General features: G+C 40.2%; 2 protein-coding genes across 2 annotated transcripts in view; one reads left to right on the top strand and one right to left on the bottom strand.

Moving 5' to 3' along the window:
- Window positions 1-21,209: 21,209 nt before the first annotated feature.
- LOC133559774 (uncharacterized) lies at window positions 21,210-45,067 on the bottom strand. Its single transcript, XM_061911840.1, has 3 exons — window positions 45,026-45,067; window positions 44,753-44,852; window positions 21,210-21,648 (listed from the first exon to the last, which is right to left on the bottom strand). The coding sequence occupies exons 1-3, from the start codon at window positions 45,065-45,067 to the stop codon at window positions 21,287-21,289; spliced, it is 504 nt and encodes a 167-aa protein (XP_061767824.1). The 3' UTR covers window positions 21,210-21,286.
- Window positions 45,068-63,070: 18,003 nt separating this feature from the next.
- The window catches only part of LOC133559270 (adhesion G protein-coupled receptor A1), a 557,171-nt gene continuing 548,152 nt past the window's right edge, over window positions 63,071-72,089 (top strand). Inside the window, exon 1 of the mRNA XM_061910875.1 lies at window positions 63,071-63,728. Coding sequence (XP_061766859.1) covers window positions 63,508-63,728 — 221 coding nt within the window. The 5' untranslated portion in view covers window positions 63,071-63,507. The remainder of the gene's footprint in view (window positions 63,729-72,089) is intronic.

The raw sequence follows: 72,089 nt of genomic DNA, 5'->3' as shown, positions 1-72,089 counted from the left end.
CCTTGATCAACCCCTGGGTTTTATCTGTTTAACTATTTTTGTTAATTCAGGTAGGGACACTGGCTCAAAACACTCTAAGGCAGAAGGACATATTTCCACTGAGACTACAGCAGCAGGAAGGAACAGTCTAATAATGGATATTTTATCAATGAAAAATAACAAAAAAAATGTTTGCAGAGAGTAGAAGAAAGCACCACATTGTTGGAGTTCAGTGGATTAATAGGCAAGTTCAAAGTGTTAAATAGCACCTGTGGTTTATGGCTATTGTTATACACAATATTAGAAAGATAGGTGCTTTTTGCTGCTTTGATAGCCCTTTCATATTCTACTACACTGTCCCTTAATATTTGTAGAGAGACAAAAAGGTTGTCTTTTTTCCACTTCCGCTCAGCGTGTCAACACGCACGCTGGAGCTCGCAGGTGGTCTTGTTCAGCCACGGCTGCGTCATTGATTTGATGTGTGTCCGTTTCAATGGGGCCAGGATCTCAATGCATGTGTTAATAAAATAAGAGAGCGGTTTATCTGGGGTGGAGTTAAGCAAATCACAATAAGATAGGATCTCAGATGAAGTTATGGATTTGGAAAACGATGATGCAGTTTGCGCGCACGACATACCCTGGCTTTGTAAGCACGTTACAGAAGACCAAATAGCAAAATGATCCGAGTAATGTGTTTCAACAATTTCAACTTCAGACACATTGCAGCCAAAAGATAACACTAAGTGTGTGTCCTTTTTCATGAGTTGAGGCCGACACCGACTAACCTGACTCTCGCCGGATACTTGTAGTTCATTGAGCGCCACACAAGGATCTGGGACTTCTCAATAGGAGATGTACTTCAGAAGGCGGGGCCTTGTAAAAAAAAAAATCATTGTATGTGATTGGATTGGTTCATTATTTTTTGCTATTTTGAAGGAGTTTGCAATGCCCTGGAGCCCAGATCCTTGTGTGGAGCTCAGCGAACTACAAGGATCTAGCGAGAGTCAGGTTAGACACTGAGTGCGTCAAATCAAAAAGAGTCTATTAGGCACCATTCAGAGCAAAAATGGATATTAAAATCACAGCTATTAAAAATTGATTGTAGCTAAAAGCTATACCTGTTACAAAGTCTGTGAAGTTCTGTATGTTATTGTTATTGTTATTGTTATTGTTATTGTTATTGTTATTGTTATTGTTACGGTACAACGGGTGAAGAAGACAGCACAGAGGCAAGGACGTCGTTTAGCTCTATTATAACAAAGGAATGAGGCGTGTAACTTAATCCAAATATGTGTGGTGAGACTATGTGAAGTGATTATATGAGGAGGGTTACCAGGAGTTGTTTAAGGTGCATGTGGAGCGAGTTGCAGAAGTCCAGGGACAGGCAGGAGGTCAGGGGCAGGAGAGAGGCGTCAAGGTCCGTGTCCAGGCGAGATGTCGAGATCCAGGAAGGCAGCCAGGGAACCAGAGGGTTTTCGTGGAGACGAGACACAAAGCTTGAAAACCAGGAAATGGAGTAACTCTGCTGGATGGTGACAGACACACAAGACAATGAGCACTGAGGAGGGGAAACACAGAGAGCGAGTAAACAAAGGGCTAGGAATGTGTAGGCTTACTGTACAGAATCAGGTAGTAACGTTCTAGCCCTGGAACGCAGGTTGCACTGGCTTAAGATGCGCTGGGGGCTCATCAGCATCGGGTGTATTGATTACAGATTTGGAACTGCTGTGTTGGCAGAAGTTTTTGATTGAAACTTGTATCAGTAGATTGCACAGTACAGTACATATTCCGTACAATTGAGCACTAAATGGTAACACCCGAATAAGTTTTTCAACTTGTTTAAGTCGGGGTCCACGTTAATCAATTCATGGTAAGGAGATGGAGAAGTGCGCTCTGGTGAGCGCACGCACGAGAGCGGGCCGATGAGAGCAGTGCTACTGGAAGCGTGCTGAGGAGCGGAGCGTGCAGGATAGTATACAGAGGAATGCGCCCGCGTTGTGACATTTATCATATTTTGGTGGGCGGTAAACCAGTGCCCACAAGATCGGATTTTCGAGTTTGCTAATAAATGTCTGAAGCTCAAAGCTGGAAAAATAATCTATCAGTACCTTGTTGTAGATGAAGCTGGATTTGTGCACTGTTGGTAGCCCGCCATCTCTACCAGTGGTACAAGGCATACTCAAAAATGGGCATTCAAGAGGTAAATGTTCTAAAAAGGCAGTAAACTCATCGGCTTGGAGCCACGTCTCTGTGAGCAACATATGAGTTTGAGTTTATTTCGAACATGCAAGCATACACCATGATACATCACAATTTCCAGTTTCTCTTTTCACATGATCCAGTTGATGTGTGGTAAAAAAATTCATTTAGGAGAAATGTCGTGTTCGCTAGCGATCTAGCATTCAGTAGGCTGAGACAGAGCGTCAGATCCTCATCATCCCTCATCTTCCACAATGCGGCGTCTGTTCTGACGTCTTCAGAGTGGCGTCTCCAGCGGCAAGTGACCAAGGCCGATGTACAGTCGTGCTGGCACAATGGGCTGAATCCACCGTAATCCAACTCCAGAAGTAGATCTGCGGTAAGCCTTGACCTTCACAAGGAATCCTTCAGGTTTATCGTGCTTCCTCGGCCGCTTTTTTGGTATGACAGCAGGTACGTGCAATAGGTTGGCTGGGACTGACGCCAGAAGTGGAGTGTTTTGATGTCTGGTCCCCAACATTGATATTTAAAAAACACTGTTGTGTTTTGCTCTAATCAAATCGGTCATATACAATTTGACCAGAGATGGTGCTTTATACCGGGTTTCACGGTGGCAGAGGGGTTAGTGCGTCTGCCTCACAATACAAAGTTCCTGCAGTCCTGGGTTCAAATCCAGGCTCGGGATCTTTCTGTGTGGAGTTTGCATGTTCTCCCCGTGAATGCGTGGGTTCCCTCCGGGTACTCCGGCTTCCTCCCACTTCCAAAGACATGCACCTGGGGATAGGTTAATTGGCAACACTAAATTGGCCCTAGTGTGTGAATGTGAGTGTGAATGTTGTCTGTCTATCTGTGTTGGCCCTGCGATGAGGTGGCGACTTGTCCAGGGTGTACCCTGCCTTCCGCCCGATTGTAGCTGAGATAGGCGCCAGCGCCCCCCGCGACCCCGAAAGGGAATAAGCGGTAGAAAATGGATGGATGGATGGGTGCTTTATACCAAGAGGTATAAAGCACCATCTAAAACTATAGTGATCGAGCATTAATCTGAGCAGAGCAGACTGACTAAAGCCGAGCCATGCTGGCAGCATCTTGTCAACAATTATTTTAACGATTAGTCCCTGAATGATGGAGAGGTTGTGTTAAGGAAAATAAACAATCAAGTAAACCCACCGAAAATTGTAATTAAATCTCCTCTGTTCTGTACATCATTATGCAAGTTACATTATTTTCTCATCTTCCTCTTTAAGCCATTTTGTCATTTTCCCGAGGTGACAGAAAAACATTATACAACCTGCCATTTAATAGGAAACTACCATGTTGGCTAAATACAAACACACAAAACATTAAAAAAAATAATTGTTATACAATTTAATTTACCATTTCGGCAAACATTTATTGTGATTCTTTGTCATTTTCAATTAAGAGCCATAACTGACGCAACAATTAAATGCATCACAAATTATGTGGTTAAGATACAGCTGTGTGTAATCATACATTGGGCCAGCAGGTGGTTTCCTGTGCCGAAGCTTTGGGAAATTCAACTCGACTCAATTGGCTCCAATGGTTCAACGCCTAATGAGGCTTCAATGAGCCATCAATAGCATAGACCAGGGGTCGGCAACCCAAAATGTTGAAAGAGCCATATTGGAGCAAACATACAAAAAAACAAATCTGTCTGGAGCCACAAAAAATTAAAAACTCTATTGATGTCTTATAATGAAGGCAATGTCTATATTAGCTATATTATTAGCCTACTATTAAAATGGCTTTAAAAGTATTAAACAAGTGTTATAATGAAGACAACACATGATGTAAGTGTCTGTATTAGCTATATTAGCCTACTGTCAAAATGACGATCTGCATTGACAGAAATGTTGAAATGTGTTGTACACATTTTTACAACATAAGAAACCCTTAGTAAATCAGAGGCTACTCAGAAGGTGACATAGCTCCTGGAAATGACTGGGGTTTTAATGGCCAAAGGTATAGATGTGTGTGTCCGATTTAAAGGAAACGGCAAGCTGTCTTCTTCTAATGGATTTTACAACCTTTGGCAAGCTAGATAACTTTTGCTGTGGTCTGGAACAACATGGCACACAAACAAGTATCAGAAATGCAGGCAATATTAAATACAGATTATGTGTCATGAGACTTGCAAAACCAAATTACATACAAAGAGGATAAAAGTAAAGGATATTAAATTAACTAAAATATACCTATAAATGATGCAATATGTACATTCAGCTAGCCTAAATAGCATGTTAGCATTGATTAGCTTGCAGTTATGCACTGACCAAATGTGCCTGATTAGCACTCCAACAAGTCAATGGCATCAACAAAGCTCACCTTTGTGGATTCACGCACAGCATAAAACTTTTGGTGGACAAAATGAGACAAAGATGGAGTGGAAGATTTTACATGTAAACTGTTGCGTCACAGTCCACACTATGGTGAGTTCAAAAACTGCTGAAATTAGTAAGACAACATGATGTTTACTAAATACTCTCATCAGTGAAGTGTAGACACAAATATATGAAACAGTGGACTTTCTAACAATTGGGAAGGTTTATGTCATTTTTGTCCTCAAACAAAAAACATACTAAAACAAAAAATATATATGTTTCCCCCATCTTTTTCCATTCTCCATCCTTTTTTAAAAATGATGCAGGGAGCCACCAGGGCGGCACTAAAGAGCCTCATGCGGCATAGACCGTGTAACATGACAGAGAATACTCACTCACATGGAAACAGAAAACCACCAAGTACAAAGTACAATGATCCAGTAGCTCCATCTGATAGACAGGGCTGACATATATACAATAATGGCTTGTTTGGCAACCAGGAACAAGTGTGTCCCGGTTGCCAATCAGGAACATGTGTTGGAGCCGGCGCTTAGTGGCAAACAGGCAAAGTGAAATACAAATAAAGAGTATTGAACAGGAACTCATCACTACACACAAGGGAAAAACCAACACAAGTCCACACTAGCACGAGGTCATGACACATCCATCCATCCATTCTACTGCTTATTCCCTTTGGGCTCTCGGGGGGCCGCTGGTGCCTATCTCAGCTACAATCGGGCGGAAGGGGGTGTACACCCTGGACAAGTCACCACCGCATCTCAGGGCCAACACAGATAGACAGAAAACATTCACACTCACATTCACACACTAGGGTCAATTTAGTTATGCGAATCAACAGATCCCCAGGTGCATGTCTTTGGAGGTGGGAGGAAGCCAGAGTACCTGGAGGGAACCCACGCAGTCACGGAGAGAACATGCAAACTCCACACAAAAAGATCCGAGCCCGGGAGTGAACCCAGGACTACACAGGACCTTCGTATTGTGAGGCATACGCACTAACCCCTCCGCCAAATAAATGTAGCAATCAGAATGATCCTCAATGTAACGGAGTAAAAGTAGGATTTCCTCTCCACAAAAATACTCTTGTTAAAGTATATTGCCTTAAAACTACACCGACATGTACAATTTATCCAAAAAATGTATGTTGCGAAGTAACTTTCTACCCACCCATTTAGCAGATGATAATAGCAAGCAATGAAACCTGATGGTAGACCAAGTTATTACAAACAGGGACACTGCATCCTTGATTAGAAGATGTTAAGCCAACAAGTGAGCCATTTGTCCTCTATAGACAGTGTTTCCCTTTATTTTAATAAAATTTGGGTGCCCGATATGCACGCTCATTTTTTAAATTCCTTATTCATTCATTTTGGTTGTTTTTTGTTTCAAATAATACTGTCCAAAGGCAATTACAGTACAATTTGACACGCACACCACACATGCTGTGAATCATAATGCATGTTTATATAGGCAAATCCCCCATTTAACTGCTGCGCCTTCAGCTCAGCGCATACAGATGTAAACATACTGTGGATGCAACCTCTCACATTAAGAAAACACACAATCAGTTGCACAGATTTTTGTGCTGTCCTTCTTGCTCCCAAAGCATGCAAGAGGTTAGAGAAAATCAACACTTTTTTTTTTTTCCCATTTCGTCCATCATGAATAATCACTTTAAGAGATGAGAACACATATTGGCCCTTCCTGTGCAATCTAAATAGTAAAAAAAAATTATATATTTTTTCAAGTTGACCAACTTTTGGCAGAACAACCAACACCTGTGATTTGAGCACACTAACGCCCAGTTACACCTTAGAGGACTTACCCAGGATGTGATAAAGTATTTCCACAAACTGTAGCTTTGATGATGGCCAGAGCAATGGAGTTATTAGAGCAGGGATGTCAAACTCAAATACAGAGTGGGCCAAAATTCTAAACTGAACAAAGCCGCGGGCCAAAGTTGAACAACTTAACATTTTAATAGGGACCCAAACAAGTTTTGCATTGAATATTGAACAAGCAAGGCTTGTATAACTCTATAGTGACATGCAAAATCGAGTTTTGTTGGTAGCGGGGGTGTATATTGTAGCGTCCCGGAAGAGTTAGTGCTGCAAGGGTTTCTGGGTATTTGTTCGGTTGTATTTATGTTGTGTTACGGTGCGGATGTTCTCCCGAAATGTGTTTGTCATTCTTGTTTGGTGTGGGATCACAGTGTGGTGTAACAGTGTTAAAGTTGTTTATACGGCCACCCTTAGTGTGACCTGTATGGCTGTTGACCAAGTATGCATTGCATTCACTTGTGTGTGTGTAGAAGCTGCATATATTACCACACTGTTTGTATTGAGGAAAACCGGACGTGACGACAGGTTGTAGAGGATGCTAAAAGCAGTACCTTTAACGCACGCCCCCAATATTGTTGTCCGGGTGGAAATTGGGGAAAATGGTTGCCCTGGGAGATTTTCGAGGCGGGCCCTGAAATTTGGGATTCTCCTGGAAATATCGTGAGGGTTGGCAAGTATGAAGATTAGCATTGAATACGGTGATACAGCGCCACCGCCACTGTATAATACCGCCGGGCCAGCTCTAATGTTAATTTATTATTGCCTCAAGGGCCAAATGAAATTACACGGTGTGCTGAATTTGGCCCGCGGGCCAGAGTTTGACACCCATGTATTAGATGATTGTCAATGTTTTTAAGAGCAGGCTTAAGACCCACCTTTTTAATTTGGCTTTTACCTGATATTAATCATTTGTATTTTACTTTGCAATATTTTGTTTTGTTATATGTATTTATTATTTATTTATTGTATATATATATATATATATATATATCCATCCATCCATTTTCTACCGCTTATTCCCTTTCGGGGTCGCGGGGGGCGCTGGCGCCTATCTCAGTTACAATCGGGCGGAAGGCAGGGTACACCCTGGACAAGTCGCCACCTCATCGCAGGGCCAACACAGATAGACAGACAACATTCACACTCACATTCACACACTAGGGCCAATTTAGTGTTGCCAATCAACCTATCCCCAGGTGCATGTCTTTGGAAGTGGGAGGAAGCCGGAGTACCCGGAGGGAACCCACGCATTCACGGGGAGAACATGCAAACTCGACACAGAAAGATCCCGAGCCTGGATTTGAACCCAGGACTGCAGGACCTTCGTATTGTGAGGCAGACGCACTAACCCCTCTTCCACCGTGAAGCCCGATGGTATCCTTACATCACACTCAAATTTTTACTGCATATATATATATGTATATATAAATATATATATATATATATATATATACATGTTTTCTATTATTCCTCATATGTCTTAATTGTATTTTATTCTTTATCTCTACACATAGTTCTTACTATTTTACAAGTTGTGTTATTTTTATTTTTAAACGTTCCTCAGATGAGCCATCTGCCTCAAGGGTTATCGGCCGTGCTTGTGGGGATGCTTTTGTGTCAGTGTCCTCCTGGTGGCCATGGTCTGATGACCTCCTGGCGCAAATGGCTCCTGTGATAGTGTTGACTCACCTGTCTCCTCTGTACTCAAACATGCATTCATTGGTCCATATAGTTGCATATGTGTGTATGTTGTGTGTGTGTGTTTGTATTTGGTATCTGCACTGAAAAAAATAGCTCATAAGATTTACTTGAAAAAATTGTTGTAAGTATTTTTTCACGCAAATGATTTAAGTGAAATGTAATGCTGCAATATCAAGTAACACTCACTTGCCAGTATCAAGTAAATTGTATTTACCATATAACATAACAGTTGTGAAGATATTAAGTAACAGTTACTTAATTACATCCAAGTTTTAAGTTATATTTATTTAAACAATTTAAGTAAAGTATACTTGTTTTTCAACGCCAGGAACATCATTTTACTCAAAATTTTAAGTACATTTTATATACCGTATTTCCTTGAATGGCCGTCGGAGCCCTATTTATTTTATTACCTCTTATCACTCTTGCGCTTATAAATGGTGTGCAGTAAGAAATTGAGTGTAATTAAACAGACTTTGTTAAAAAAATTATTCTGCGACCGCTGCCCGGTGGATGGGTACCACTGCTCTTCAGCATGTCATCGCGCCCACTTTTACATCATGCTGTCAACGTGCCGGAAGGACGCATGCGTTTCACTTTTTTTTAATACGTGATTGCAATGCATACTTACCCAACAGCCATACCTTAAACACTGATGGTCGTGATACAAACAACTTTAACATTCTTACAAAAAACTTTTTTTTTTTTTTTTTTTCTGCTTGCGCTGTGGAAGGCGGCTACATCTCCAGTAGCTCTGTAGTGGTACATCTTTTAAACCTATCTTTTATCTTATATTTTATCTTTAATTATAATTATTATTTATTATATATTACAAACATATATTTTATCTTTTATCTTTTTTATGTTTTCCTTGAAGACAGTGAATCCCTGTATATATCCAATGGATACTTTTGGCAGTTTTAAAAGACCAGGAAGCAGCTTTCTTTCTTATTCTAGAGAGGAGCTGCTCAGTCTGAAAATGATGGGGCGAACTGGTGTTCGACACTCCATTCCAGCGGAGCTAAGGAAGAATCCTCGGGGCTGCAAAGCGGGAGCTAAGCTAAAGGCTAAGCGTGAGGAAAATCGACGGCGCTACAAACCATCCATTCCTTCCGTCATCATGGGGAATGGGAATTCGCTGCCGAACAAGATCGATGAGCTTCATGGACTAAAAAACCAGCGTGCGTATCGAGAGAGCAGCCTGCTCATCTTCACGGAAACATGGCTAAACCACCTGGTACCGGATGCTAACGTGGACCTGCAGGGATTCACCGCAGTGAGAGCTGACAGAGACACGAAAGCATGTGGGAAAAGAAAAGGTGGGGGACTCATCATATATGTTAACAACCGCTGGTGTAACCCAGGACACATCTCTGTGAAGAAAGTCTTGTGTTGCCCGGGCCTGGAGCTACTTGCTGTTAGCCTCCGGCCATACTATCTGCCGAGGGAGTTCAGCCACGTAATCTCCCTCTGTGTTTACATTCCCCCGAGGGCAGATGCTGCCAATGCATGTGAGATGATCCACACCATCACATCAAGGCCACAGACAAAACATCCTGAGGCTTTTTTCGTCATTTCTGGGGACTTCAATCATGCTACTTTGGACTCAACGTTAGCTGCTTTTTTACCAGGCTGTGAATTGGCCCACGAGAAACAACAGGACAATTGACCTACTGTATTCTAATGTCAGGGATGCATACAAGGTCACACCCCTCCCCCAACTAGGGAAGTCTGACCACAATCTTGTTCATTTGCGGCCAAAATACACCCCCATGGTCCAAAGACAGCCTGTTAACACTTGCAATGTGAGGAAATGGTCCCCTGAATTGGAAGATGCCCTCAGAGACTGCTACGACACCACAGACTGGGACGTGCTGCTTCCACAGGGTGAGGACATTGATAGGCTGACTCACTGTCTCACAGATTACCTCAACTTCTGCGTGGACATGATCTGCCCTGCTAAGACTGTTCGGTGCTACCCTAATAACAAACCCTGGGTAACACAAGAAATTAAAGCTGTCCTCAACAAGAAGAAAGCTGCCTTCAGGAGTGGAGACAGGGAGGCAATGAGAGCAGCAAAGCGGGAGGTGAAACGATGCGTGAGGGAGGCTAAGGACAGCTACAGGAAGAAGCTGGAGCAGAAGCTGCAGCAGAACAACATGAGGGAGGTCTGGGAAGGTGTGAAAACCATCACAGGCCACAAGACAAAGACCAGAGCTTTTGTGGGGACAATAGAGAGGGCCAATGAGATGAATAACTTCTTCAACCGGTTTAACCAGCCCGTGTCCTCTCCATCCCCCACTCCCCATCACAGCCACCCCCTCTTCTGCTCCCCTCAACGAACCTCCCCCCCAGCCATGGCAACACCCCCCTCCACCACCTCTACGCAGACATTAGTCATCTCTGCGGACCAGGTCAGAGGTCAACTGAGTAAGCTACAGCCAAGGAAAGCAGCAGGCCCAGACAAGCTGTGCCACCAACTCCTGAAGACCTGTGCTGCAGAACTGGGTGAACCACTTTAAAGGATCTTCAACCTCAGCCTGCAGCTGGGAAGAGTGCCCACCCTCTGGAAGACGTCATGCATCGTTCCAGTTCCCAAAAAGAACTGCCCCAGTGAGCTGAACGACTACAGACCAGTGGCTCTCACTTAAGAAACTCTAGTTCTTACTGAATGTTAAAATATTAGGTAAAAATTATGACAGTTACTCTAATAGAGTTTACAGCACCAATAAGTCACTTTTTTCAGTGTGTATCCGTGCATACGTATGTGATAATGGGGGATATGGGTCACCGGGGTATTGTTTTTAACTTTGTAAAGCACTTTGCGTTGCATTTGTTTCATGTATGAAAAGTGCTTTATTAATAAAGTTTGATTTGATTTGAGATGATCCTCTGGCAACCGGCAAGTCCAACGCACTTAAGGCTACCATGTTGTGTGGAATGAGTAGCTGGTGACTTTAACACTTTAAAAAATCCATCCATCCATTTCCTACCGCTTATTCCCTTTGGGGTCGCGGGGGGCGCTGGTGCCTATCTCAGCTACAACTGGGCGGAAGGCTGTGTACACCCTGGACAAGTTGCTACCTCATCGCAGACTTTAAAATATTTCTTTTGTAAATAAGAATCCTACTTTGCAAATATATATTTACCATGGTCGTGTTTAGAACCAATGAGACACCATAAACAAATTTCAAAGTAAAATATCGTAAAACTGTGATTGATTACCATAATTGGATAAAGTCACTACTGTGATACTGCTTGTATTCAGGAGAAGCAACCAGCACACTAAACACTAGCGGGCTGAAATGCAAACATGAATAAAATACACATTAACGTCTTTCACCATTGCAAATGTCAGCACTAAAACCTTTAGAAATTAAAACGGGAGAAGAAAATACTCTTATTAAGCCAGAACACTGTTTCTTCAGTCAAGGAAATTATATTGTGTATTTTTATATATTTAGTTTTAGAATAAAATTTGGTTAATATATTTTAGTTTGTGTACATTTTGAGTACTTTCAACAATACCATAATAATGATAATCAAGATGTGAAATTTCTGGATTGTTATTTCCTTAAATTATGTCGTTAGGTAAAGTTGGGGCGGCATAGCAAGGATGGTAGAGTGGCCGTGCCGGCAACTTGAGGGTTCCGGGTTCGATTCCTGTTTCCGCCATCCTAGTCACTGCCGTTGTGTCCTTGGGCAAGACACTTTACCCACCTGCTTCCAGTGCCACCCACACTGGTTTACTTGTATCTAAGATATTGGATTTCACTATGCGATTTGAGTCACTAGAGAAAAGTGCTATATAAATATATTTCAATTCACTAAGTATTGTAAGCAGTTCATCAAAGGTTACGCAGTCTAAGACTGACTGTTGGTATGTTAAATTCATTAAATGAATTCAGAAATTTATGGACAGAGGCAGTTGAGAGTATGTTATAGGAGTGGGGAGTTTTAATACACAATGTTCTTACTGTCAAATGCTGCCTTTCCTCACTTTTGGTGCCAATAAATACCCTGTGCAATTATTCAAACCCTTGTGATGTGCAATATGATGTAATTGAACTAAACTTGCACCTCAACACTAGACAGAGTTTGCATCTAATTATTTGACAATCTACAGCATATAATTAGTGAAATTATGTGTGGCAGTAATTGCCAATCTTACCCTGGACAAATGTGAAAACCCTGCAAGGTCGGAGGTGAAAATAGAGTTTCTCATTCAAAGCAATGAGTATAGTGGTTAAGGAACCTTCGCTAAATTATTTTGTCACTGAAGATGAAGGTCACCGTCCTTTAGAACTGTCTTATCCGAGGGCACTGGCCCTCTGGCTGTTCCTTGTTCTTCATGTGGTTCTTATCTCCTCGGCTTGGCCCAGATCTTCCCACTTGGCCGTTATCTTCAGACTGTACTTTAAAAGGAGTTAAGGCTCAGCAAGAGATTTTTTAAGGGAGGGTTGGAGTGGACCAATTGCAATAAATGAATCTGCTTGTCCCTGAAGGCATTTCTGTTTGTAACCTGCATCGTAAAAAACACAATAAAATGCATGAATGTGTATGCAACATTATTCTGTAAAAAAAAATAAATGAATAAAAGAAAAAACATACAGTAAAAGCAGATCATTACTGCAGAAAACTGGGAAGTCGAAAAATGTTCAACCTCCTCCTCTGAAAAATGTGTTGGAATCTTGCCCACAAACGAGTTCATCTGATTTTCGGGCAGCTCAATATCTCACTGAGATTTTTAAAATTAATTCATTTAGTTTCTAAATGGCCGCCGTAAACTCTACTTGGAATAATTCCGACTTTTCCGTAGCCTTGAACGCAACGATGACTTGCTCAATTCATCCAGCCTTAATTGTGAATGTTGTTGTGACGAACTTCCTGCAAAACTTGTGTGGGTTGCGGGGACACCTGACACCTGACGCATCATAGCAGTTTTGACCTGGATTTATTGTTTCAATAAACCTTTTCTCTACTGGCCCTTTGGTCACGTCACTTTTCAGTGCGCTCTTCCGGCCTGTCTGCTGCTGCTGCATGCCTTTCGGCGTCCGGGGCTTGCGTCCACTGCGGGGGTGCGTCATCGCTCTCTCGGTGTTGGTTGTCGCGCTCTTCGTCTACTGGCCGCTGTTTCCTGCTTCGTGCTGCTCTCTCGCTCGTTCCTCCCTCGCCCTTTTTGTACTCGAGCAGTAGATAGACAGATTGTGAGCAGGTGTGTAATATACGCACCTGGCTCAGATTGCCGTTGCAGTGTCGCTCACCGTGTGTCACGCCTCTCCTCGCCGCCGCATTACCCGCCTCCCGGACTCCAGGTGGGCCCCCGCTGCTGCTTTCCGCCCGTTGTCGGCCCGTCGGCTTTGTCTCTCCACAGTTGTCTTTAAAAATAAAAATGTCAAAAATCAACATTGGATTTTATTTCAAAAATATTAATCCAAAATAGAAATATATTTGACAAGATGTTCTGAACCTAAGATAACGTATTAAAAAGTTTGGATATAAATACATGTACTGTTACACCACTAAATAGTGCTCTATTTACCTTTAAAATCCTAATAAAAGAAATATATAATCTTGTTGTTTTTCAAATTCATCACAGTGTATACAGTTAATATGATAATGTATATTTAGAGTGTCCTCTCATTAGTAAAGTACTTTAATTACGCATTTATTTTTACGCTGTCTTCTACCGTATATTTTGGAACACAGGGTAATTATCAGGCACACTGCTGATGAGGTGGTCTATTTTCATACAAAAGACCACATTGAAGGGGACATATTATGATTTTTTTCTACATTTCAAACACTTCCTTGTGGTCTACATAACATGTAATGGTGGTTCTTTGGTCAAAATGTTGCATAGTTTATGTTTTACCAATCAATCAATCAATCAATCAAAGTTTATTTTTATAGCTGTTTTACAGACCATCTTGTAGCCGTTTCTGACCTTCTCTTCCGTATGCGCCATTTTGTTCAGGAGAGAACACACAGAAGCTGTTACAAATTACAGAACAAATGAACAAATTAAAGAGATGGTTTGACAAAAACAAACTACCCGTATATCTCAGTAAAACTAAAGTAATGCAATTCGGTAACAGTAGAATAGAAAGCCAAACACAAGTACACAGACATTAAAATAATACCGTATTGTTCGGACTATAAGGCGCACTTAAAATCCTTTAATTTTTTCCAAACTCGACAGTGCACTTTATAACCCGGTGCACCTAATTTTGGTTGTGCTTATCGACCTCGGAGCCATTTTTATTTGGTACATGGTGAAATGATAAATTTGACCAGTAAATGGCAGTCACACATAAGAGATACATGTAGACTGCAATATCACTCAAGTAAACAACACCATTGAAAATATAGAACATTATTCACGGCACTCAAAAATCTATCAAAATGTTTTAGTACAACTTTGGTAAGCTATGAAGCCGCACCACTTGATGGATAGTACTGTGCGTCAACATACGAGTATTATTATGGTGTGTGTATAAGGTAAGACATAATATCTTACGTTTTGTTTAGTAATGATATGCAAAAGCAACTTTTTTCTTATTTGGGATCTGCATAAGTTCTGAAAATGTGCGCGTTAGAATAATACATGAGTGAGTGATACATACATTGATTAGAAATACACCACAGTTGACTTAATTTGCACAAAAGTCACAATTTCTTTGTGACTGTTGGTCTATAGCTAATGCATTTACATGAAATAAAAGCATGTTTGATTGTAATTTTATGAGATGTAGTATGTTTAGAACCACATGTAGACACATATTTCCGACAGCAGTTGCATGCATCCGGGCAGAGCCGCACACGTCCTTGGTGGGGATAGCGTGGCGAAGTTGGGAGAGTGGCCGTGGCAGCAATCTGAGGGTTACTTGTTCAGTCCCCCCCTTCTACCATCCTAGTCACGTCCGTTGCGTCCTTGAGCAAGACACTTCACCTTCGCTCCTGTTGGGTCCTGGTTAGCGCCGTGCACGGTAGCTGCCGCCATCAGTGTGTGAATGTGTGTGTGAATGGGTGAATGTGGAAATAGTGTCAAAGCGCTTTGAGTTCCTTAAAAAAAGGTAGAAAAGCGCTGTACAAGTACAACCCATTTACCATTTATCATTTGGTAGCAATACAGCCTCCTGCTTAGTTGGCCATACATACTCTGGTATCTCTTATATGTGGCTGCCATCTACTGCTCACATTTATCATTACACCTTGTAATGATAAATACAATTGCTTCGAGATCTGTTAGCACAGGGGTGTCAAACTCAAATACAGGGTGGGCCAAAATTCTATACTGAACAAAGCCGCGGACCAAATTTGAACAATTTAACCTTTTAATTGGGACCCAAACAAGTTTGGCATTGAATATTGAACAAACAAGGCTTATATACCTTTATAGTGACATGCAAAATCGAGTTTTGCTGGTAGCGGGGGTGTATATTGTAGCGTCCCGGAAGAGTTAGTGCTGCAAGGGCTCCTGGGTATTTGATCTGTTGTGTTTATGTTGTGTTACGGTGCAGATGTTCTCCCGAAATGTGTTTGTCATTCTTGTTTGTTGTGGGTTCACAGTGTGGTGTAACAGTGTTAAAGTTGTTTATACGGCCACCCTCAGTGTGACCTGTATGGCTGTTGACCAAGTATGCCTTGCATTTATTTGTGTGTGTGTAGAAGCCGCATATATTACGTGACTGGGCCGGCACGCTGTTTGTATGGAGGAAAAGCGGACGTGACGACAGGTTGTAGAGGATGCTAAAAGCAGTACCTTTAAGGCACGCCCCCAATATTGTTGGCCGGGTGGAAATCCGGGACAATGGTTGCCCCGGGAGATTTTTTTTGGGGGGGGCACTGAAATTCGGAATTCTCCTGGAAAAATCGGGAGGGTTGGGAAGTATGAAAATTAGCGTTGAATGCGGTGATACAGCGCCACCGCCACTACATAATACAGGCGGGCCAGCTCTAGTGTTAATTTATTATTGCCTCAAGGGCCAAATTAAATTACACGAGGGGCCAAATTTGGCCCGCGGACCAGAGTTTGACACCCATGTGTTAGCACAACTACAATTAATCCGTAAATCAGGCGCACTGTCGATTTTTGAGAAAATCTATTAATTTTTAGTGCGTCTTATAGTCCGAAATATACGGTAAATATCTTCACCTAACTCAGTCATGGAATTTTCCTTAGTTTCCCTTATTTCCTGTTCAGCGTGCTTGTTTTTGTTCTACATTCTGTTTGCCTTCATTTGCTGCCACTATACCCATGGCTTGAGCGCTGTTTCCCTCATCTGGTCTTCATTGACAATCGGGAGACACACCAGTCACTGATTTTTGATCACTAAACTATGCGCTGGCAATCATAAGTAAACACACTGAATGAAAATCCACCTGTGGGGAAGAAGAGAGGGTGACCCACTCATACAGTTTGCAACAAATATAATGCATGCAGAAAGATCATGCATGCAAAACCGTCCGAAAGTGGAAGTGAAGACACGTCACTAAATGCTTTTCTCAGCTGGGAACATGAAATAACACAGTTTTTAAGTATACACCTAATTCTTATATGATGGAGAAATCATGTTAAATACCTGTGGAGGGCAGCAAGACGCCTGAGGTATGCGCAGTCTGCTGGTTAATTGTTGTCCGTGTGCAGGTTTGCACACTGCTCAGGTCTTTTTTTGCTGACCCTTGCTTTGTCTCGCCGAGCTTTACCTCACCCGTTTTCTATTGATGCAGCCATGTGCTGATGCTTCCTTACTCTGTTCTCCGAATTTGGATGGAAAACAAATTTTGCCTGCACGGCACCTTCTATCTCTGCATCTTGGGGTCACGCAGCCATGATTCCACTTAGCAAATTTGGCTTGTAATAGGGATCATCCTCTAATTGTCTCAAAAAGTGAATAAGTATCAGCACGGTGTTTAGTTTAAAAATGATATATAGTGACAGTTCAACACAACCTGCCCTGAGTTCTGTTTTGCAGTGAAAGGGGAATTGCACTTTTTTGAAATTTTGCCTATCGTTCACAATCATTATGAAAGACATGATGATGGATTTTATAATTCCCCCTCGGGGATTAATAAAGTACGTCTGATTCTGATTCTGATTCTGATTATTTATTTTGTTTTTGAATTGTCAATAATAAATACATTTGATCAAAAGTCCGCTTACAATCGGATCTGTTCAATTCTGCCTATACAGCCCCTAAAAAGCATCCAAACACCTCTGTTATAGTTTTATATACATGATGCAAGAATGTATGTAATGTATAAATAACATTTATTATTTACATATTTTGATGATTTTAAGCATACGTGGAGCATTCATTTAAAAAAACGCATCACATTTGCTTGTTTTTCTTCATCACTGAGTTCTGCTTTGAGACTTTGAGAGCTAACAAACATAAAAAATCATCACTTACTGTACAGTGTCTGCTGTCATTAGGATGCCAACTGCTGGGATATTCCTATTTAAATAAAAATGTCTCATAATCCTTGCAAAGATTGTGTATCTTTCACGTCCGTTTCAGGTCCTCAATGGCTGTCAAAGTATCTCAACTTGTTGGATTACCTACTCAGACGTCATGTGAGATGCATGATTTGTTAAATACAATAAATTTACAGGGAGCAAGGAAGCGAGAAAGCAGTAGACCACTTGATGATGTAGGCGCAAAAGATTGTGATCACGGCGCCGCTATAAATAGTGTTAACGCTTATAATAACAATAACACTATATTATGTCACGATCCAGGCACGCATCATTGCGCATTCATCTGTGCGCTGTACTGAGCGCAGCTCAGAGAGCGCACAAAGCACGCCCCAGACCGGCAGCTGCAAACAGCTGCAATCAATCACCTCCAATCAGCACACCTGGGACTGATGAGGGTGAGTTCGATAAAGGCCAATGGAGCCAAAGATCCTGGCCGGAACTTAATCTTCTGTTCCCTGTTACAATAAAATGTCCTGTATCTGGCTTTCCTTGTGCATTCTCGCATTCAGTGTCCTTCCGCTTCCATGTTCATTTGTCCACTGTCTTCTCCCTTGCAGTGTTTTCTTCCGTCGCCTTGGTTTCGAGCTGTGTGTTTCGCTCCTTTGGACTCCCCCTGGATCTCGACTGCCTTACCGGATATCGACCCCCTCGCAAGGACACAGACTCTTGACGCCTCTATCTCTCGCCCTGGATCTTTCGCCTGTCTCACAGACTTCCCAAATCAGCCTCGACCTCTTGGACTTCTGAGTTTGGAACAACACCTCCCGGTAACACTCAACATATATATGTTGAGTGTTACCGTGTTTTATATATATATATATACAGTAAATCATAGAGCAACTACGCCTACTTGTGGTCGATGCCGTCAACTCCTCTTGCAAACATAACATTATATTCAAGAGATGAAATGTAAATGGAGTATTGGCACTTTTTTAAGGATTCTTTATTGGATTTTATGGGCAAAATAGTGGAGCTTCCCTTGACGTCGCTGAAGGCCGACTTTTATTTACTTTTATTTCCAAGTTAAAATGCATTAAGTAAAATCTATCCGTCATCACCTCTGTTATAATGTTTGTGCACGATCTAAAAACAAAAAGTATAGTTCCCCTTTTAAAATATTTCATTTGGACTATTTTGAATTCTGGTTTCAACTAATTCCTACCTGTAGACTCTGGACAGCTGGTGGTTGTCTGTTTCTGCTGTGGGGCCATGAGCAAATGTCCTGCACAAGCAGCTCCATGTGGGAACCAGGGTCAATATTTTGCTTGGCTTGCCTCCAGTGTCATCAGCCAAAAACAGACAAATGGAGGAGAATGTAATGAAAAGAGAACAGGAAGAAGGGTTCATATGTTTAACTCTGCAGTGCGTCACGGGAATGAGTAGGCCCGTTTTTAATGTGATAAGAGTAGCCAAACAGAAGGAACCACAACCAGGTTTCTTAACATATATTGTTAAAAATATTAGCTTTAAATACATAATATAGACAAACACTTTTTTATCATGACTCAGTTTTCATCTCAGTAAAGAGCAAATGAGTCAAACAACACATTCATCAGGGACTAAGAGAAGAAGGCTAGCAGAGCAGTTTTAAGGGTTGTCTCTGGCACACAGAGTCAAATTACATCTTGTTTCTAAGACCTCCCTGGAGAGTACTGTGAACATGAGGAACCCCACAATGCACACAATTCTACATGGGAACCCAAAAGTCAAAAATAATCTCTGTAAACATGTAAATTAGTCTTAAATAGTAATAACTTCAATTCTTTTTTTCTCGTTTCATACGTTAACAATTATACACTAATCTCAAATTTATTAGTGGGTGTATCAGATTTCACCTTTAGCTCATTCTGATCCATAGTACTTACTCTATTTTGACGATACCTGACATACACTCATACACGGTACTATGGAGACAACATCTGAAAAAAAACAAACGAAAGAGTTGAGCCGGAAGGCAAAGCTCTCAATTTACCGGTCGATCTACGTTCCCATCCTCACCTATGGTCATGAGCTTTGGGTTATGACCGAAAGGATAAGATCACGGGTACAAGCGGCCGAAATGAGTTTCCTCCACCGGGTCGCGGGGCTCTCCCTTAGAGATAGGGTAAGAAGCTCTGCCATCCGGGAGGAGCTCAACGTAAAGCCGCTGCTTCTCCACATCAAGAGGAGTCAGATGAGGTGGTTCAAGCATCTGGTCAGTATGCCACCCGAACGCCTCCCTATGGTAGGAAGCCACGGAGAAGACCCAGGACACGTTGGGAAGACTATGTCTCCCGGCTGGCCTGGGAACGCCTCGGGATTCCCCGGGAAGAGCTGGGCGAAGTGGCTGGGGAGAGGAAAGTCTGGGCTTCCCTGCTTAGGCTGCTGCCCCCGCGACCCGACCGCGGATAAGCGGAAGAAGATGGATAGATGGATAGTGTAAGTGATACCAACAAACAATTTATTTTGCACTTAATGTATTTTTACAGTTGCAATTAATTTCGCATTCTCTCATCAATGTTAATACAGGCTGCTCATTAGGAGGATAACAAGAAAAAAGAGAATCATCATCTTTTTGAAATACTTCTTAGTCAAACATATTTACTTTTATAAAATAAAATTTTTATTTTTTTGCATGTGACTTTTTTTACCAATCTTTGTCCAAAACAATCTTATACTTGAACTAATACTTTGATTCTAAAAAAGACTCTTCACCTTACGTTTTGTCTAAAAGTCCAGTTTGTAGACTTTTTTTAACTTGCCTGTATAGGCCCCTATCTTTGTTGTATCATTCATTTATTCAGCACATAATTAAAGTATATAATTTGTATTTAACAATTTGTTTTTAATCAAAAACCACTGCCTTGTTCTGTAGAAAAAGATGGTATGGTAGCAACACATATCTGCCACCCCAATTCATACTCACTCTGTATGTGTGGTGACTAAGCGTACCATAGTGCCTCTCGTTAAGATGTTTTATACTCCTCTTAGCAAGAATTGTGATGTTACACTTACAGTAAAAAATTTACACAGGTTTTAGATTAGACATTGTAAAACAAAAAATCTCGAAACATTATACTGACAGTGTTGATGAAAAACAAATACTGCACTACCTTGTCTGGCTTCTATGATGTATTCATTAAGTGTACTAAGTACATTCGCATAGGCATTAAGCAGACAGGAGCGTCAATAGCGGCAGCCTCATATCAGCATCCTGCACTCTATATGATCAAGAAATGTGCACACTTTTCCTGAAGAAATGTTTAAAGATTGTAATCATACAGAAAATACAAATATAACAGTTTAATTAATAAATATTAGTATTTATTTTGTAAATTATTACTTTTCATTAAAACACTTAAGGCCCTGCCTCACCTGCCTACTCAAACTACAAGTCCTTGCAACGATTAATAACTTCAAATAAAATAACAGCTTATACAATGACATACAAGAACATTCTTAGCTTAAATGGCATTAATGTATGCTACAAGAAAAGGGAACAATAGGCTTTTAGGTATTTCAGTCAATAAAACATACACGGTAAGTTAAACTGATTTTAATATCACTGTTTTGGCCTAAAATACCTGTGTGACAGTCTCTTACTGTCGTTGCTCGGGTTCAGCAGACCACCAAGGAAGGACATCTCTTTAACAGGTTTGACTTATTTATTTTGCAATAAAGCCTGGCTGCAGTTTGGATTGCTTTTCAGCTCATTCCTCCACTGCTCGTTCGCCGGTCGCCTTTCATCCGCCGTCGTCGTCGTCGTCGTCGTCGTCGTCGTCGTCGTCGTCGTCGTCGTCGTCGTCGTCGTCGTCGTCGTCGTCGTCTGCTTTCTGTCGCTCTTGCTCTTCACGCACTGCATCTGCTGCGGACACTCCAACTCCTTCCATGATCTCTCCTCCTTCTCCCCTTGTATACAGCAGGAGGAGATGAGTTAATTGTGGGCAGGTGTGTGTGCCACGCACCTGATTTAGATTGTGGAGGCATTGCTCCCAGCAAGCCCCGTCTCTCCGCTCCACCGCATCCTCCGCCTCCTTGCCGCCATCTTGGGCAGGGCAGTGTGCCCTGCCCTGCCGTCGGCCCGTTGGCTCCGCCTCTCCACAACCTGATACGTGAAAAGTTACAATGTTTTGAGGCTTTTTGTTTTTGAATAATCCTTGAATCACCTTGTGACTTTATGAATTTGTTTTCAGTGTTTCAAGTTCACTTTGTTACCCCAACCACAAAAACCTCAAAAGGATTTCAACAAATCGAACAAAACATGCTTTATTTGCACACAAATGTACAAAATTTGGAAAACAAAAACTGTATTAAATGTCGACACATCTGATTGGTGAAAATGAAAACGGTTCACAACATGTCACGGCTGGTTACATCAGGCCGTGCCAAATGTTCCCTTTTGTTGGTGTTCTCCTGTGTTTTGTTTGTTCCTGTCCCAAATATGAGGTCCTTTTCAAGGTTCTCATAGTCTTCATTGTCACTGGCGTCCCACTGGGTGTGAATTCTCTTTGCCCACTGGGTGTGAGTTTTCCTTGCCCTTATGTGGGTTCTTCCGAGGATGTCGTAGTCGTAGTGGTTTGTACAGTCCTTTGAGATATTTGTGATTTAGGGCTGTATAAATAAACATTGATCGATTGATTGATTGATTGATTGATTGATTGATTGATTGATTGATTGATTGATTGATTCTCATGCTGCGCTGAAGTACGCACGTACTTTGTGGACGCCGTCTCCTCCACTTTTCTGTGAAAGTGTTTTTGCTGTGTTCCAGCATCGTGTTTTGTTTCTTTCACAGTCTGGCCGTCCAGAACACACTGCTCTTGCTTTTTGTTTTGTCTGTTTAATTAATATATACCCTTTTCCCTTCATGCTGCGACCTCGTCCATCTGCAACTTTAAAATCACTACAAACTCCGGCGTCTAACACGACAAACCCGTTGACACAACATTGTGAACTCTTACATCGTCTGGGATGTGTCGTTGCATTTCGGGTTCTTCCATCAGAGGCTGCCATGGTAAGCCATTTGCATTATTTGTTTAGCTTACTTTTTATTTGGGATGACCTTGTTTACATGCAGGATCAGTAGTTGTGATGCAAAAAAAGATTGATTGGCTTTGATGCCAAACCATGTGACTTTGATTTGTATTACATACTTGGCTGCAGCACACTTATGATGGAAAATCAGATCGTATGCAAGATCCTTTTATACCTGTGGCTCCAGATGGCTCTATTCCCAGCTGCAACATTAGGTCTCTGTAACTTGTTTACTGCGACTAATCACCTTACTTGTCACATTGAAGTCTTTACCCTAAATGAGTGAGTCCCAAGTGTCAGTTTTACCTTATTTATGAATACACAGCGTTTGACCTTTTTAGTTTGTTTTTGGATGCCAAACTTTTTTATAAGTTCGTGCCCGCAGCCTGCTGCAATGTTCCAGTCTTTGCTGTGGCAAAGCGGCAGCAGAACTTTATTGAGGATGAATTGCACTTGTGGTTTTGAGCAATTAGAGAGTGCTCCCAATCCCCTTTTGGTGGCAGTTTAAGGGGTGAATGCATCTGATTGAACCGTAAAGTCAGATAAAAGCAGGTTGAACGGTCACCGTTTCATTTGTCACCACGAAATGGCAGAGGAGATGTTTTGAGCTACAACCCTTTGCCAAGCTGTGCTGGAAAGAGGATTGGTTCAATCTGAGGTTTCTCTGGTGAACGGTTCTTTAAGACGGCTATGATGAGGATGACCGCCTATGAAAAAAGAACTATTTCTCTGGACCGTTAGGGAAAACACACAACAAACTTGCATTGAAATGGACGACCAAGCTTGACAGAAACTATGAGAAAAAGATTTACAGAATCAACCTAAGTGTGTATTTTTATTAAAAAACAATATGTAGAGAGATACTTTGACAGGCATGACATATTTGTCAGAAGAGAGCATCGGTTCTGACTCTGATATTACCTCCACTGAGAACAAATAGCAGTATTTCCACAGTAATGGACATGATAGACCATGTGAAGTGAAACCTTCCTATTCTGTTATTAGCTCTTAGCTGTTATTCAATGTATTTAACAATGTATCAATGTGTAAAAGCAGTCTAACCTAAACTAGAGTAGCTGCTTACTTGATAAAGGATTTAGATTTTTTTCAGCTTATTTTTTGCACCAACAGAAATTAATAGTCAATATTGTATCGATTTTTCAAAAGTATCGCACACAGTACACTCTCTCCAACAGAACTTGGCGCTGTCATTTAATTACCATACTCATGATTAAATCTCACTGTTGAGACTGTGTTGTGATGTGCATGCTTCTTCTAGCGACAGTGTGCATTCATGCATATACCCACACTGCCCTTTTCCCAGCTCTGTGGAATAGACAGAATTGCAAACAAACACGGAATATCTCAAGAGCCAAGCACAGTAAAGGGCAGCAGGAACGATGATGTATAAAGTATACGAATATTAACTCTAAATAGTTGTATGTTGGAAAAAGAAATATAATACATGCTTGTTTCGTTGTGTTCAATTACTTTTTGTATCATATCCATGAGTTTGCATGTCCTCCCCGTGAACGCGTGGGTTCCCACCGGGTACTCCGGCTTCCTCCCACCTCCAAAGACATGCACCTGGGGATAGGTTGATTGGCAACACTAAATTGGCCCTAGTGTGTGAATGTGACTGTGAATGTTGTCTGTCTATCTGTGTTGGCCCTGTGATGAGGTGGCAACTTGTCCAGGGTGTACTCCGCCTTCCCCCCGATTGTAGCTTAGATAGGCACCAGCGCCCCCTGCGAACCCAAAGGGAATAAGCGGTAGGAAATGGATGGATGGATGGATGGATTGATGGATGGATATCATATCCATCATGAATACGCATTGCTGCTGGTGTTGTGACCTCCAGATGCAGGAGACATCAATCAATCAATCAAAGTTTATTTATATAGCCCTATATTACGAGTGTCTCAAAGGGCTGCACAAGCCACAATGACATCCTTGGCTCAGATCCCACAGCAGGGAAATAAAAAATTCAACCCAATGGGATTACAACGAGAAACCTTGGAGGGGACCGTAGATGGACGTCGAGTGGATCTAGTTAATAGTGTGAGAGTCCAGTCCATAGTGGATCTAGTATATTAGTGTGAGAGTCCAGTCTACAGTGGATCGAGCATAATAGTGTGAGAGTCAGGTCCACAGTGAATCTAGTATAATAGTGCTAGAGTCCAGTTCATAGTGGGGCCAGCAGGAGATAATCTTGAGTGGAGACAGGTCAGCAGCGCAGAGAGTCGTCCCCAACTGATGCACAGATGAGTGTCCCACCCTGGGTCCCGACTTTGGACGGCTAGCGCGTCATCTGTGGTCACTGAATTTGTCCAGAGCAGAAAAGAAACGGCAGATCAACTGGTCTAAAAGAGGTTATTTTTAAAGGCTAGAGTATACAAATTTGTTTTAAGATTGGACTTAAATGGTTCTGCTGAGGTAGCATCTCTAACTGTTACCAAGAGGGCATTCCAGAGTACTGGAGCCCGAATATAAAATGCTCTATAGCGTGCAGAGTTTTGTTGGACTCTGGGAATCACTAATAAGCCGGAGGTCTTTGAACGCAAATTTCTTGCCGGGACAAATGGTATAATACAATCAGCAAGATAGGATAGAGCTAGAGCAGGGGCGCTCACACTTTTTCTGCAGGCGAGCTACTTTTCAAATGACCAAGTCAAGAAGATCTACCTCATTCCTATTTATAATTTATATTTATTTATTTATGAAAGAGACATTTTTGTTAACAAGTTAATGGTGTTTAATGATAATACAAGCATTTTTAACACACATAGATTCCTTTCTTTCATGAAGACAAGAATATAAGTTGGTGTATTTGATTCTGATGACTTGCATTGATTGGAATTAGACAGTGGTGCTGATAACGTCCGCATTTTCAAATGGAGGAAAAAAAAAGTCCTCCTTTCTGTCCAATACCACATGAAAGTGGTTGGATTTGGCATCTCATTTGTCCAACTTGCATACTCGTTTTTAAACACTTTGTTATGAGAGTAGCATATGTGTGTGGCCCTTTAATGTCTGGCAGCAGGTGAGTGACGTCAGTGAGAGTGCGGGTGGGCAAGCAAGTGAGAAAGCGGTCGCTGAGGGCGGGGGAGAAATACATTGGCATCAAACTCCGTAGCTTGCTAGCTTGTGCACGCTAGCTTTCTGAGACTATTATTTTGTTAGCACAGGCAGGATGAAACAGGTCTTTTATGGTGAAGACAGGAACTGTGCTGTCGGTCTTTAGAGTTTTGACAGTAGGTGCGGAGTCTCTAGAAATAAAATGTGTTTCTCTGCGTCCGCCCTGTTAGTGATTTTTTTCTTAAATATGAGCTCGCAGCAGCCAGCGCCATCTCATAAGATCCTCGGGTGCCGAGAATGTCAAACAACTGACGAAAGTGAAGTCTTGGTATGGTTGATGATTGCTATTTTTTATGTCTATTTTTTAATGCCTGGCTTGAGATCGACTGACACACCCTCCGAGATCGACCAGTCGATCGCGATCGACGTAATGGGCACCCCTGAGCTACACTCTTTAGTATTTTATATGTGAGTAGTAAAACCTTAAAGTCACATTAAGTGCACAGGAAGCCAGTGCAGCTGAGCCAGTATAGGCGTAATATAATCAAACCTTCTTGTTCTTGTCAAAAGTCTAGCAGCCGCATTAGGATGACTTGCAGGTAAGATTTTTAATTGTAGCAGTCTAGTGCATACAAAGCATTGACAATGGTAACACTGACAAACCTAACGGTCTGCAAAGGAACAATAACTAAAACAGTCCCCCAGCCCTGACTGCCGTGCAGGCTAGCGTAATATGCTGCAGCTCTCTAAATTACGATCGGAAGCAGGTGCGTCTCTAAATCGTCAGTCCGAGGCAGGTGAGGGAGACGGCACTCAGGGAGCCAAGCAGGAAGTCGGCCTAAAATAAGACCGTTGCAAATGAAACAAATGCAGAAAATAAGGAATAACACAGTGAAGTCAGGTCTGATATGTCCAGGGTGTACACCGCCTTCCACCTGATTGTAGCTGAGATAGGCTCCAGCGCCCCCCGCGACCCCGGAGGGAATAAGTGGTAGAAAATGGATGGATGGAACTTTCCAACATAAGTAAAGTCAGGCTCAACTTTTACAAAAAATGCGCTTGCTTGATTCTTATATACACTGGCTCTGCTACTGACATGCATTAGCAATTGTTAGGGATGATGTTTGATAAGAAATTATCAAGTTCGAGCCTATTATCGAATCCTCTTATCGAACCGGTTCCTTATCGATTCTCTTATCGAGTCCAGATAGGTTGTTGTACATGGAAAAAAATAACAATATTTGGTTTAACAAAAACTCACTTTTATTATGTAAGAAAAAAATCAAATCTAATAAATATTCCCTGTTACCCCACTAAAAAAATAAAATAAAAAAAAATAAATATTGACTGTTGTTACCCAAAGTATATTAAGTGGGATTTTTCAGAAAAACAATTATATACATTAACACAAAACAACCTGTCTCTGTGATCACTATAGGTGTATAAATAATAATATAGTGTTAAATAAAATCAGTCCCTTGTTGTTGCATGTCGTCACCTGGCAGTAAACGTCAAGAAACTCAGCCAACACGCCTCGTCCGCATTATTTATAATTAGACTGACAACACATGTACAGTGGGATTTTGCTTTGTTTACAAGGAAAGAAAAACAAAAGTTAAAAAAGGGGGATATGTTGTATATATATATATATATATATATATATATATATATATATATATATATATATATATATATATATACATATATGTATGTGCTGCGGTTGCTTTAAGAACGTTGCGACAGCTGCCGTAAAGGAGGTGCCTGGTTGCTATGTTTCCGGTTGGTCGTAAAACTGTTGGTCATGTGTTTGTACCCTGCTCAAATCTCTCAGTAAAGTTATTCATTGCATTATGTCTTTTGTTTTGAACTTTATTACACCTTGGAGCGCTTTTTCCCGTCGGTTGTTTTTCTGCTTTTCTATCTGCGCCTAATGACTGAGCTACGTGCCGTCGTTTCTTGTGATGTCTCACGGAGCGTTTCTGGTCGGAACGGATTCGAGTAAAGAACCAACTCTTTTTCTTTACTATAGTGGTCTCGATAACGGGTACTGGTTATCAAAAAGGGGTTCGAGTCCGAGGACTTGGTTCTTTTCTTATCGAACAACCGGTAAAACCGGTTTCGAGTATCATCCCTAGCAATTGTACATGGCGATTTCAATAACTTCAAAGGTGTTAATTAAAACTACAACTAAGATACACGTTACAATCAAACAGCTGATGCGTAATGGTACTTACAGTATTGACACTTTTTAAGACACAACAAAAGATTAAATTCAGCAAAGACTGAACTGACTAGCCAACTGTAAATGCAACTTAATGTCATACTTGAAGATGAGACAAATGTCACAATAAATGAAGATATAACAACTGGAAAACTAAATAAGTTACACTTAAAAGCGCTTTTCTACCTTCAAGGTACTCGAAGAACTTTGACATTATTTCCACATTCACACACTGATGGCAGGAGCTGCAATGTAAAACCCTAACCAGGACCAATCAGGAGCAGCGGTGTAGGGTCTTGCTCAAGGATGGCGGAAGTTGGGGATTGAATCAGGAACCCTCAGGTTATCTATCAACTGAGCCATGACATCCCAATAATTTGAATCAGCTCATTTTTAAATGGTGCAATAAAAAATGTGATTTTATAACCAAAATTATCAATTAGTTTTTATTAACAAACGTGTGGAGAGGCGGAGCCGATGGTCTGACAGAGAGGCAGGGCACGCTGGAGCCCGGCCCAAGATGGGCATGGCGAGCGAGCGGCGCAAACAACAAAAAGGCAACATTGGAAGACATTTTCCAAACAAGCGCCAGCATTTTCTGAAGGGTATACAGTATATGTATGTATATATATATATATATATATATATATATATATATATATATATATATATATATATATATATATATATATATATATGTATATATATAAATATATATATATATATACATATATACATATATACATATATATACATATATATATATATATATATATATATATATATATATATATATATATATATATATATATATATATACATATATATGTATATATATACTCGCTGTGCGTTGGTTTGGGGGGAGGCGGGGTTTGGTGGTAGCGGGGGTGTATAATGTAGCCCGTAAGAGTTTGGGATACATGGGATTCTGGGTATTTGTTCTGTTGTATTTATGTTGTGTTAATGAGCGGATGTGTTTGTCATTCTTGTTTGGTGTGGTTTTACAGTGTGGCACATATTAGTAAGAGTGCTAAAGTTGTTTATAACACAACCCTCAGTGTAACCCGTATGGCTGTTGAGCAAGTATGCCTTGCAGTCTCTTATGTGTGTCTGCAGAAGCCTCATACAACATGTGAATGGGCTGGTAAGCTGTTTGCTACGATTGTAGAGGGCGCTAAACGCATTATCATCATAGCACGCCCTTATTGTTATTGTTTGGGTGAAAACCAGCAGACAGTCGAGAGAATGGTTCCTCTGAAACTCGGTAGTCTCCCGGAAAAATTGAGATGGTTGGGAAATGTGATGTTGTCAAGCGGCATTCAAATAAAAGTCGCGGGCCGCACTAATACTACATTTTCATATTTAGATGCGGGCCGCATGTCTGAGACCCCTGGTTAATACATAGCACAAAGCACGCTGTACGCTGTGTTATTTAATTTTCATTTTAAATTTCAAAAGAGTCATGTGGCTCCCATAGTTTTCTTTATTTTGTGAAACGGGCCAAATTGGCTCTTTGAGTGGTAAAAGTTGCCGACCCCTGCTGTAGATGATGGTACATATGTACAAAATAAACCACATGATGTTAGTACATGGCTTCACGGTGACAGAGGGTCTTAGTTTGTCTGCCTCACAATACGAAGGTCATGAGTAGTCTGGGGTTCAATCCCGGGCTCGGGATCTTTCTGTGTGGAGTTTGCATGTCCTCCCCGTGAATGCGTGTGTAACCTGGGTGACAAAACCCCATTAAATATCCTCATTTAAAAATAATTTTAAAACCCCATTGAATATTCTTTGTAATTAAATATTCCTATTTAAATAATTTTACTTAAAAATCCTCTCAAAACCCCATTGAATATTATTTCTAATTAAATATCTTTCTATTTAAATATCATTTTACTTTAATATCCTTTCTATTTAAATAACCTTTCAAATCCCAATTAAATATCCTATTTATTTTCGTGTCTTTGCGTGCGTCATTACGTCACGCGGTCACATGACCGCGCGCGTCATTGCGTCACGTGGTCACGTGACCTATTGCGGGAAGCATAAAGTCCAGTAGTGGGCTGCTTCCAGGAAGAGAGGGACGTTGCTGCAGGAGCCAACTACTAAAGCCGTGGGTCGTCGTGTGAGAGTGTTAAGTGGGATTTATCTGCGGAATTGGCCATGTTGGATGGCGAGCTAGAGCCTGAACTAGAGTCTGAAGCTTTATGCCTGGAACCGAACCAACCGAACTGAATCCACCCAACCGAGCCCCGGGCGGGTAGGAGGCTCCTCAGCAACCGCTCTGTTTTTTCCCTTTGGTATTCTATAAACGCAACGAGTTCATTTCTGTCCTCCTGAACTTTCACATTTACCCCGTTACCTTCACTAAAACCCCTCTGGACACTGCCACCACAACATGGACTTTGCAAGGTCGTTTGATGAACTGTCGTGTTGCGCTTATACCATTCTTGGTAAAAACAAGGACTGACTCAAGTACTGTATCACATTGTAAATGTTGAACGTTCTGTAACTTATGTTGAAAATGTGAATGGCCATTCGAATTTACATGTCTGTTTGTTGTTGTTTATTTTTCCTATAATTCTTTAATATAATTTGGTACCATGAACACAGGTTTTAAGTTTAAAGTCTTCATTACTCTCCATTCCTAGAGCTGAATTTAGTTTCTTCTGATCTAGCCCAGTTATATAATTCATTGTTTACTTAATACTTGTACAGTGCTTTACTTAAGTAACATACAGGCTACACGTGGGTTCCCTCCGGGTACTCCGGCTTCCTCCCACCCCCAAAGACATGCACCTGGGGATAGGTTGATTGGCAACACTAAATTGGCCCTAGTGTGTGAATGTGAGTGTGAATGTTGTCTGTCTATCGGTGACTTGTCCAGGGTGTACTCCGCCTTCCACCCGATTGTAGCTGAGATAGGCACCAGCGCCCCCCGCGAATCCAAAGGGAATAAGCGGTAAAAATTTGATGGATGCATGGATGTTAGTACATCAATCGAGGAAAATGATCAAACTACATACTGTACTTTTTTTATCTTGATTGATTGAAAATGAACACCATTGAGTTGACTGATGAACATTATCACATCATTCATTCAGAAAATATAAATAACGACAAATAAAGATAGAATACTATTAACCGCAACATGTAAGTGTAAAAAAAAAAACAACCTTATGATTTGTACATTTTCAGAATGTGCTGCTTCTATTTTTAAACACAGAAAACAACCTGAAGGTGTCTTTATTTTTAAGTTATCGTGCAGGGAATTTACCAGTCCGGCCCACTTGGGAGTAGATTTTTCTCCATGTGGCCCCCGATGTAAAATGAGTTTGACACCTCTGATGTAAGCTGTACCAATGGGGCATATAGCTATTGGATAATACATTTTGTGGGCACCATCTGATGGCTACCACACCCCATGCTGTGTTAAATGGATTCTAACCCAAAACTGTTAAACTTTATATACTTCTGCATTTCAATTTTTGTTGCTAGAATACTGCATTTTTTTGTAATTTGCACTTTTTGTGTCGCACTTGTATTTTAAATGTATTTTTATTATGTTATTTTAATCTTGTCATGTATTTTTAATTTTGTTTTCAAGTTGATGCTAAATGTGCCGCAAAAAACAGCTGAAAATTAGCATGGTGCTAAATCTGATGCAGCCATATTTTTCATGTAACTGCACATTGTCCTTTTAAATAAACAAATCAAGAAAACAAGTATATATTAATGATATATTATTAATATATTTCCAATAGGAAAACCAGTTGTTCATGCATTTTTGTAACATTGCAGATGCAACTTTCCAACACCGGCACCTTCCAGAGCCAACCTTCGGCGTGCTAAAGATTGGTTCTGTACTTTTACAGTATATCTTTGTTACTTTTCACGTAGTGGTGGTTGGTTTGTTTTGTGTTTCTTCTTCTATTGTTTGTACAATTCACACTTAATCACGACCTCTGCTGCCAATCAACCGGTTCCTGTTCCCAGCTGCTCCTCCTTTCACCTGTTGATCAGCCAGCCAATCCGGGTCCACCATTTATCTTCCTGTGCTCCTTTAAAACCATCTGCTCACCACTGGATGAGGTGGTTGGTGCATATGCCTTACAATACAAAGGTCCTGAGTAGTCCTGGGTTCAATCCCGGGCTCTGGATCTTTCTGTGTGGAGTTTGTATGTCCTCCCCATGCCCGCCCGAATGCAGCTGAGATAGGCTCCAGCGACCCCAAAAGAGACAAGCAGTAGAAAATGGATGGATGGATAGTCAGCTTACCTTTCTTTTCTAGTAGTGTATTTTATGTTTTGTTCATTTCTTTGACAGCACCTGTATTCCCCCCAAAAAATGGTTACTTTTCAATAACACTAGTTTTTGTTTTCAATTCTTGGCTCCGGTAAAACTCATTTGGTTTATACACTTTTATGTTGCGTTCCCCTACGATTCCTAGACTCTGAGCCATCTGGGAACGTAACAGTCTTTTAGAAAAGCTGGTGTGATCTGCACATTCCACAACATAACAAAATAGAACATGTTGGATTATAGGATCATTTGATGTCATGGATGTGAAGTAAATGAGTGTCTCCTTGGGCACAGTCAGTAGTACCGTACACGCAAAAAACCCATTTAAATCGCAAAGTGAAGTGTGAATTACAATTATATAGTTTTTTTTTTCTCTACAAATTCAAAGTGCTTTACATAGCGGAACCCATTATCTACATGTTTAAGCCACATTTAAACCAGTCAGGGCGGCACTGGGAGCAGGTGGGTAAAGTGTCTCTCGCAAGGCCACAACAGCAGTGACTAGGATGGTGGAAGCGGGAATCGAACCTGGAACCCTCAAGTTGCTGGAATAGCACAGGGTGGTCTGCACCACTTTTGAAATCATTAATAGTACATGCACTCTTACTAGATCACACGCAATATACCCACTAATAGTACAATAAATGTCATAGGGTGTGCATACTACTTAATATGTGTTATTAGGATCTTTGTATAGATCAGACCCTAATCATTTACCTCATTCCAAAAGCTTTCTAAAGCCTCTTTTTTTAATATAAAGAAATACATCAGTATTTCCGGTTCATCTCACCATGCACATTTCAAACTTAACTGATGAATTGAGGTATATTTTTATATTTAATGAATCCCGAAAGGGAATAAGCGGTAGAAAATGGATGGATGGGAATCCTAACTGAATGTATTTCAATGACCTTGTTGCATCTTCTTTGAACTTTGGCTTTTCATGAGGCGGTGCTCTTTAAGGTACGTTAGTGCTTTGGTAGACCTGACATTTGACTTTTACAGCGTGGCAAAGTATCCTGGAAAAGGTTAAAATAAATACCTTAATAAGCCCTTTAGAGCACATTAATATTGATTTTTTTTCATACAGTATGGTACCGAAAAAGTTCACCTGTCATCATGAAAGTAAAAAAACAAAGCATTATTATTTGTCCTTTAAACTATACTTTATGTATGATTTCATTAGTTTTTAATATTTTCTTTAAAGTTTAAATGGCTGAATTTGCACATTTCTTGAATATTAAATACAGGTTAGGAACCTGAGAAGTTTTGCCCTGCTTTTTGCCGGAAGTCAGCTGAGATAGGCTCCAGTTCACTCGTAACCTTAATGAGCACCAGTGGTGATCATGGCAATGCCAAAAAAAATCATATCTCCTTCTACCATCTGCTAGACAGAAAATGATTGCAGCCAGAGAATACAGTAACATACAGTATGAGAAAAGTGTTATTACTGGACCACTTATGAAACTGAAGCTTCATTCCACATCGTTTCCCAAAAGATGGCCGTTTTGCTATTTTCCTGGTCTGGTTGGACCAATGTCAATGTTGGGCACATTTTTTTGATCTGTAGGTTAAAAAAAATATATGGTATGAACAGAAAGAAATAGTCACTGTGAACCTAGTAACTTAAAGGCCTACTGAAATGAGATTTCCTTATTTAAACGGGGATAGCAGGTCCATTCTATGTGTCATACTTGATCATTTCGCGATATTGCCACATTTTTGCTGAAAGGATTTAGTAAAGAACATCCACGATAAAGTTCGCAACTTGCAGTGCTAAGTGAAAAGCATTGCCTCTACCGGAAGTCGCAGACGATGACTTCACATGTTGATGGCTCCTCACATCTTCACATTGTTTTTAATGGGAGCCTCCAACAAAAATAGATATTCGGACTGAGAAAACGACAATTTCCCCATTAATTTGAGCAAGAATGAAAGATTCATGTTTGAGGATATTGATAGCGACGGACTAGAAAAAAAAAAACGCGATTGTATTGGGACGGATTCTGATGTTTTTAGACACATTTACTAGGATAATTCTGGGAAATCCCTTATCTTTCTACTGTGTTGCTAGTGTTTTAGTGAGTTTAATAGTACCTGATAGTCGGAGGTGTTCGTCCACGGGTGTGTTGACGCGCAGTGTCTCAGGGAAGTCGACGGCAGCTTTATGGATGGCACAAGCTCAGCTGATATCCGGTAAGAAGCGACTTTTAACCACAATTTTCACAACGAAACCTACTGGTTGACAAGTGGTCGGGATCCATGTCCGCTGTGATCCATAGTAAAGTTTCAACTCCGTGAATTTTAAACAAGGAATCACCGTGTGTTTGTGTGGCTAAAGGCTAAAGCTTCCCAACTCCATTGTTGTACTTTGACTGCTCCAATATTAATTGAACAAATTGCAAAAGATTCAGCAACACAGATGTCCAAAATACTGTGTAATTATGCGGTTAAAGCAGACAACTTTAGCTGTGTGTGTGTGTGCAGCGCTCATATTCCCTAACAGCCCGTGACGTCAAGCGTGCACATCATCATTCCGTGACAATTTCAAGAAAAAACTCCCGGGAAATTTAAAATTGCAATTTAGTAAACTAAAATGGCCGTATTGGCATGTGTTGCAATGTTAATATTTCATCATTGATATATAAACTATCAGACTGCTTAGTGGTTCGCAGTGGGTTTCAGTAGGCCTTTAACTTTGTGAACTGATACCTTTTCACCATGGAAACGTGGGAATTCTTAAAATTCCATGATTTTTTACTATTATCTCCCAGATTACATGTTCTGATAAGTCCAATTTGGAGGAGAGGGCTACAAAGAAAACGTAGGAAAAGCCAAGTATTTCACAATCGGTGAAGCTGAGGTGTGTGTGTAATCATTGTTGTGTGCGTATTCTGACGTGTGTATGTGTAAAGTTATCTGTGTCTAAGAATTGTGTGAGCGTAAAAAATATGTCGGTCTGTAATCAGATTTGTGCGAAGTGGAAACCCTAATTTGGCTGTCTGTTTACACATGACTTTGGGCGCTGGTGCCTATCTCAGCTCCAATCGGGCAGAAGGCGGCGTACACCCTGGACAAGTCGCCACCTCATCGCAGTACACTTCCCCCGCTGTGGAGTGGTCTGTCAATGCAGCAACCTGAAGTTGTAAAAAGATTTTCCCTATAATTAACACTAGTCGGTGCCTTCGGAGGAGGCGGAGCTTTGTGCCGTGTCAAGGTAGAGGCAACACTTTTCTGTTTGGACCTTACTTATGCTGTTTATTTGTAATAGTATAACAAATGCGGACTTTTATGTTAAGTGTCAAATATGTTGTTGGTAAAGGAACGTGGGACATTTATACCCAAATATGTGCTTTTGATGATCCGTAAATTTCGTGTTGTAATTTTTTACTCGACTGGGCACACATTTCCTGGGCGCACATAAACAGGCAAAAATAATATGTATCCCATTCTAACTTCATCTGTGATTAATGAAATTATTTCAAATTCACATTTTTTGTAAATTACTTGATGTTAGTACATACATCAGATGAGGAAAACGGAGGGTTGACATGTCAGTGTCGTGGTTCATTTTCATCTGTCGTCATTTATACTTTCTGAACAAATGCGATGATAAGGTTCATCGGTCAAATAGGTGGATTTCAGTCTTGCAGTGTTTTAAAATTCTCCCATACTGATAACTTTTAGCCTGTCGGAAGATTAAATTAATAATACTATTAAGATCAAATTGCAGGATGTTTAAATATAATGCCTAGCTAGACCAGGGGTGTTAAACGTACGGCCCGAACAGGTTTTTTCTGGCCCCGCGGGATGAGTTTGATAAGTATAAAAATTTGACAAATTTTTTAAATGAAAGATACTGCTGTTCTAAATGTGTCAACTAAATGTCGCAACAGCAATTCTTTGTATTTTTGTACATTTTGCTACATATGTTAAGAAAAATAAATCACATGATGTTAGTGCACCAGTCCAGGAAAATGAACACATTAAATAAATAAGATCCTGTAAATTGATTTAGATATTTTTTTATCTTGACAGATTGAAAATGAACACCAATGAGTTGAGAAATGAACATATTCACATAATTTATTCAGAAAGTATAAATAACGACAAATAAAGGTAGAACACTATTAACCGCAACATGCAAGAGTAAAAAAAACAAAAAACAACATTACGATTTGTACATTTTCGGAATGTGCCGGTTCTATTTTTAAACAAAGAAAGAGATTTGAAGTTGTCTTTATTTTTTGGTTATTGTGCTGTAATTTTACCAGTCCGACCCACTGGGGAGTAGATTTTTCTCCATGTGGCCCCCGAACTAAAATAAGTTTGACACCCCTGGTCTAGACAATAGCAAGCTGGCCACTCTGCAATAATACACTGTATTACAAAAACTAATATATTTTGCAGCGATATGAGTGAGTAAGTAAGTATGAAATGAACAGATTATCAAAAGCATGTATTTGGGTATAAATGTCATGCATTAACAACAACATCTTTGACAATGAATGCATGAATATAACAGTCCACATTTTACTTAATTACTATCACCAACAAGGAGCATAAGTAGTGTCCAAACAGGTAAGTGTTGCCTCTATCTTAACACGGCTCCGCTCTCTTTGAAGCCGCCGACTAGTAGTACTTAAAGCAGGGGTGTCAAACATACGGCCGAGGGCCGGATCAGGCCCGCGAAAAGGTTTTATTCTACCTGTGGGATGACTTTGCAAAGTATAAAGGTTAACCTGAAATTTTTGAATGAAAGAAACAGCTGTTCTAAATGTGTCCACTGGATGTCGCAACAGCAATTCTTTGTATCTTTGTAGATGATGCTACATATGTAAAAAAAAATAAACCACACAATGTAAGGGAAATGAGCAAACTACATAAAAAACATACTGTAATTAGATTTTGATTTAATTTTTTTATCTTGATAGATTGAAAATTAACACCTTTGAGTTGACTGGTGAACATTATCAAATGATTTATTCAAAAAATATAAATAATGACAAATAAAGATGGAATTATATTAACCACAACAGATAATAGTAAAAAAAAAAAACAACAACAAAAAAAACGCCTGACCTATTTTTAAACAAAGTAACAATCCGAAGTTTATTTTTAAGTTATCGTGCCGTGATTTTAGCAGTCAGACCGACTTGGGAATAGATTTTTCTCCATGTGGCCCCCGATCTAAAATGAGTTTGACACTCCTGACGTAAAGGGAAAGGCAAGGTGAAGCTACTGGCAGACAACTATTTTTACAACTTCAGATGGCTGCACGGACAACTCTTACACGACAGAAGTGTCGCAAAAATTACGTGTAAACAGATCCGATCAGGGTTCCCGCTTCACACAAATTTGATTAATGAAGGAAATATGGACAGAAAACTTAAAACACACAAACACGGCTCTGATTACAAATAAACACATTGATATACAGACACACAAAAATTAGTAGACAGGCGAATGAATTGGACTACAGATAGATTGAGATATGCATTTTCAAATAATTTGCTAAAATAATACTTCTATTCTCTTCCCTCAGTCTGTGACTGTTGGACCAGTGTGAAGGTTGCAGATCCAGCCAAGTTGCATATGTTTTTTCCCTTATTGATAAGTCTGGTGTTGTTTCCATTCATTTTAAAGGCCTACTGAAACCCACTACTGCCGACCACGCAGTCTGATAGTTTATATATCAATGATGAAATATTAACATTGCAACACATGCCAATACGGCCTTTTTAGTTTACTAAATTGCAATTTAAATTTTCCCGCGAGTTTCTTGTTGAAAGTGACGTGTACGCGTGACGTCACTGACTGTCAGGAAATATTAGCAGCTGCACCACTCGCGGCTAAAAGTCGTCTGCTTTAACCGCATAATTACACAGTATTTTGGACATCTGTGTTCCTGAATCTTTTGCAATTTGTTCATTTAATAATGGAGACTACAAAAAAGAATGCTGTTGGTGAAAAGCGGTGTATTGCAGCTGTCTTTAGCACCGAGACACAGCCGATGTTTCTTTGTTTGTTGTGAAGCGGAGCGGTCAAGCGAACATGTTTTCTCTACGTCAACCAGCATGTTTTTGGATAGGGAAATTGTGATATATAACTTACCGGAGAAATCATTGGATTATTCGTCGTCCTGCAGCAGCGGCAGCTGTGAGCTTGGCTCCTCGGCTTCTCTCAGAGACACTTCGTGTTCACCGCAGCCATCGGACCTCGAGGTATGTCTTTACAATATTTTACAATCTTTAAAATCTCGCTAAAACACTATTAAAACAATAAGCAGATAAGGGATCTTCCAGAATTATCCTAGTAAATGTGTCTAATTACATCTGAAACGCTCACTGCCGTCGCCCAGAGCCATCACTTTTTTTTTTCTTTTTATTCCTTCACTATCAATATCCTAATTCACAAATTTTTCATCCTCGCTCAAATTAAAGGGGAAATTGTCGCTTTCTCGGTCCGAATTGCTCTTACTGCTGGTGGCTCCCATTAAAAACAATGGGAATATGTGTGGATCCCTGCAACTCGTGACGTCACGCGCACATACTTCCGGTACAGGCAGGGCTTTTCTATTAGCGACCAAAAGTTGCAAACTTTATCGTCGATGTTCTTTACTAAATCCTTTCAGCAAAAATATGGCAATATCGCGAAATGATCAAGTATGACACATCGAATAAACCTGCTTTCCCCAATTAAATAAGAAAATCTCATTTCAGTAGGCCTTTAACGTTTTCACTATGTTGATTTTTGCTCGAAATCTACTGTATCAGCTTTACTAGGAGCTAAACTGCTCACCCTAAGCGACACAGTTGATGAACATAAAGAACAGGTCAACGCCTAGAGCTTTCCTCCCAAAGGGCACAGGGTAATAAAGTCTGTCATCGTGCTACACTGTGGCCTCCTCAAGTGGAGCAGGTAAATATTTAGTGAGGACTGTGATTGCTTTCTGCCATTGCCCAGTCATCCCTGTCAGCTTGTAATAATGAAGAGACGTGAACATTAATGAGGGTGAGCAAATAACATACAAACATGCGCACAGTTAAATAAATACATCTTTAAATGATACTTTTTGTTACTAATTAACTATAATTGGACTTAATTACATAATGTCATGATTTTTTATTGTGAAATGCATTTTTAATCCAAGCATTTATTATTTCAATATTTAATAATTTAACTATATATTGATTTCATTATTTTATGATGTAACCTACAGGGGACAGAGGCTGACTTTTTGTCCTTTCAGTAAATTGTTGCTGTATTTTGACGATAAGTTTTTTTGTTATTTCAATTATAATTGATGCTTCCTCTCAGGACTTTTCATGTTATATTTTAAGTGTCCGGTTCTTTTCTCTACCCACTGGTAGTTATTCATCAATAGTCTAAAGCCAAACAGGACAAAGGGCGTAACATTTTACGAACGACTGAGTCGAAGAAGGACCACAATGCGGAGAAAAATCACAAAATTTAATAACAAAAGGCACACTCAAACAAGAGTGGGGGGGAAAAACACACTCAAAAGGAGTGGCAATACATAAGTAACACTACCAGGTGGGGAGCCAAAAGGAAGCGATGCACAAAAGGCCAAGCGAGTAGAAAACATTCTTGGTGAAAGAGGAACATCGAACAATCAAGTGGCAACGTAAGAACTGTCAGGAGAACTTATGTAGGCTACGTCCGTAAGAGTGGCTCCGCACCCGGAACCTGAAAACGGGTACTGCAAAGGAAAGCAGATAGGCAGCAGGGAGAGAAGAGAAAAAACACCAACATTAAAAAACTTTTTGAGATATATATATATATATATATATATATATATATATATATATATATATATATATATATATATATATATATATATATATATATAAGGGAATAAGCGGTAGAAAATAGATGGATGGATATATATTACTCTTTCTGCTCAAATCACTAAATCAATTTCAGCTATAAACAAAAATACCCAAAAAAAAAGTGTTTTTTAAACTTTAAACCTTTGAGATCCTTTTGATCAAATGATGTCAAAGTTGTCAATTAGTGTAAATATTATTTATTTTCTTTTTTTTTAATTATGACTTTATCTGATCAAAAAGGTAAAAAAAAAAAAAATCAAAGACACTACGTGTTATATATTTTGTTTAGGACTGAAATTGATCGGGGAATTTGAATGCAACCAATATGAATACATTATGTATATAAACCCTTCAAAAACTAAATAACTTGTATAGCCTGTTTGACTTTGAAGAAAATGAAAATCAAGTGTCCCAGATTATTTAATGATTTAATAATTATTCACAAATTTAAATAATTAATAATTATTTTATGTCTTACTGATTAATTTAATTCGTTCATGTGTGTCATCGCTTCTTGAATGGATTTGTCAGTCAAACTCATCCATCAAAGTCAGTGGAAGGGTCCAAATACAAATCTTGCCCAATATTTCCTTGGGTCTGAAGCCTGGGAATTTGGGAGTCTTTAAAACCATGAGTTTGAGTAAAGAGGATATACTCATACTTCTTCAGGAGTGGGTGGTAGATATTTATACCTTGCTGATTATGTAGAAGCCGCACTCGCTTACTCAGAGCATGCAGCAGTTAAAATAGAGCAATTTATATCTGAGTTATAGATATAGATATGGACTAATACTCCTCCGATTGTTTGGTGGAAGTTCACAGACGAGTGAAAGTGTGGGTAAGCAATCAGGTGTTATGTTCCGCCCACTGAGTTTGACAGCTGAGTTTGACGGACAAAACAATTTGATGAAGTGCTGACACGTGTTCATGAACTGAATAAATAATTCAATATTTGATCATTTAAAATAATTATTTGAATAATCAAATCATTAAATAAACCACAAAATAATTAATTAAACCATGAAATAATTAAAACAATGAAATAATAAAATATTTTTATTAAATTATTAAATCATTTGGGTTTTTTTTCATAAAAAAAAAATGATTGTTATTGAAAGATTTATTTATTAAATTTTTTATTTTGTCACATTTGTCCTCCAGTTTAACCAAGACACTATTGTCTCTGATAAAATTTCAATCAAAAATTTGGGGTCGTTAGTGTTTGTACTTCTATGCAGTTGGTACTGGAGTCGTTGCACATTTGCCTGTGTCTGCAACCATATTTTATCTATAAAACTGCACAAATTGTCATGTTTTAAAGGGGAACATTATCACCAGACCCATGTAAGCGTCAATATATACCTTGATGTTGCAGAAAAAAGACCATATATTTTTTTAACCGATTTCCGAACTGTAAATGGGTGAATTTTGGCGGATTAAACGCGTTTCTGTTTATCCCTTTCTGAGCGACGATGTCAGAACGTGACGTCACATCGGTACTCAACGCCATTTTTCCCTACCACATCACACGCATCGAGTCGAATCATCTCTGTTATTTTCCGTTTTTTCGACTATTTTCCGATACCTTGGAGACATCACGCCTCGTCGGTGTGTTGTCGGAGGGTGTAACAACACGATCAGGGACGGATTCAAGTTGATTTACATAGAATATGCATCGATTAGCATGGCATGCTAATCGATGCTAACATGCTATTTAGGCTAGCTGTGTACATATTGCAGCATTATGCCTCATTTGTAGCTATATTTGCATCCAGCCTTTCTTTCCACCCACATTTAATGCCAAACAAACACTCTCCAATCGATTTAAGTTGCTCCAGTGTCAAGATATGCGAAAGTCCCTCATTTGGTTTTTACCGGCGATGCTACGACAGAGATGGCACAGAGATGGCAAGAATGTCTGGATATCTTGCGACACTCAAAGCAGATGCATTCCCAACGATAAAGTCAACGAAATCACAAAGGTGAGTGTTGTTGATTTTATTGACTTATGTGCTAATCAGACATATTTGGTCGCGGCATGACAGCCAGCTAATCGATGCTAACATGCTATTTAGGCTACCTGTATGTACATTTGAAACTATATTTACATCCAGCGTTTCCTTCCACCCACATTTAATGCGAAACAAACACTTACCAATCGACGGATTTAAGTTGATCCAGTGTCAATGCGAAAGTCCTGATCAGTTGGTATGCACATTTTACCGGCGATGCTAAGACAGACATGCATGGCCGAATAGCGTCAATAGCTATTCGCTCAATAGCTTCAGTTTCTTCTTCAATTTCGTTTTCGCTATCTGCCTCCATACTCCAACCATCTGTTTCATCCATCCATCCATTTTCTACCGCTTATTCCCTTTTGGGGTCGCGGGGGGCGCTGGCGCCTATCTCAGCTACAATCGGGCGGAAGGCAGGGTACACCCTGGACAAGTCGCCACCTCATCGCAGGGCTAACACAGATAGACAGACAACATTCACACTCACATTCACACACTAGGGCCAATTTAGTGTTGCCAATCAACCTATCCCCAGGTGCATGTCTTTGGAAGTGGGAGGAAGCCGGAGTACCCGGAGGGAACCCACGCATTCACGGGGAGAACATGCAAACTCCACACAGAAAGATCCCGAGCTTGGATTTGAACCCAGGACTGCAGGAACTTCGTATTGTGAGGCAGACGCACTAACCCCTCTGCCACCGTGAAGCCCCATCTGTTTCAATACATGCGTAATCTGTTGAATCGCTTAAACCGCTGAAATCCGAGTCTGAATCCGAGCTAATGTCGCTATATCTTGCTGTGCTATTCGCCATTGTTTGTATTGGAATCGCTATGTGACGTCACAGGGAAATGGACAGGGGCTTAGGCAAATAGCGACAATCAAGCACTTTAAAACTTTTTTTAGGGATATTCCGGGACGGGTAAAATTTTTTTAAAAACTTTGAAAAATAAAATAAGCCACTGGGAACTGATTTTCATTGGGTTTAAGCCTTCTGAAATTGTGATAATGTTCCCTTTAAGTATTTTATTAATGAAATATTGTTGTAATATCAATAACCACACCAAAGGGTTTTACAGTTCTAGTTAAAGTTCCAATGATTGTCACACACACTGGGGGTGGTGAAATTATCCTCTGCATTTGACTCACTCCCATGTTCTGGGAGGTGAGAGGAGCAGTGAGCAGCAGCACGGGCCGCACTCGGGTATCATTTGGTGATTCCAACCCTTAATGCGGAGTGCAAAGCAGGGAGGCAATAAGTCCCATTTTTTGTAGTCTTTGGTATGACTCAAAGACTACTACACAACCTCCCAGATACAGTGCGGACACTCCAACCCCTAGGCCACTGAGCTGGTATCAAACCCTCAATAAAAGGTTCTCCTGTGCTGGGCTTGCGTTCTCCATTGAGACCATTCAAGTAAGTTAGTGAACATCCATGGCTGACAGTCAGTGTTTCTGCAGGCTCTCTTTAAAGATGGATCACCACAAATTGTGATGTCAAACACATTGGGTGACTTTCCTATTGCTCCCCAAGGAGCCTTAGTCAGCGGGAAGTTGCTCATTCGCACTTATAGCCGCACGGTAACTTTACATCTGTGAAAACATGCGTGAGTGGCAGTCCTGGGAAGCGTCTGGCGAACACAATGGGGAGGGAAGCAGGCCTCCATATGTGTATAAACACACAAGGCAGGATGTGTTCAACCCAGGGTAGCCTGTTAATGGCGTGAGTGTTTGCCGAGAAGAGAGAGGACTCCAGAACACAAATTACTTTTACTAGGTCAGTGGGAGTGTCCTCGTGTCTTCTTTTGTGCTCCATTGTAGATAATGAGGGAGGAATTTGCAAACTTTGGATCACACAACCTGCATATCTATACTGAGTATCACCTTATAGGTGTGATTGATCTGACGTATTTTGTATAAACATTTTGTCATCGTAAGGAAAGCATTTTTTGAAGCATGTAAGCAACAAGGCCACGCTGTTGTCATTTAATCGAGTGACACATTTGAAAGTGGCTTTGTTATTTAAAGGTAAACAAACGCCACAAAACCCATGTCTTTCTCTTCAGTATAATAATGCTCATGGATTGAACAATAGGAATGTTTTTTTTTTGTTGGACTGCATCAAAATGTGTTAATTCCCCAGTAGGGTTGTACAGTGTCAGAATATTTGTATCTAAGTTATCACACAACTTTATGTTTCAGTGATTTCCCGGCAAGCATACAAAAGTTGTCTTTGAACCTATCAAGCGAAATGCTTGCAAAACTCCACTGTGTAGAATGGGAAGCAACATGAAGGTGTTCTTGTTATGATCCACTGCCCGGATCATATTACATTCTAGTTTTGTTCCGTTTTTGTATCATATTGTGTTAGTGTTTGGTGGCACTTCCTGTTTTGTTCTGTTGCCATAGTCACGCATCTGTGTCACCTGCCTTGTGCTTTTGACGCGCACCTGCCTCGTAATTACTGTCCTTATTTAAGCCTGCCTTTTCCGTTTGCTCGTCCTCGCATCATAGTTTCTGTTCCATGCAACAGGTGACGACGCTGATTCTCGACTGTGGTAAAACAATTTTTGTACCTGCTAGCTTCCACGCTATGCTTCCTGTTTTCTAGCACCCATGCTAGCTCTTTGTTTTGCCTGTTTATGCCTAGTGCAAGTTTTTCTGTTATTAGTCTGTTTTTTTAGTGAAAATAAATCATCATTTCTTACCTTCACGCTGTGTCCAAGTCCGACTGCATAATTGAGAGAACGAACCCGAACCACAATGCCAGCAAACCGTCACATTAGGATACGAGCAAAAGGAAGTTCTCTCGCGGCGGAAATTGCGGAGTTTGATGCAAGTACGTGGTGGTTAGCCCGAGCAATAGAGGAAGAGACGCTCCGCTGTTCCCCAGACGAGGACATGTTGTGGGGGCCTGGTGGATTCCTGGTCCTGCTCGACTCCGTCTGGCCCGGTGATGTCCCCTATCGACCCGCTCGCACTCGCCAGCGAAGGCAGAAGTCAAAGAAAAAGGCTTTCACCATGGTTGCTTATTAGTTTCACCTGCCCCTTGCTTTTGACGCACACATGTTTTTGTTAATCACTGCCTGTATTTAAGCCTGGCTTCTTCGTTTATTCTTTCAAGTTTCCTAGTTTGTGTTACACGCAGTTTGAGTTTCGCAACTGTAACGACTCTGATTTCCATGTTTTCACTTGCTAGCTTTCGCGCTATGCTTTTGTTTTCCTCAAGCTCCCATGCTAGTAGTTTATGTTTTGCCTTTTGTGCCTAGTGCAAGATTTTGTGTTTCCTGGTCTGTTTTATTTATTAATAAATAAGTATTTCTAACAGAAAGATATTGTCTTGACCCAAGATCTACAAAGTGATGAGGAAGCAGGACCTCACTCCCCTCCAGGGACCTCTTCTTTGAACAGTTTTACGACCTTTTCTGTGAACTGCTTACAACCTTTTCTTTGAACCGACCGTTTCTTTGAACTGTTTTGTAACAAAGGCAATGGTTGTTTATAACACCCCTCCCTTAGAAACAGCTGTTGCCATGTAATCAGGGAAAGTCCAAATAAAAGAGGAGGCGAACAATCTTTCATCAGAGCGTGGAACACTGTACAAGGGTACAGGTGTATGCGTTTCTCCTCATTGAGCCAAATGTAATTCTGCCTTTGTTCAATTCCATGCTACTTGTCTTGTTTGATAGATGTCATCAGTTTTTGATCCTGACATATGGTATACCGGTATTAGTGTAGTACCGTGATACTAATGAATCATTTCCGTTACTATACTGTCTTTGAAATGTACCGGTCCTGCGCCCGCGTGAAAGTCTCATTGTTACATTGCAGGTGTTACGAGCAGACGAGAATGTTTGGTAGCACACAATCATGGAGTACTTACAAGCAGACACAGTGTGTAGACAGAAAAGGTAGAACGGGCGCATTTTGGCTTAAAAACTAACGATAAAGGTGAAGTTGTAACACTGAAATGCCCTCAGGAAGAGGTGCTTTAAGACGTGGCTAGCTAGCTAGCGTCTGATGTCCATCTGCCGTCGGCAGTGTTTTAGCAAATTCTAAATCACTAATCCTGGTCTCCATGGCGACAAATAAAGTAAGTTTCTTACAAGTATCATCCCTGCAGGACAAGGAATAGCTACAGTAAACTTGGGTGGATCTACACATAACATCCACTGTAATGATATCAAGTTCAGGCACGTAACTAGTCGATATTACTATGATTACGTCGATATTTTTTGGCATCACAACATCTTTCTTTTTTTTTTTAAATGTATATTATGTTTATAAACTCAAGACATATGTACCTGGACATATCGGACTTTGAACATGACCAATGTATGATCCTGTAACTACTTGGTATCGGATTGATACCCACATTTGTGGTATCATCCAAAACTAATGTAAAGTGTCAAACAACAGAAGAATAAGTGATCATTACATTTTAGCATACGTTTAGATAGAACATTTTAAAAGAGAAAGTAAGCAGATATTAACAGTAAATGAACAAGTAAATTAAAAAATTAATTTTCTACCGCTTGTCGTCAATACTGTTGACAAAATAATAGAATAATAAATGACACAATATGTTACTGCATACGTCAGCGGACTAATTAGGAGCTTTTGTTTGTTAACTTACTACTAAAAGACAAGTTGTCCAGTATGTTCACTATTTTATTTAAAGATTTAACTGCAATAAGAAACATATGTTTTATGTACCCTAAGATTTGATGTTAATATAAAGCCAATAATGCAATTTTTTTTGGGTCCCCTTTATTTAGAAAAGTACCTATAGGTATCAAAATAATTTTAGTACCGGTACAGGTACCAAAATATTGGTATCGTTACAACATTATTACCTAATATATATAATAAATTAGGCATTTATTAAAAAGCTATACTGCAATGTGTTACTCTTATATCCAGACCTCTGTGTTGTCACGTAAAAACCTCTGAGGAAGGCAACAGTTGTAGCCAAAGGTACGGAAGTAAACCCAATCTGTCTATAAGAATAACAAATAGCATAATTTTTTGAAGACCTAATGACCTCTTTGTATTACAAAAAGCTGTACTGTTTACTATGGCTACATTATTTAGCTACTGTATGCCCCAGAGTTCCACACCACTACAAATTAGTAAAATAATAAAGATACTCATTCACATCTTGCTATTTTTTGCATATTCCCTATGGTAATGGTTTTGCGGTGATACTTGTGACAATTTGATATGAATTGTTTGATAGTGAATTGTTTGTTGCAGTTATTATCCTATTAAAGTATTTTAATTACTACTCTGTTCAACTGGCATGTCAGAAAATCTCGCAAAAAATAAAAAAGGCTTTGTTTTCCATTTTATTTAACCAGTTTCTGGCACCATTTAAAAAGTGCCAAATTGGATCAGATAGTATATAAACCTTACCAGACCCTATCATACACTGACCATACGTCTTCTTTTCCCCGGACATGTCATCTTTTACGGGACCGTATGGGGTGTCCGGGCGGGGTTTCTTAAATGCCTCAAATGTCCAGCGTTTTGTATCAAGGATGTGTGTATTTTCAATGTACGTCCAGGGTTAAGAGGGGTTGAAAACAAAACAATTTGTAAAGGTGTGCGCACGCAGCAACAGTCGTGAGGGAGGAGCAGAGACACAGGGAGCGAGAGAGAGAGGTAGTTGAATGAGTGTTAATCAAGGCGTATTGGTCAACAGCCATACAGGTCACACTGAGGGTGGCCGTATAAACAACATTAACACTGTTACAAACATGCACCACACTGTGAACCCACACCAAACAAGAATGACAAACACATTTCGAAAGATCACCCGCACCGTAACACAACATAAACACAACAGAACGAATACCCAGAACCCCTTGCAACTCTGACTCTTCCAGGATGCTACAATATACACCCCCCCTTTGAAAATTATTCATATTTGGTGCAAGATTTTGCATATTTTGTGTGTTTGCCTCAAAAAAACAAACAAACGAAAAAAAACAACATAAAAAAAATAAAACATTTTGAAATGAGGAATAGATCTGAAGATGATGAAGACTCCAGAGTTTTAAGCATTAAACATAATATGTACTGTATGTATGCCCTGGCACACCATTATCATCATTTCATGACCGAAGCAAAAATGTTTTACACTTTTATACTGAAATAAATACACCTACAACGTATTAAATAAAAACATAGAACAAACTATAAGCAGAGGTAAAGTTTAGATCCATGAAGGAAAGAAGAAAGTGAATGAATGTTTATAACTCAATACAATTACATATGCATACAAATTTGTCTTTATTTTATATTATTTCTTTTGATTAATTAAGTAACGTTCATGACAACCTTTTTTCCAAAACACAGTATATAATGTGAGATATGACAGACAATGCATATGTTTATCATTTGTTTTCAAAACGCTTACAAAAAAGTGGAACCCCAAAAATTTACTGTGAGAACCCATTTTTATGACTTGATGGGGTCCATGGGACCCCATTTTGAAAATTCCTAGCGCCAACCCTGCTGTCAACAGAGGAGAAAAATGCTTTATTTAAAATAAATATATTATTTATAAAGCAAGTTTAAGTATCATTGGCAAATTTTCACCTAGTCCTGGCCTTGACACACATATATGTGTCCACTTTTTGGGATTTCACAATATGGTCAGCCTGCCCTATCAGTGAGTAGCTAATTGACCACGTCCAAAGACACTGCCTATATGATGGAAAATAGGTTAATCTGTTTCAAAATGGTCAAATTACTGGCATACATCAAGCATAGGAAAATATCTAAGCAGATTGTTGAAATTACTAAAATCAGGGTAAAAACTGTCCAGAGTGTTATAAAAAGTGTGAAAACAGTTGAGAAACTTCCCTCAGTAACCCGAGTCTCGCATCATTAATAAAAGATCTTTGTGAAAAATTAATGTATCTCTGTAATCAGATAATTGTTTTGACTTTGCAGAATATTGTGTAAACAATGCCACAGCAAATGTGTGCTCTAATCAGAGCTAAAGGTGGTCCAAAGTGTGTGTGACCTTTCTTTTTCCCTGGAAGGATGCCTCGGTTAGTAAGCCATACAAAAATACAGACATAGGCAAATCAAAAAAATGTTTTCCTTTTTCCCACAGAATTATTATTGCATAAACGTATTTACATGCACAGTTTTTTATGCAATGTGTATTGGTGGATAAAAAATGAAGCTCACACATTTAGTTTTGTGGTTATGCGGTGCACAGTAAAATCCCCAGTGGTAAATATGCAGTGTTAACACACATTATATCTATCAGCGTTATTACAACAACAGCTGGAGTAAAATGCCCCCCAGTGCTGGTGTTGATTTCCATCGTTAAACGAGACAGTGTTAGATTTGTCTGATTAGCCCCGCCATCCAGTCCCTCCTCGTGTCCACACCCTGAAGAATTTTCTGGAAGGCCATTTTCTGAATGTTTAAGGACTGTGGTAAGTTGCTTCTCCTCTCTTACTAAATCAGTTATTTGTCATTTGTAGCATCATGTCAGAATGTACTTTATATTGTTGCTCAATATGTAATGAAGTTATTTGTGTACGGTTTTGTATCTAAAAAATATGGTATTCTAAAAGGGCTAATGTCACCCAGTGAATGCTAGCTTAAATGTTCGCCACCTCTAGTGATGGGTCCGGCAACACCGATGCATCGGCGCATGTGTCGAGCTTGTAGTGCGAAACCCTGTGTCGGTGCGCCTACCGCTTTTAGAAAGTCACGTGACCGATCATGAGCTGTTTTGGTCACGTGACCGATACGAGAACTGTGTCGCACTAGCACCTGCTCGCTAGGGATGCGCGGATAGGCAATTGGTGGGGTTTGCTGCTAGCGGGGTGTATAAAATAGTCAGGATTGTCAAGGATACAAAGGATTCTGGGTATTTGTTGTGTTGCGTTTATGTTGTGTTACTGGGAGGATGTCCTCCCGAAATGTGTTTGTCAATCTTGTTTGGTGTGGCTTCACAGCGTGGCGCATATTACTAAGAGTGATAAAATTGTTTCTATCACAACCATAAGTGTACTCTGTGTCACCCAGTATGCCTTGCAGTCGTGTGCGTGTTGCTGCGGAAGCCACACACAACATGTTGCTGGACTGACAAGCAGATTGTACATGTTGTAGAGGGCGACAAAGTCATAGCACGCCCTAATACTTATTATCTATCTGGGTGACTGCCGGTAGTCATTCTAGAGAATATTAGCGTCTCTTATTGTCTTCTTCGCTTTGTGACACGGGTTTTAAATGGCTCTTTGAATGGCAAAGGATAAAGATCCCAGAACCATGTATATCAAATATTTCCGGATGATTCACACGCCACCCGCCCGAATCTAATTAAATTCAATTTTTTCGTCATGTCACCCACCCGACCCGCGGTTTATCCGCGGACTCCGCGGATGAGACCGCAAACCCCGCAACTCTACTGCTCGCCAACCTGTGTTTATAAGGAAGCACATCTGTCAACGAGATGCTGCTGCCAACAGAATCGCCGCACTTCTGTCGTTGGTCATTTGTCATTTATCGTCGTCGGAGATCATTTCCACCGTGTGGGAATATTTTGATCATATATCGGAAAAAAATGTATTTGTGTTCATTTCCTTGTCATTTCATCCTGTTCTCTCAAAGTTTCTAGCATTGTCCTACTCACACAGCCATCCTATTGGTTACATTAAAAAGCAGGATCAAGAAATCTCTTCGATAGCTCAGTTGGTAGATTGGAGGACTATAGTTGATCATGCTGAGTTCCTAAGGGCACTTGCTCGAACCTATTACCTTTTTACCATGAATTGATTAATGTGGACCCCGAATTAAACACGTTGAAAAACTTATTCGGGTGTTACCATTTAGTGGTCAATTGTACGGAATATGTACTGTACTGTGCAATATACTAATAAAAGTTTCAATCAATCAGTCAATCAACAGTGCGTATTCTGAGCGCATGTAAAAAAAATAAAATAAAAAAAATTCCTAGTCCACAAGTATCCTCATTCTCAACACGTTCTCATAGATTTCCATGTTATGATACATGTGCATACCATTTAGTGGTCAATTGTACGGAATATTTACTGAACTGTGCAATCTACTAATAAAAGTTTCAATCAATCAATCAATCATGTTCACATTATTTATTGACTGTATCTAAAAAAGATAAAAATATATTTCTTTATCTAAATGAAGATATTAAATAATCCTAAATGACATACCGTATTTCCTTGAATTACCGCAGGACATATAGTATGCGCCTGCCTTGAATTACTGCCGGGTCAAACTCGCTTCGCAAAATAATTAGCGCATGCTTCGTAATTACCGCCTGGTCAAACTCGTGACGTCACGGGTGACACTTCCCCGGTCATCATTTTCAAAATAGAAGAGGCTGATTTCAATACCGGTAATTTGAAATCGCATAAAGGGAAGAAGATTAAGAGCTATTCAGTAGGATTTAAGGTCCAAGCTTACATCACACTCAAATGTTTACTGCATGCCTTTGGTAAGTGCCGGAGTGAGAAGAGGTTTTAAAATAATTAGCGCATGCTTACTTTTACCGCATGCCTATGGTAAGCGCAGGAGTGAGAAGAGGTTGTGAATTAATTAGCGCCCCGGCGACAATTCAAGGATATACGGTACAATGACTTGGTCTGTATTATTGTCAAGGGAGTAGGTTTGATTTTGAGATTGGTGGGGACACAAAAGTGCTCCAAGGCAGCACTCTGAAAGTTTACTTTTTTTTTTTACATTAGCAATCATAATTTCACGTCATGCAGATGTTATTGGGTAAAGCAACTAAAATGAAAGCAAAGGAGACAACTTGGAAGAGTTCTCATCTTTACTCTTTAGTGTAGGGCTGTAGTGCAACTGTGCATCATACTGTCAATTAACATAGCCTACTGTCCATCAACAACATCAGAAATACATTCATGCAATACAACATTGTAAATAAACATAAATGAACTGAATGAATGAAATAAGTTGAGGTAGTAAGGACACAGGTCTGTAATTTGAGACCATATGTTTATCACCATTTTTATACATTGGAATAACTTTTGCGATTTTCATTTTGTCAGGAAAAATTCCAGTTGATAAAGATTTATTGCATATATAAGTAAACGGCTTCAGGACACAATCCATCACTTCTTTAACAGGTGACATATCCACCTTGTTACCATCCACAGATTTTTTATTTTTAAACTTTCTGACCACTTCTGATACATCACTTTCACAAACTCCAACAAGAAACATTGAATTGTTTATGTGAGATACAGGCTTTAACTTTTTCTCATGCTTTATTTTTAAATTAATATTTTTGGCCAAATTTGGGCCAACATTCACAAAAAACGTATTGAATTCCTCAGCTATTTCTTCTATATTTTCAATAATTGAGTTGTCATATTTTACCAGATACGCTGTAAAATCCTTATTGCTAGATTTTTTAATCATAGTATTAAGCACATGCCAGGTTTCAATGATATTATTTTTTTGTTTCTGCAGCAATTGTTCATAATAGTTTTTTTGTTGCAGCCTCATGATACATGTCAATCTGTTTTTATACTTTTTATATTTGTCCTCATTTTGCTTTGTTCGATTCTTAATAAATTCCTTGTAAAGCCTTTTTTTTTCACATGCTTTTACTAAACTCCTTGTTATCCATGGTTTCTCACTCTTTTTAGTATTTTGCTTATATTCTCTCAATGGACAATGATGGTCATAAAGTGTCAGAAATATATCCAGGAATGTATCGTATGCTTCATTAGTATCCTCCACAAAAACATTTTGCCAGTCTTGCTTTAAAAGATCAGCCTTGAATGCATTAACTGCTTCTGCTCCCTCGCTAGCAACTAGCATGTTGGCTAGCTTTTACAAGCAGAAGGAGTGGCAGCGGGGACAGCCAATCACACGTAAGTTAGCTTGAAAGTCGGAACCAATCAGAGAGCGATATTTAGGTTAGAGGCGGGACTTCCAGTAGGAACCGATATTTAACCCTTTCTGTGCCATAATCATTGACTAAACATTACGGGTAGCGCTTGTATTGATAGTGACTACACAGTAGCGGCTGGATATTGGTAGGGACGTGTCCCTAAAGTCCCTACCCAATTCTACGATCCGTTGTGGTGAAGAAGGAGCTGAGCCGGAAGGCAAAGCTCTCAATTTACCGGTCGATCTACGTTCCCATCCTCACCTATGGTCATGAGCTTTGGGTCATGACCGAAAGGATAAGATCACGGGTACAAGCGGCCGAAATGAGTTTCCTCCGCCGTGTGGCGGGGCTCTCCCTTAGAGATAGGGTGAGAAGCTTTGCCATCCGGGAGAAGCTCAAAGTAAAGCCGCTGCTCCTCCACATCGAGAGGAGCCAGATGAGGTGGTTCGGGCATCTGGTCAGGATGCCACCCGAACGCCTCCCTAGGGAGGTGTTTAGGGCACGTCCAACCGGTAGGAGGCCACGGGGAAGACCCAGGACACGTTGGGAAGACTATGTCTCTCGGCTGGCCTGGGAACGCCTCGGGATCCCCGGGAAGAGCTAGACGAAGTGGCTGGGGAAAGGGAAGTCTGGGTTTCCCTGCTTTGGCTGTTGCCCCCGCGACCCGACCTCGGATAAGCGGAAGAAGATGGATGGATGGATGGATTATTGTAAATACCAAGTCATAAAATCAGTGTCAGATGAGTCGGTCCATAGGTTGCCTGTAGGGATTTTTAATGTCCAGCAGATGTCAGTATTTAGTGACAGAGTATTGACACAGTATCAATACAGTTTTGCAATGTGTCGAAACGATACACGAAGCCTCATCAACCCATCACTAGCCACCTCAGACTTCGTTTTTGCGAGGGATGTGGGAATATTTCAAACATTATGTGAAATTAAGATTGAATATGTAAATTGTACATAATTATGCTCTGGAGATGTGGCGAAAAAAATAGTGAGTAACCCTGGTCTAGGCTCTATTGAGCGTAGGTGGCCACAGCACAAAATCATGACGTGTGTGTGTAAATATTTTTGCTTCTACGTTGTTAATTGCGAGGTTACTAAACAATCACCTGTTAGTTTACCAGCATGAAGATGCGCAGATAAGATTACAGGTATCATAAATCATGTTTCATTTTATGTGTGCAATTTCACATTTGTTGGCCATTTTTTTTGGTAGTCCTGTTTTAAATTATATATAGGAGTATCAAGTCATTGGGTTTTTGTAATGATCATTTTTCTCATTTTTGTGTATACAGTATTAGTTTTGACTAGGCCTTTCAACTTTGGCTGTATGTTTCGCTTCAAAATAACTGATTTGAAACTCATTTTGAAAATATATCAAATGACCTCTCGGTTTCTACTTTTTTTCTGTTTCCTAGCGTTTGCAAAATTCGGTGTCCCAGCTGTAACAGAAGGTGTCAAAGTTGTTGGCAGTTCAGGGACTGAGATAGATGATGATGGTTTTGAGGAAATTGTGAAGGATCCATCCACTGGGGTACTAACCATCAAATACGAAACAGGTTTGTTACCGCTTTAAATTTGTAAGCTATATTAACATTTTTATTCCAATAGTGAGGAGACCATTTTTATTCATAATCAAGCTGAGTAACTTTTTTTTCAAAACAAACCGATATTCTCCATTAGATTAGGTGTGGTTTTATGAGCAAATTGTGTCCAACGTGTCTTCTTTCTCCTTTTTGCAATGGTGGTTACAAAATGTCTCCATGGTAACCTCTCCAAAGTCCCAATCATCCGTTTCTTCATCGGACTCAGACACAATCATCCTTGAAGACACTCCTACCAGAAAGTGTCAGAGGACTCTGAAGCTATGCAAGTAAGACTTCATACATTTTCTATTGAACAAGGATTAAAATGGTTAAAACAATGATCTTAAATTGCATCGTATGATTTTAAGATTGTTTTATACTAAATACATTTTTCTTATACCTTTTTTATATTTTTGTTTGATATTTTTTATTTCAGCTGGTGAAATCCATTCTTCCCAAGGAATCTGTTGGAGAATATAAAATAAATGAATACAACCAAACTAAGTCCTTGACAGAACAGAGCAGAAGAAAATTGGTGAATATACTGGCAGCTGAGATGACGGAGAAGAATGGGTAAGTTGTTTATTGGTTTTGATTGGCACATGTATTCTTATTTAGGTTTCAGAGTAATTTTAAATCTAAAGTAAATAATAAACATATCACTACATCTTATAAAACGTGTGTATGACGAATAAACTTTAATGTGATTTTTTTTTTAAATTACATCTCCGTCAAGACAGGTGAAGGAAATGTATGCACAATGAATTGTGAACTCGTTCCCCAACCTCGGAGACCCATTTTCCAAGAATGGCTATGTAAGTTACACACTCTTAATTGTTGTTATAGTCTTTATTTTGAGTCGTCCCAAAGTATGTTGTGACTAATAGTGCCTATTTTTGCAATTCTCTCAAAGGAACATTTTTATGATAGCAACAGTGGTACTGGGTACTTGGCCTGGAGAATTAAAACTATTCAGAGATGCAGTGCTAAAGAAAGGTGATCATCATTTGGAGGTAATCCTATATTATTCTTGAAAAAATGTATTGAATAGAATAGTCATATGAGCAGTTATTGGTTTTGTTGCATTTGTTGCAATGCTTTTCAGCCAATAGCCAAACATTTTTTCATAAAAGTTGGGTCACATCCAGCTGACAAAGTGTTTTGAACTGTATGTGATTGTCATGAGTCGTATGTCCCCATATTGTTTAGCTTTGGCGGAAGGACCATCTGATGAAGACAAGTCGAGAGGACCAACTGTTGGACGAGTTACCCAAGTCATTCCAGAGATTGACCTGTCTGAAGATGAGTGCAAGGAAGCAATGTCACTGATAAAACATTCGGCTGACGTGAACATGGTCATCAAAAAGATGAAGCTGACATTTGACCATCGGCATCACATGGTCCTGGACCAACAGCAGTCAAGCAACATTCTATCTTATTTTCCTCTTTTTTAAGACATCAAAGGCTTGGTAATTATCTCATCAACATTTTCTGTATTAATGTTGTACAACTATTGCACATTTTAACTGTGGTTTAATGTGTAATTTTGAAATTGGTATCTAACTTCCCACTACAGGTTGAACAGGATTTTGTTCTAATGTTTGTAGAGGATTAATCGGGCAAATTTCTGGAGAAGTGGCCATCCACATTCAAATAGAAGATCATCCAACAATACAGAAAACTTCCCTCCATCATTGAGCTTGAGGAACTCCTAATGGCAGCTGACCCTCCTGAGGATGGGCCTGAAGTGAACGTTGACTTTGGTAAGATGTCTGTAAGGATACATTCATTTAAATGAGGAAGCATGTTCAAAATGCGGACTTACAACCATGATTAGAACAAAATTCCAAAGTTTTTGGCCTCACCAAGAAGATTTTTTTGGGAAAAAAGAGCTTCTTCAGGTGTTTTTAAAGTGCCATATATATATATTTATATATATATATATACTAATGAAAATTCCACTGACCTTGCAGTGTATTAAATTAAATTGTTGGTCCACATTTGAAGTATGCTATCAAACTTGTTCTGTTTCAGGTTGGGACAGTGACCGCTCATCGATTTTGCTGCTCTTACACTTGATCCCACCGACTGCTCTAGGTCGGAAGAGGCCAGGAAAAGTTTCTGAATCCCGGGCTGAGAAGCATCTTGTGGTCTTCAAGAAGGTTTGTATTGTTCTCTAATAAAGGATATTTAGTTTACAATCATGTATGTAATCATTTCTATTATATAACCACAACCATGTCGATTTTTTATTCTTCTCTCCATAGACTGGAACAAGCATCCAAGAACATCTTGACACCATTACTACCAGCACTCAACCCTTTCTCCTGCCTGTTGGAGTGAGGAAGAATACAATCCACCAGTTCTTCATAATTCTCGACATACCTTGCAGGTCACACTCCTCTCTTGGTGCTTTTGATGAATTGTTTAAAGCACAATTTGTTGTTTGCGACATCATACCACACAATGCTCCACAACATGTACACATTCATGCCTTGCTCCAAACCATTTGATGTTCAAATGGCGTATGGAACATTGTGTTCCACATTGTATGTTGTCCCATATTGCCGTTTCATGCAGACCTAAGGTCACCCTTTCTGTATTCTCGCCCTAAAGTTGATTGTTCTGCCTGACAAAAAATTAAAGGTTACTAAACGTATGATATTGTATTAGTGTGTTTTGCACTCACTTGCTATTTACAAGACAAAGTTGGTGAGAATTAATTTGACACCGCACAAGAGTAAATCAAGTAGAATGAGCACCAATTTTTTTTTTTTCAGAAATAGTGTGTTTTTATAAACACTTTAATGTTAACACATTTTTACTATTTACAAAAAAAAATATTCTCTTTATTATCAAACCTTATCAGAGTTATTTAAACACCAAAGCAGTGTTAACTAGCAAATACATTTAAGGCCTACTGAAACCCACTACTACCCACCACGCAGTCTGATAGTTTATATATCAATGATGAAATATTAACATTGCAACACATGCCAATACGACCTTTTTAGTTTACTAAATTACAATTTTAAATTTCCCAGGAGTTTCGTCCTGGAAACGTTGTGTAATGATGACGTGTACGCAAGACGTCACAGGTTTTTAGGAAGTATTAGCGCTGCACACACACAGCTAAATGTCGTCTGCTTAAACGGCATAATTTTACAGTTTTTTGGAAAATCTGTGTTGCTGAATATTTTGCAATTTGTTCAATTAATATTGGAGAAGTCACAGTAGAAAGATGGAGTTGGGAAGCTTTAGCCTTTAGCCACACAAACACACGGTGATTCCTTGTTTAAAATTCCTGGAGGTGAAACTTTACTATGGATCAGAGCGCGGTCAAGCCAACATGAATCAAGACTACATGTCAATCAGCAGGTTTCGGTGAGAAAATTGAGGTTAAAAAGTCGCTTCTTACAATAGAAAAGCTGAGCTTGTGTCGTCCATAGCTGCCGTCGAATCCCCTGAGACACTGCGCGTCAAGACACCCGTGTAGACACCCTTCCGACTATCAAGTACTATTTAACTCACTAAAACACTAGCAACACAATAGAAAGATAAGGGATTTCCCAGAATTATCCTATTAAATGTGTCTAAAAACATCGGAATCCGTCCCAAACGCGTTTTTTTTTTCTTTCTTTTTTTTTGTAGTCCGTCGCTATCAATATCCTCAAACATGAATCTTTCATCCTCGCTCAAATTAATGGGGAAATTGTTGTTTTCTCGGTCCGAATAGCACTTTTTGTTGGAGGCTCCCATTAAAAACAATGTGAGTATGTGAGGAGCCCCCACACTTGCGACGTCATCGTCTGCGACTTCCGGTAAAGGCAGGGCTTTTGTCTTAGCACCGAAAGTTGCGAACTTTATCGTGGATGTTCTCTACTAAATCCTTTCAGCAAAAATATGGCAATATCGCGAAATTATCAAGTATGACACATAGAATGGACTTGCTATCCCCGTTTGAATAAGAAAATCTCATTTCAGTAGGCCTTTAACTTGGTGTACATTTATCACCACAGAAAAGTAATTTATCAACACTACTCAAGAGTAATATTTACACTAATCAGAGTTAAAAAACAAAGTTGAACAAAACTCTACAGTGTTACAATGTTTGACTATTTAGTGTTCATTTAACTCTATAGATTTAACTCTATGGGAAGAGTAAATTTAACACCAGTTTAGGTTAGGACCAAATAGACGATTGAATAGTTTTAAATACAACTCTCTAAGTGTTGATTTAACACTATGGAATTTACTGTGTGGTTGTTCCCCCAAGATGCAGATGGACATCCGGAGGCAATGTGCAGGTGAGAAGGATGATTTATTCAAATTAACAAGATAAACATACACGGAAAAAGGAAAATGTGCGGTTGGCACGAGAAGGTACAGCAGAGCTTAGCATTTGACTAGCAAACCAAAAGCAGCAAGAAGCAAGTAGTACACACGCAACTGTCGTGTGTGGCGAATAAAACTGCCAGGCAGGAATACATAGCTCTTTGCTTAGTGACCGGGAGCAGGTAAGCGCTCTGATCACTAATCTAAAGGCAGATGACAAAAATCAGCACCCATGGCAACAAAAACAAACAAACAAGGGTGCTGAAACAGAACTAATCTCCAACTAAAGAAATATCAAACTAAACAAAACATGATCTGGGCAACGGCTCATTACGCAAATACATGAACAGTTGTCCTTCGCTTCAAAGCTTGAAGATTCATTCTTCCATCCATTTTGGGTTGTGGTGGGTACTGGAGCCTATCTCAGCTGCATTCGGGCAAAAGGCGGTGTACACCCTGGACATGTCGCCACCTCATCACACGGCTAACACAGATAGACAGACAACATTCACACACACATTCACGCACTAGGGACCATTTAGTGTTGCCAAACAACCTATCCCCAGGTGCATGTCTTTGGAAGTGGGAGGAAGCCAGAGTACCCGGAGGGAACCCACGCAGTCACGGGGAGAACATGCAAAATTCCACACAGAAAGATCCCGCGCCCGGGATTGAACCCAGGACTACTCAGGACCTTCGTATTGTGAGGCACATGCACTAACCCCTGTACCACCGTGCTGCTGAAGATTCATTCTTATCCCAGATTTTTTGAAAGTAGATTTTGTGTACTTTTTGTCCAAATTAAGCATTTTTGAAGTCTAAAAATGGCTAAATCAACTAAAAGTATCAATAATTTTGATATGCATCATTAATTTCTAGATTGTTTTTTTATTTTCTATTAGCATTACTTTGACAAAAATAAATTATTTTGTGTTTCATTTATATTAATGACAACAGACAGTGCAGCCATTTTCTTTGTGCTACTTTGTCATTAAATATTGCATATTGTCTGAACTAAAGAGTTAAACAATTCTGCCCAGGGCCCCAATTTAGTCTAAAGCAATGGGGTTGGTGCATGGGGTATGTGAACAGTTAGTTTGAATTTTCTACCTGATATGTTTAAAATATTTGGCTCACTTTTCTCACATTTAAGGTAGAAATTAATGGAGGAACATGTTTGGCAACACACAATCACTGAGTACTTACAAGCAGACACGGTGTGTAGACAGAAAAGGGAGAATGGACACATGTTGGCTTAAAAACTAACAATAAAGGTGAAGATATAACACTGAAATGCCCTCAGTAAGAGGTGCTTTAAGCCATGGCTAGCTTTTTTGCGGCTAACGTCCAGCCCCAGTGTGCAGTTTTTTAGCTTTTTCTAAAACCACTAATTCTGGCCTCCATGGCGACAAATAAAGTACATTTCTTACAAGTATCATTCCTGCAGGACGAGGAATATCTAAACATGCTTCACTACACACCATAAGGAGAATACGATAGATCACCGGCGTCACAATGTAAACAAACGCCATGGGTGGATCTACACCTGACATCCACTGTGATGATACCAAGTACAGGTACCTATCCAGTTGATACTACTATGATTATATCGATATTTTTAGGATCACAAAATCTTTTTTTCATATTTGGAATTTATATTATGTCTATAAACTTAGGAAATAGGCCCCCTGGACACATAAGGACTTAAATTATGACCATTGTATGATACTATAACTGATCGGTGTCCTAAAAAATGTGTTACTTCTTAAAAAAAAATGCAACTAGTTGCGCAAACCGATAGTTAGAAACATAAGCATTAAGTACTTTCAGAAAATGTCTGAAACAGGTCCATTGACATTAATTATGTCACCATACAGTATAGAACAGGGCTGTCGAACGTACGTCCCGAAGGCAGGATCAGGCCCGCGAACAGGTTTTATCCGGCCCGTAGAATGAGTTTGCTAAGTATAAAAATTAACGTGAAATTTTTGAATGAAAGAAACAGCTGTTCTAAATGTGTCCACTGGATATCGCAATAGCAATTCTTTGTATCTTTGTAAATGATGCTACATATGTACAAAATAAACCACATGATATGAGTACATCAGTTGTGGAAAATGATCGAGCTACATAAATAACATACTGTAATTTGATTTTAATATAATTTTTTTATGTTGATAGATTGAAAATTAACACCAAAGAGTTGACTGATGAACATTATCGCATAATCTATTCAGAAAATATAAATAACGACAAATATAGTATATATACTATTAACTACAACAGATAATTGTAAACAAAAACCCCAACGACATTATCATTTGTACAATTTCATAATGTACTTGTTCTATTTTTAAACAAAGAAAACAATCTGAAGTCGTCTTTATTTTTAAGTTGTCGTCTTGAGATTTTACCAGATTTTTCTCGATGTGGCCCCCGATCTAAAATGAGTTTGACACCCCTGGTATAGACGAACAACCAGTTTAGGTTCATCAAGGTTTTTACCGTTTTTGTTTGGGTTTGTTTCCAGGTACTGGTATGTACCAAATAGCAATTTAATATATATATATTTTTTTGCCTTAATTGCTATTGTCATAATGCATGGGTTCCCTCCAGTTAATCTGGCTTCCTCCCACTTCCAAAGACATGCACCTGGGGATAGGTTGATTGGCAACACTAAACATTGGCCCTAGTGTGTGAACGTGAGTGTGAATGTTGTCTGTCTATCTGTGTTGGCCCTGCGATGAGGTGGCGACTTGTCCAGGGTGTACCCCGCCTTCCGCCGGATTGTAGCTGAGATAGGCACCAGCGCCCCCCTCGACCCCAAAGGGAATAAGCGGTAGAACATGGATGAATGGATGGATTTTGCTGAGCTGCGATGAGGTGGTGACATGTCCTGGGTGTACCCTGCCTTCCGCCCGAATGCAGCTGAGATAGGCACAAGCGCCCCTCATGACCCCAAAGGGAGTAAATGGATGGATGGATGGAGTTGACTGATGAACATTATCGCATAATCTATTCAGAAAATATAAATAATGACATAAATAGTATATATACTATTAACCACAACAGATAATTGTAAACAAAAACCACAAAGACATTACGATTTGTACAATTTCAGAATGTGCTTGTTCTATTTCTAAACAAAGAAAACAATCTGAAGTCGTCTTTATTTTTAAGTTGTCGTGCCGTGATTTTACCACTTTGGAGTAGATTTTTCTCCATGTGGCCCCCGATCTAAAATTAGTTTGAAACCCCTGGTATAGATGAACAAACAAGTTTAGGTTCATAATTAGTAATTTTTCCTGATTATGATACATTTTTGAATTTTGATGACATGTTTTAAATAGATTAAAATCCAATCTGCACTTTGTTAGAATATATAACAAATTGGACCAAGCTATATTTCTAATTGTTCATTATTTCTTGTAGATTTTCCACAACAAAAATTTTAAAATCAAATCAAAAGACTTTCAAATAAGATTTAAATGTGATTCTACAGACTTTCTAGATTTGCCAGAATATTTTTTTTGAATTTTAATCATAATAAGTTTGAAAAAATATTTCACAAATATTCTTTGTCGAAAAAACAGAAGCTAAAATGAATAATTAAATTAAAATTTATTTATTATTCTTTACAATAAAAAAAAAATACTTGAACATTGATTTAAATTGTCAGGAAAGAAGAGGAAGGAACTTAAAAGGTAAAAAGGGAGATGTGTTTAAAAATCCTAAAATCATTTTAAGGTTGTATTTTTTCTCTAAAATTGTCTTTCTGAACGTTATAAGAAGCAAAGTAAAAAAAAATAAATGAATTTATTTAAACAAGTGAAGACCAAGTATTTAAAATATTTTCTTGGATTCTCAAATTCTATTTTGAGTTTTTTCTCTCTTATAATTAAAAATGTCAAGCAAAGCGAGACCAGCTTGCTAGTAAATAAATAAAATTTAAAAAAAATAGAGGCAGCTCACTGGTAAGTGCTGCTATTTGAGCTATTTTTAGAACAGGGCAGCGGGCTACTCATCTGGTCCTTACGGGCTACCTGGTGCCCGCGGGCACCGCGTTGGTGACCCCTGCAGTAAACAGTTTGCTAGTCATGTGACATTTCATGTCACGTGACATACATTTCATGTCACGTGATCTCAGCAGTTGCGGCTTCAAACATGAGAAAGCCACGCTGGAGCTTGGCAGGCTGGCTGGGAGGGACTTTGCGGACACTTTAAGCAACACGTCAAACACTACAGTCAGCTGGTAGTAGCAGGAATAACCAAATGTTATAATTTATATTTAATGACGCTTTTTCACGTGAGGAAGTAGTACGCGCCAAACTTTATCTGGAAGTTTCTGACACTCGAGGCACAGGATTTCAGGACTTGAACATCGGACCAATATTGAAATAAATTGCGTGTCATAAATGCGTCTGTGATTTCAAACAGGTAGCGCCAACAGTTTGCTTCTTTTGGACAAGAAATAGCTTCGACGGCGTCATATCTGGACCGCACGGTTCCACAGGCTGGACTTGAGAGCGAGCCCATGTGAAATGGTTCCGACCTGCAAGACGCGCTGGGCGGACGTCACTTGACAGATGAGCGTGAGAGAGGTCGCATCATGAGGGTCCTGGTTGTGCTGTGCGCCCTGGTCGCGCTGTGGGGGTCCGGCGGTGGCAACAGAAACTGTCCGGACCTGATCTTGGATAGCTGTCACTGTTCGGCCGAGAGGTCCAAGGAGCTGAGCAGGCAGCAGCAAGTCCGAGTCAAAGTGGTTTGTGATGATGTGGATCTGCTGGAGACCTTGCATCCAAGCTTTCTGCCCAACAGAACCATCTCTCTGTAAGTACAGGCACTCATGCACCATATTGCCTGAATAAATCGTGTCGTTGTCAAAACAAAGTTATGATCACTTGACATTGAGTGACCCTGAACTTAAAGCGTCCTTTTAGGCCAAGGGTCTCAAATACACGGCCCGCGGACCAATTGCGTCCCGCGAGACGTTATTTTGCGGCCCGCACCTTAATATGAAAATTTGATGATGGTGTGGCCCGCGACTTTAATATGAATGGCGCTTTACAGCATTATTAAGGGGGCGCTGTCACGCCAAATTTCTTCCCCACCGACAAAAACCTTCCCCCCGGAAGAAATTTGGCGTGACAGCCCCTCCAATGCCTGAAGGACCCCAATGAGGGTGTGACAATACCAAGTTATATGACTCTTAAGGGTTACAGCTGGAAAATTAGCAAAGCAAAAATAGCTTGAAAGGTTAGCATGCTGGAATGCTAATATTTTTTCCTCACCGTTAAGGGTTACAGCTGCAAAATTAGCGAAACAAAAATAGCTTGAAAGATTAGCATGCTGGAATGCTAATATTTTTTCCTCACCTTTATTTTTCACCTATGACAATCAGCCAATTATAATGCGTTTAAAACAGGCAGCTGTGTGGGCTGCTTTAAGGTCCTTCCACCCTCATTGGGGTCCTTCAAGTAGTTTCTTCCGGGGGGAAAGTTTTTGTAGGGGCGTGACAGCACCGTGGAGGCGCTGCCTTTAGTGTCCATTACAACCTGTACAAACAGCGTGCCAGCCCAGCCACATGTTTTATTTGGCTTCTATGGACGCAGTAAGCGACTGGAAGACATAGTTGATCAACAGCCACACAGGTGGCCGTATAAAAAACTTTAACATTTTTACAAATATGTGCCACACTGTGAACCCACACCAAACAAGAATGACAAACACATTTTGGGACAACAACTGCACCGTAACTAGGGTTGGGTATCGAGTATCGATTGGAACAGGGACTAACTTTCCAATTCTCCCGGAATCGTTCAAAAGTTTAAATTTCGATTCCTAGTTTCGATACCCAGTCCGCCGACCAGAAAAAAATAATACGTCCGCCGACCCGGAAGAAGAAGCCACTGAACACCAACGAAGAAGCGGCCACCGCCGGAAGTGTTAGCGTAGCCGAGCGAGTCAGTCAAGCATGGATAGCGGGCGTCGACGGTCGATAGTGTTGCTTTATTTTACTAAAAAAAATGAAATATCAGCGAAATGTAACACGTGCGGCAGGACTGTTTCGTGCTTAGGAGAGTGCACATCGAACATGATGAAGCACCTCCGAGTTCATGGAGTACAAATAAATGCGTGTCCCGTCTTCGACAGGAGACACTATCTGTCCAGAACGCTCACGCATCCTGCCTGAGAAGGCGGATATGGTCATTTTCCTAAACAAGAACTGTCTCTGATTTTAAACTGTACCTGCTGCTAATCTGGACTGGGTTTTGCAAGTTGTTTCTTATAGTTTTTTTGCTTTTCTGCACCAGTTTAGCCCATCAGTGGGAGCACGGTAACATGTTTAAGTACCTGCAGCATCATACACTTGTCTGTGTAAATGTGTTTTCAAAAATAAAGCTCTCTTGATGAAAGTGTACGCTGTGAAAATGTATTCATAATTTATAATATTTATATTCAAGTTCATAGATTTGATATTTATATTCTAGTTGAAAACAGACCTGTGAGGAATTTATAGTCCATCCATCCATCCATCCATCATCATCCGCTTATCCGAAGTCGAGTCGCGGGGGCAGCAGCCTAAGCAGGGAAGCCCAGACTTCCTCTCCCCAGTCACTTCGTCTAGCTCTTCCCGGGAGATTCCGAGGCGTTCCCAGGCCAGCCGGGAGACATAGTCTTCCCAACGTGTCCTGGGTCTTCCCCGTGGCCTCCTACTGGTTGGACGTGCCCTAAACACCTCCCTAGGGAGGCGTTCGGGTGGGATCCTGACCAGGTGCCCGAGCCACCTCATCTGGCTCCTCTCGATGTGGAGGAGCAGCGGCTTTACTTTGAGTTCCTCCCGGATGGCAGAGCTCCTCACCCTATCTCTAAGGGAGAGCCCCGCCGCCCGGCGGAGGAAACTCATTTCGGCCGCTTGCATCCGTGATCTTATCCTTTCGGTCATGATCCAAAGCTCATGACCATAGGTGAGGATGGGAACGTAGATCGACCGGTAAATTGAGAGCTTTGCCTTCCGGCTCAGCTCCTTCTTCAACACAATGGATCTATACAACGTCCGCATTACTGAAGACGCCGCACCGATCCGCCTGTCGATCTCACGATCCACTCTTCCCCCACCCGTGAACAAGACTCCTAGGTACTTGAACTCCTCCACTTGGGGCAGGATCTCCTCCCCAACCCGGATATGGCACTCTACCCTTTTCCGGACTCGGACTTGGAGGTGCTGATTCTCATTCCGGTCGCTTCACACTCGGCTGCGAACCGATCCAGTGAGAGCTGAAGATCCCGGCCAGATGAAGCCAAAAGGACCACGTCATCTGCAAAAAGCAGAGACCTAATCCCGCGGCCACAAAAACGGAACCCCTCAACGCCTTGACTGCGCCTAGAAATTCTGTCCATAAAAGTTATGAACAGAATTGGTGACATAGGACAGCCTTGGCGGAGTCCAACCCTCACTGGAAACGTGTCCGACTTACTGCCAGCAATGCGGACCAAGCTCTGACACTGATCATACAGGGAGCGGACCGCCACAATGAGACAGTCCGGTACCCCATACTCTCTGAGCACTCCCCACAGGACTTCCCGAGGGACACGGTCGAATGCCTTTGCCAAGTCCACAAAGCACATGTAGACTGGTTGGGCAAACTCCTATGCTCCCTCAAGAACCCTGCCGAGAGTATAGAGCTGGTCCACAGTTCCACGACCAGGACGAAAACCACACTGTTCCTCCTGAATCCGAGGTTCGACTATCCGGCGTAGCCTCCTCTCCAATACACCTGAATAAACCTTACCGGGAAGGCTGAGGAGTGTGATCCCCCGATAGCTGGAACACACCCTCCGGTCCCCCTTCTTAAAGAGAGGAACCACCACCCCGGTCTGCCAATCCAGAGGTACCGCCCCCGATGTCCACGCGACGCTGCAGAGTCTTGTCAACCAAGACAGCCCCACCGCATCCAGGAATTTATAGTAAAGTTCATAAAAAGTATATATTATTAAAATTGATGGAGAATGTCAGACTATTTAATTCAGAAAGACTGTAGGTTAGCTAGCTCATTTAAAATATCCTAAACTTTTTTTTGACCCTGCCTTTTTTTTTTTTTTTAAAACAAAGAATCTGAATTGGAATTGTTCGAATTCAAATGATAACCAACCCTAACCGTAACACAACATAAACACAACAGAACAAATACCCAGAATCCCATGCAGCACTAACTCTTCCGGGCTACAATATACACCCCGCCCCCTATTGTAGCCCGGAAGAGTTAAAGCTGCATGGGATTTTGGGTATTTGTTCTGTTGTGTTTATCAATCAATCAATCAATCAACCAATCAATCAATCAATCAATGTTTATTTATATAGCCCTAAATCACAAATGTTTCAAAGGACTGTACAAACCATTACGACTACGACATCCTCGGAAGAACCCACAAAAGGGCAAGGAAAACTCACACCCAGTGGGCAGGGAGAATTCACATCCAGTGGGACGCCAGTGACAATGCTGACTATGAAAAACCTTGGAGAGGACCTCAGAAGTGGGCAACCCCCCCCCCCCCCCCCTCTAGGGGACGTCGGTGACAATGATGACATGAGAACCTTGGAGAGGACGAAAGTAATGGATGTCGAGCGGGTCTAACATGATACTGTGAAAGTTCAATCCATAGTGGCTCCAACACAGCCGCGAGAGTTCAGTTCAAAGCGGATCCAAGACAGCAGCGAGAGTCCCGTCCACAGGAAACCATCTCAAGCGGAGGCGGATCAGCAGCGTAGAGATGTCCCCAACCGATACACAGGCGAGCGGTCCATCCTGGGTGCCGACGAGCGGTCCATCCTGGGTCTCGACTCTGGACAGCCAGTACTTCATCCATGGTCATCGGACCGGACCCCCTCCACAAGGGAGGGGGGGGACATAGGAGAAAAAAGAAAAGAAGCGGCAGATCAACTGGTCTAAAAAGGAGGTATATTTAAAGGCTAGAGTATACAAATGAGTTTTGAGGTGAGACTTAAATGCTTCTACTGAGGTAGCTTCTCGAACTGTTACCGGGAGGGCATTCCAGAGTACTGGAGCCCAAACGGAAAACGCTCTATAGCCCGCAGACTTTTTTTGGGCTTTAGGAATCACTAATAAGCCAGAGTCTTTTGTTGTGTTACGGTGCGGATGTTCTCCCAAAATGTGTTTGTCAATCTTGTTTGGTGTGGGTTCACAGTGTGGCACATATTTGTAACAGTGTTAAAGTTGTTTATATGACCACCCTTAGTGTGATCTGTATGGCTGTTGATCAAGTATGTCATGCAGTCACTTCAGTGGGTCTGCAGAAGCCTCATACAATATGTGACTGGGCCGGCACACTGTTTGTATGGTGGAAAAGCGGATAAGACGGCATGTTGTACGGGACGATTGTCGGGAGGGGCACTGATATTCGGGTGTTTCACGGAAAGATCGTGAGAGTTGGCAAGTATGTTGCTAGGGCGGGAAAGCCATTCAAATAATTTACATTTTTTTAAAAAGTGCTTGTTAGATTTTTTTAAGAAATCTTTTCTTGCGGCCTAGCCTCCCCCAGTTTCTGCATCCAGTGTCCCCCAGGTAAATTGAGTTTGAGACCCCTGTTTTAGGCAAAAGAATAGAATAGAACACTTTGACGCGGGGGTGTCAAACGTACGGCTCACGGGCCTGATCAGACTCATGAACAGGTTTTGGCTTTGTGGTTAGAGCAGGGGTGTCCAAACTTTTTCCACTGAGGGCCGCAGACTGAAAAATCAAAGTATGCAGGGGCAATCTGTATATTTTTATTTTTTAAAAGCAATACAATAGTTTTTTTTTTTTTACCTTTATGGCTTTCCTCAAGTTTGGTCCCAGGTCTCCGTAAAGGTCTCAGTCATAAAAATGTTAGAAATAAGTCATAACTTATACATTTTTTTCATTTAACACTTGAATCTTGAGATAAACTTTAGGTCTGTCTGTCGTTATAAAAAATTTAATTTTTTTTTTTTTTTATGTTTATGGCCTTTATATCAAAAACCTTATTTATATGGCAAACACATAAACTATGCAACATTTTCCCCCAAAACATTTCAAAGTGGAATATTTGACTTGAAGTAATGGGAACCCTAAATAGGTCAATAATTCAGGACAATAAAAAAAGAATAAGTGTTGAAAATAAGCCAAATGTATATTTATATTTTTTTTACTTTTAACGCTTAAGTCTGTAGATCTCTTGATTATAAGAGTTTATAATTTTTTTCATACTTTTTTGTTTGTTTGATGCTCTTTTTGTGAAAGAAAACTTTGTTTCGCACAAAATATGCAATATTATCCCCCCAAAATATGTGAAAGTGAAATTGTTCCAGTGAAGTAATTGGAGCCTTCAGCAGGTCAATAACAGTCCACATGGCAGCTTCGTGTTATTAGTGTCAACATTGCAACATTTTCTTGTTACATGTCACTCTTAACTCTTTAATTACACTCTTTTATGTTTTAAATTTTTATTATAGTATTTTTTAGAATGGGCCGGGGGCCATTAACAAATTAGCTGGGCGCCACAAATGGCCCTCAGGCCGCACTTTGGACACGCCTGGGTTAGAGTGTCCGCCCTGAGATCGGTAGGTCATGAGTTCAAACCCGAGCCGAGTCATACCAAAGACTATACACATGGGACCCATTGCCTCCCTGCTTGGCACTCAGCAGGGTTGGAATTGTGGGTTAAATCACCAAAAATGATTCCCGGCGCGGACACCGCTACGGCTCACTGCTCCCCTCACCTCCCAGGGGGTGGAACAAGGGGATGGGTCAAATGCAGAGGTTAATTTCAACACACCTAGAGCGTGTGTGCGGGATGTTTTATTTTTTAATCTGTAAATATTATTACATCAACACAAAAAAAACACAAGATACACTTACAGTTAGTGCACCCCCCCCTCCCCCTCCCTCCATCCCTATTTAGACTCATTTTCACTCATTCACACATTATTCACACAAAAGGGTTGTTTACTTCTGTTATTTATATTCTGGTTCCTACAACATATATCAATGCAGTCTGCAAGGGATGCAGTTCGTGAAGCACACAGGCTGGTGTGTGCTGCTGGTTCACTAATAGTACTAACCTTTAACAGTTAATTTTACTCCTTTTCGTTAATTACACGTTTCTATGTAACTGTTTTTATTTTATTCTAGTTTCTTTTTTGTAAAAAAAAATCATTATTATATTTAAGATAGAGGACATTATCTTCACAGGCCAGGTTGTCAATGAAATTAGATTGTTTATAGGGTTCTTAAAACCAGGTTCGGTTGAAATTATCTCCACGTCGGCCACAGCAACACACACCTTCATTTAAGTACACTCAAATTAGGGAACACAACAACACATTGCATATAATCTATAAACAAAATTACATTCACGGTGGCAGAGGGGTTAGTGCGTCTGCCTCACAATACGAAAGTCCTGCAGTCCTGGGTTCAAATCCAGGCTCGGGATCTTTCTGTGTGGAGTTTGCATGTTCTCCCCGTGAATGCGTGGGTTCCCTCCGGGTACTCCGGCTTCCTCCCACCTCCAAAGACATGCACCTGGGGATAGGTTGATTGGCAACACTAAAAATTGGCCCTAGTGTGTGAATGTGAGTGTGAATGTTGTCTGTCTATCTGTATTGGCCCTGCGATGAGGTGGCGACTTGTCCAGGGTGTACCCCGCCTTCCGCCCGATTGTAGCTGAGATAGGCGCCAGCGCCCCCCGCGACCCCGAAAGGGAATAAGCGGTAGAAAATGGATGGATGGGATGGGCAAAATAAGCATTTATGTACAGTTCAGATTATGTCCTGGTTGGGCTCAGCAATATACACCTTCATTATGTACGCTCAAATTAGGGAACACAACAACAGATTGCATATAATCTATAAACAAAATACAATTTTCAAAATGAACTTTTGAGGACTTCCCATCTATTTTTATGAGTTTGCCAAGTATAAAAATGAGCCGAAATGTTTTAATGAAAGAAACTGCTCTTCTAAATGTGTCCACTAGATGTTGCAATAACTATTCTTTGTATCTTTGTAAATTATGCTATTTATGACAAAAACAATAAAGCACATGTCATTGCACCAGTCGATGAAAATGAGCAAACTACACAAATAACATCTTGTAATTAGATTTTTTTTTTTTTTTATCTTGATGGATTGAAAATTAACACCAATGAGTTGACTGATGAATATTATCAAATAATTTAATCGGAAAGTATAATTAACAACAAATAAAGATAGAATACTATTAACCGCAACATGCAAGTGTAAAAAAAACACAGCAACATTATGATTTTTACATTTTCAGAATATTTTTAAACAAAGAAAACATCCTGAAGTTGTCTTTATTTTTAGGTTATCTTGTCATGATTTTCCCAGTCCGGACCACTTGGGAGTAGATGTTTCTCCATGTGGCCCCCGATCTAAAATTAGTTTGACACCCCTGCTTTAATGTCATCAAACACGAGCGCTTGACAAAATTACAGATAAATCTAATTAACAAATGTATTGCACAACTTTGGTCGCTTTTATCAATATGTCGGTGTCCTTAAAATAGTTCTATGGTAGGGTTGTCCCGATACCAAAATGTTGGTACCGGTCGCAACATATATTTCTATAATTTTCAAAATAAATGGGACTACGAAAAAATGTAATTACAATTCAATAAACATAAGTCTTTTATTCCACTCAACAAATCATATAACAATTTTGCCAATAATGAACATACTAGACATCTTTTTTTGTAATAAGTAAGGAAACGGGTTACAAAGGCCTCGTTCACACTGAAGGTCAATTCAACTTTTTTTACTGCCCATACGCGACCAGTCTCGAATTTGTTAATGTCAAAGTGGACAGTGCAATTCCAAATTTTCCATATCCGACCCAGTCCACTTTTGGAAGTGGATACAAATTGGACATGTATGCGATGCGACTGAACGTTCCCACTCTCCAGTCGCATTCATCCAAGCAGAACGTCATTAAAAATCGATAATCATTATAGTTCTTCGCCAAAGTGGACGGTTACAAAAAAAAATGGGCAGAAAACATGTGAAAATACTTATGATTTTGGAACTCGCATCAATTTTCCACCACTCATGTCTCCGACTGCTTGCCCACATTTGAATCGACACAATACGTGCAATAATTCATTGTTCAGAAAATGAATGCACAAAATCCTTGAA

Source organism: Nerophis ophidion, linkage group LG09 (genome assembly GCF_033978795.1).
Source record: "Nerophis ophidion isolate RoL-2023_Sa linkage group LG09, RoL_Noph_v1.0, whole genome shotgun sequence".
Taxonomy (NCBI): Eukaryota; Metazoa; Chordata; class Actinopteri; order Syngnathiformes; family Syngnathidae; genus Nerophis; species Nerophis ophidion.
The sequence above is the reverse complement of the archived record's forward strand: the minus strand, read 5'-3'. Positions and strand labels throughout refer to the sequence as shown.

Bases quoted from the DNA above. Each gene is read 5' to 3' on its own strand.
- LOC133559774 (XM_061911840.1), bottom strand. From the start codon at position 45,067: ATGGTGAAAGCCTTTTTCTTTGACTTCTGCCTTCGCTGGCGA. The intron at 44,853-45,025 runs GTGCGAGCGGGT...TTCCGCCGCGAG, and splicing joins ACTTCTGCCTTCGCTGGCGA to AGAACTTCCTTTTGCTCGTA. The intron at 21,649-44,752 runs GTAAGAAATGAT...TTCACGTATCAG, and splicing joins GACTTGGACACAGCGTGAAG to GTTGTGGAGAGGCGGAGCCA.